The sequence below is a fragment of the Poecile atricapillus genome, chromosome 2 (assembly GCF_030490865.1).
Source record: "Poecile atricapillus isolate bPoeAtr1 chromosome 2, bPoeAtr1.hap1, whole genome shotgun sequence".
Classification (NCBI taxonomy): Eukaryota; Metazoa; Chordata; class Aves; order Passeriformes; family Paridae; genus Poecile; species Poecile atricapillus.
In genome coordinates, this window is record NC_081250.1 from 136,415,958 (window position 1) to 136,488,046 (window position 72,089).

The 72,089-nt window shown below is 40.3% G+C and overlaps 1 protein-coding gene across 4 annotated transcripts; it reads right to left on the reverse strand.

Moving 5' to 3' along the window:
• Positions 1-1,329: 1,329 nt before the first annotated feature.
• SYBU (syntabulin) lies at positions 1,330-41,303 on the reverse strand. 4 transcript variants are annotated; one of them, XM_058833531.1, is made up of 7 exons: positions 41,160-41,303; positions 40,789-40,975; positions 27,130-27,327; positions 8,209-8,311; positions 5,632-5,835; positions 4,509-4,658; positions 1,330-3,365 (listed from the first exon to the last, which is right to left on the reverse strand). In XM_058833531.1, exons 1-7 carry the CDS (start codon positions 41,184-41,186, stop codon positions 2,267-2,269), a joined length of 1,968 nt encoding a protein of 655 aa, XP_058689514.1. In that variant the 5' UTR covers positions 41,187-41,303; the 3' UTR covers positions 1,330-2,266. The 4 variants fall into 4 exon arrangements, with proteins under 4 accessions (XP_058689514.1, XP_058689515.1, XP_058689516.1 ...); XM_058833532.1 differs by lacking the exons at positions 27,130-27,327; positions 40,789-40,975; positions 41,160-41,303 and adding exons at positions 10,096-10,202; positions 11,083-11,696; XM_058833533.1 differs by lacking the exons at positions 27,130-27,327; positions 40,789-40,975; positions 41,160-41,303 and adding an exon at positions 11,083-11,696.
• Positions 41,304-72,089: the final 30,786 nt, after the last annotated feature.

Sequence of the window (72,089 nt, forward strand, 5' to 3'; positions counted from 1 at the left end):
GCCACTTTGTTGCCTCTTTCCTGCAAAAAAAAGATGACCTTTTCCTCTAAATTATGGTGCATTTCACTGTCACTCAAAGCAAAGATCACTTAAGCAATAATGTCTGTGAATGAAAAATCCAACATTGTAATGAAGCTGGTAATATCAGGTGTAAAATACTGCTGTCTTGGTCCTGCATAGACATATTTTGATGTAAGAATAAAATTTTCTGTAATGTGTTTCAGTCCCAGGAAGAGACATTCAGGAATTTTGAAATGCTATGGTTGTGTAAAATTTACATTAATAATACCTTCAACTGGTAATTTTGGCCCTAATGTCCCTATAATTTAAAAGCTTTTGAAAGTGACATTTGAGCAATATGAACTGCAGCAGTGTCACAAGACAAGCCAGATGGCTGCAGGCACCCAAGAAGGCGGGAAAGCATGGAAGACAAAGTTATGGCAATGCAAGCAAGATGCTCTCATGTCCATCTCTGTTAGATGGGGATTATATTGCTTCAAATGATCTGTTAAGAATTCTCCTTAATGTAATGCTTAATGAAGCCTCTAGAATCTCTACTGCAAACACAAAATAATTCACCACCCAGGCATCACAGGGACATGAAAGGTGTGGGAGACACTTCTGTGTATTACCCTCTTGAGTGTTGCAAATGCTCCCCACACGTGGCCAATTACACTCCTTTGTGGATTACTCATAACTTCCCAAAAGCTGCAGTGCAATACATGGCACTCTCGGGCTTCCCTGGAACCCTTCTTCTCTGGGTCACACAAGGAAATACTACACTTGTTTTGTTGAAGGAGGCCAGTGAGGTTCGAATGGCCAAAGGTGGTGTTGAAAACTTGGGTAGAACCAGAAAAACCCCACTGTTTTGCCTGTTGGGTAGCATTGCTGTCCTCTGATCTATCCACAGATCATAGGTTTTGGACGTGGGGAATGCATATTCTGATGGTCACAGTGTGCATGCATGCTGAGACCACGACTGTCAGATGGGTTAAATGCCAGAAAGACTGATACTGTTCTGCGATTGCAGCACTGAGGAGTTACAGGTTTCCAGATGATTGCATTGGGTTAAAGATTAGGTCACTTGCATCTGTGAATGCAGTGTGAGGCAGCAAAGCAGGTTGTGTGTGCAGCTGCAGCCCAGCTGGAGCCTTTAACTGGTGAGTGCTTACACTTGGAAGTGTAGTCTGGTTTTCTCAGTCTAATTCTGTTCTCCTGGAACAGTACCTGACACAGTACCTCCTCTAGCTCGGCCTGTACCTGACAGCTCAGCTAGAATGGGGTATTTTTTTATACCTTTTGACAGTAAAACACTCACACACTTGACATTTCTATCATGCTTTACTGAACTTGTGATTATAAAGGTAATTTACAATAAAGCAATTAAATAAACAATAAGTTAAAACACAATACATTTATACATAGTATTTCAAAGGGCTCAAGAGACTATCAGGTTCCAATACATAAAGACTTTAAAACAACATTAAGATTTGAAGTGTATCCACGCCTATACTTATCATTGTAACAAGTGTTAAGACTCCCAACGATGTACATTTTTGGTTACAGTCCCTGTATACGCACAAGACCAGTGAAATGCTCAAGCAATTGCACAATTGAAAAGAGCACTACATGAGACAGGCACGAACAATGTGCTGGAAGCTGCCTGGGGAATACGGGTTTTACCTCTAAATTGAATTGACACTTGGGACAACAAATGGAAAGCGTTAGCATGCTTTCTGGAGCACAGGTGTGATACCCTAAGGGAAGGTTAGTGCTGTCTAGAGAAATACCCCACCTTTCCCTGGCCATTTTTTCCCTCCATCTCACACTACCCTTAAGCCAGTGCAAAGTGCCTGTACATTTGCTCAGTGAACCATCCAGGGAGAGTGACTGAGTTTAATCCTATCTCAGCAGTGGAACAGGAAAGAGCAATAGGCTCGAATTCCTGATTTCCCTGGTTATGTTCACTGTGCAGATGTCCTGGCACAAGAAAGTCACCAGGACAGGGGAGGGACATGGTGCCTGCCAGCAGGAGGAATATTTCTGTAAGCAGCAGTACTGTTAAAAACATCTTGTGGAAGTACAAGGATTAGCTTATTTTTATTTTTTTTTTTTGAAACGAAGAACATGTTTTTGAACTGATCTATAGTGCAAATCAAATAGTCAAAACCAAATGATGGACTCTGCCAGAATATACAGTAGCTTTTTATGATCTATCTCATCCCTCTTTGCCTCAGCCAGTTGGTGCCCAGGGACAGAGTAGACTTTAGGTTTTGATACTGAAGGGTGTTCGGCGTAAAGAGTGCAGGGCCACCAGGCAGCAACCACGAAGCAATGCTCCAATATTGTAAATAGGATCTGTTCCTCCTCTCTGAGTACTCAAAGCCCACACAATAGTTGGTACAACAGGGGCTGCTACAGCCAGAAGATCCCCAAGGAGACTGCTGCTCCAGTATCTCCTCTTTATTCCTGTATTAACATACTCAAAGGCTTCATCATCATGAGTTTCTGTAAAATCAAGTTCTTTCATGAAACGGTTTTCATTAACTCTGTGCTCCACCTTTCTGCATGGAGACTCCATAGGAGACAAAAGGATGGCAGAATTGGGATCACTTGGAGTTAAGTCCACTATGATACCAGAATCACTGAAGCTTCCAAGAGAAAATTCACCCAATTCCTTCAGTGAAGAAGGTGGGCTTAGAGGGCAGGTGTCTTGAGCTCTGAAGATGTTTTGAATGAGCTGCTCCACATCTAAGCTATATGGCACCACATCAGTCTGGATGGCCTGTTCCACTGTCATGTTGCTTTTTTCTTCCTCCTGGCAATAAGTTAGTTTTCCATCCAGAATGATTTCAAGCATCTCTTTATTTACAGCAGCACTGAAGGGAGTTGGATCACTCAACTCAGAGGCTGTGGCGATCACACTCTCCCCAGATGAGTCAGTCCCATTAGCTCTGTCCTCACTAAGAAGCAGATCACTGTCTGCCACCTCCTCCAGACCCTGGTCCTCTGTGATGGGGCTGTCTGGCAGGGTGGCACACAGTGCTAACAGCTTCCCCTCTGAGTCGCTCGTGTACTCCAGGCTCTGCTCATCCCTCACAGAGTGGTCCTGAGCCATCTCCATGCTCTGCAGCAAAGATTCCAGTTTCTTGTTTTGAATGTTTATGTCTACAAAGTATTTCTGAATTTTTTTGTCTTTCTCAGCCAAGCTGTTTTTCATGCTTTCAATAACCTGCTTAAGTTGTTTAATTTCACTTCTTGCTTCCTTTAAGGCCAGCTCTGCCTCCACACGATTGCACTCTTCCTCAATCCAGTCTTCCCTCATTCGTCCCAGCTGAGCTTTAAGCTCTTCTATTTCTGTTTCCCTGTAACAAAATAAAATGAGGTGACACTTCTGCTGACTGCTCAGTTAAAGTCAACATGAGGCCACACCCCACAGCGATGGCTCTGCTGCTGACATGCTCCAAGAAGGAAGCACATTTCTCCAGGTGCCATTTGTGGCCACCTCTGAGAGAGTCTATGCCAGCTGATTGTTAATGGGAGCTACTGACCTCCCCACAAAACCAGCAGCCTTGTGGGCTGTGCTGTGATCCTGGACAATTTGAGACACAGATGGTGACCTCTAGGTCAGGTCTAACCAGTGCAGTGCTTAAAATCTCCCCTACTGCCTCGCCCTGGAGGAAGTGGGAAACAGCTGCCTGCATGCATCCCCAGTGCCTGCCAGCAGCTTGTCAGTACCTCCAGAGTCTGGCCTCAGACAGCCAGGGAGCTCAGGTCTGCAGGCTTTCCCCAGCAGGGAGCCAGAGGCTGCTGCAAGCACATGGGGAGCAAGTGGGGGACAGGGGACTCCTATGTCATTCCAGGCCTTGCAGATGCAGAGGAAGAGCACTGGGTCCCTGAAACTCTGTCTTGGGCTCCATTCAAACAGCCCTTTGTGCCCCCTTGGGTTCTCTGTGCTGGAGAGCCAACTCTCAGAGTGCAGTCTCACTAAAAGAGACATCTGTTGCTGCATAATGCACATTGTCACTTCTTTGCTCAGCATCCATACAAAGGGCTATTGTGAAAAAATCAGTATATAAGCGACAAAAAACACAAATGGGCACAGTGGTCTGGTTATGAGCTTTTCTTTCACTGGGAGAAGGAGCACATTGCAGTCCTACTTCACTGAGAGGTAGAACGGGATACTAAGGTAATGCATGCTGGCAGGTAGAAACTGTTCTATGCATAAAAGGTCTCAATCTAAATCAGACTTGTAAAAAGTTGTCTTTCTAAAGTATTCTATTGTGAAAGTTCCAAAAAGGAAAAAGAGACAGCTATATTTATAAATAAACTCATTGTTTTGCATTCCCTTAGTACATTCTGAAATCTGAAATACCAAAAACAACCTAATATTTCAAATTTCTTAATGGAAACTTCATTGACCAAGAAATGAGCAAAACCACTCAGGTTTACCACCCCTAAATGTTCCCAAATAAATCCTTCTGACTGATTTCTGAAGTGAGGTTTACCTTTCTTTAAGTTTGCTTTCAGATTCCTTCAGCTTGGTTTTCAAATGCCGTACTGCCACTTCTTTCTGCTGCAGAGGAGTCAAATATTGCTCTGGATTTTGTGGCTTAATGCTGTGATTGTCACCACAAGAATTGTATCTCCCTGATCGTCTGAAAAAATCCAAAACAAACCATCACATACCATCACTCTTACAGTTCTTACATCCTGGCAAAATGAAAAGCATCCCATTGACTGATAAATGCAAACCTTGACTCACCTGGGGCTTCTCAGTGTCCACACAAGTTACTTCACCTTGCAAATCAAAGTACTTGAGGAACCAGCTGATTTTTAGCTACAGTGCAAAATTTACTATTTATTGTACTTGGCTTCAGTGTCATTATATCGAATGAGGCTTTTAACTTTAAAATATCTGGCCATCCCCTCACCCCAAATGGGTGGTGTGCCCAAGAGCAGGCAGGGCAAGGGAACCCATCTACAGACAGCCAGGCGAGGCAGCCCAAGGACTGAGTTCAGCTCCACACAGGAGTTATAAAGCTGAGCACACTGAAAACTACACTCATCCTGTCTGTTTTTGCATGTGTATCTTACATGCTTGGCTGCCAAGTTGTCTGGGAGAGAGGGCAACAGCAGCAGCATGGTGACCATTTCTTCTCTGCAACGTGTCACATGCTCTGGCAGGTATCTGTGTTCTTTCCTGTACAGGAAACTGTGCTCTTTAGGGAGGTGCCGAAGGCTAGGCGGGGTGAATTTTCACCCAAGTGTATCATGCTTCCTACACTACCCCACCCAACTCTCTCCAAAGCGAAAAGAGCCCTACAACAAACGAACCAGTAAATCCTCATAAGAACTGATGGCATGAAAATGCCTGAAATAGCCTGCCTTGGAGTGAAAGCCAACTGCAGAGGACTTTGAGTTAAAGTAAACTTGAATTTTACAGTGCTGAAACAATAGAGCTTTTACAGGGTATGGAGAACTTTGCTGACTGCTAGGTCACCTATATGAGGCATCACAGCTATGGTGAGGAGCAAGATGACCTGCACGGCAACTCCCGCAGCTGATTCCAAAATACAGTGCAGAGGGTGTCAATGGACCCAACACCAGGAGGCTGAAACACAGACTTGCCTCATCACTGGACTGCTGTCACTTCCTTTGTATGAGCCTGAGTTGCTGCTGCTGGCTGAAGAAGCTCTGTAACTCTGATGGATGTTAGCAGGACTCAGATGGTTTTTGCACAGTGTGGATGAAGCATCCTTTCCGTGTGAAGCAGGTGGACTGGCTCCAGACTTGTAGGATAAGGATCCATTATTCCGACCATAAGGACCACGACTGGAGAACAAAAATGGTGAAAACATTATTCTCATCACACAACCCCTTATGTGTCTTATTTTACACACAAAGTTCTCTAAACAATAAACCAGAGAGATAACTGTGAGTGGCTGGAAAGAAATAAAGTTCTGACATGATCAGCCACTCCATGTTCTGTCACTGGCAGGGGGCTCTCAGTCTGAATTATGCGTTCTAAGGAAATCTCAGCCATTTCACATCTCTCTGTGGACAGCACAGCTCCCAGTGACTTCATCAGACCATCCATGTTCCCTGAATCTTTGACTCTGTTAAGTAATGAGAGGCCTGTGGTCTGGACTAATGCCAAAAGAACCACACTCCAGCTTTCCCTGGCCAGGCCTGCAGAGTGGTGTCTGTGCATGGAGGGTTGCTGTAAGACTGCTTTCATGCTCCTCGGCATGCAGCCTGGGGGATCACAGTGTGCACTGAAAACAGATTTTGTTTGGGCCACTGCTCTTTTCTGCCTTTGGCATACTGGGTGCTTCATCTGTCATGGTCAGCTATTCATTCACTTCTATATAGTTTGGACCCCACGGAGAGCAGGCTGAAATAGTATTAAAAGAGACAAAGGAAAGCACAGTCTTCTCTTTTTTCCTTCCAGCTTTTCTCATACATATTTACCTTTCTTTTCCCATTCTTTATTAGAGAATCTGTCAACTGTGTGTGCTTGAAAGCAATTGGTATCCTCCCTGCCTGACAGCTGCCCAAGGGCTGGAGTGCTCTGAGGCCAACTTCCTGGGATGTGTCCCTCTCCTGCTCACTTGGTTTGTCATCCCACACTACTACACTGCTACCTTCATTCTCCCATCGAAGTTGTTCTTCTAAATAGTAATGAAAGGACAGGTTTAAAAAAATAAAATAAAATAAAAAAATCAATCAGAAAATACCAGGAAAAGGCAAACCCTGCCAGCAAAAGAGAAGGCTTGAATATAAAAAATCAAATACCACAGAGCTATGAAGCAACATGTCTTCTTTAAATTGTTTCACTTGTTTTTTTCCCTTCTCTGCAAATGGAACAGTTTATAAGGAACAGATGGTTGAGTGGCTGCTGCGAACCTTCATCACACTGCTGTGGTTTGGGTGATTTTGTAATTATTTTACAATGAAGTACAGGACTGTGGTTTGTGACAACACTGAAGCATTTCATAGTAAGTAAAGTCAAACAGTTAAAAAAGAACATACTGCAAAGGAGATATCTCTTTCCAGTTTATACAGTGTATCATCAGCTCTGGTGTGTGGTAGAACTTGCAGAGACTATGCTTAACATAGCAGCGCATCTGGACGAGCCTTATTGCAGAGGAATTCTGTCTAATCCAGGATGCCAGTATGCTCTAGTTTAAAGTTATATTAACATGCACAGTAGTATATGAAATTATACAGAATCTTACTGAAATTAAGGTGATTTTAGGGCTTCATATTATACTTGGTACCATTTTTTCCCCGCAGCCAGTAACTTGTTAGATATAATCTAGTGGGAACTTCAGTAGTGTTTATTTTTCTAACAGTCTCATGATACAGATAGGGAAGCGCTCTCAAAGCCTCATTCTGATGACCTCTACGCCAGGACACATCGTGGCCTTCAAGACGCCTGTGTGACTCAAGCACACGGGTATCCTGCAGCCGGTCCCAGCCTGCCTGCCAGCTCTTCCACGGCAGGCAGGAAACCAGTCCTGTCCATTTGAACTCCTTCCTCCTGCTCCACTAAATGTAACCAGCAGGGATTGCGTGGGTAGAACACAACGTGCCCTGCTCCATCCCAATGCCCCTGTATTCTCAAGCTGTCCAAATTTGCAGTTCACATATGACAGGGAGAAATCCTGCAGAAATCTTTCATGAACAGTTCATTTAGACAGGTGACTATGATACTTGTTTTCTTTTTTAAATTGCCCATAGCCTGGGCAAGGGTACTTCAGAAAAAAAAAATAAAAAAACATCAAAGGCAATACTGTCTACTTCTTACAACAAATAATAAGATCATGATCTGGAAAGGTGTAAGCTGAGCTGACAATTTATGACAGAGATAAAACAAAGTGTTAAGACCAGAAGGTTTAGGTTAACTGGTTAGAAATACTGCTGTTAACTAACATACCCAGCTCTCCCTCCACTCCAGCCAATGCCTGGATTGTATTTCCCACACTTGCCATGAATAAACAAATAAACCCCAACAGCTGGCTGATCTGGCATACTGACAATTTTTGTGCACTGAATACAGAATTTTTTTTCTTTCTTATATTGCAGTTCTCACCAGCATGTTACCCAAGAGCCTTGTGTTAACCCCATTGTTTTAAAATACAACACCTTACACAGTAGTCTATCTTTGCACTAGCAACATTCAGGAAAAATTGCTTTGCTTACTTGCGAGAAAAAGAAGATCTCTTGCTTCCAGCAGCTGACATATGGACTTCAGGTGCTGAAATACTGCCTGTGCTGCTTGAAGAGCTAAAATCAGCTTCACTGCCTGGAAAGGAAAAGGAAAGAGTGAAAACATGATGGAAATTATAACTCAAAAGATTGTTTTCAAAATAACAGTGAATCACAAGCATCCTTCCTTTGTCTGTTCTGGGTGAATTTCAGAAGTTGCATGGATTTTCAAACATCCCTGAGGACAAGAACTGGATTTGTTCCAGATTTTCAACATTTCTTCAGAACTGGCACTTCAACAAGAGCAGAAAAAAACATTTGGACACAAAACCCTCACACTACAGAAGCCATTTTAGGTCTCAGACAGGAGCACTTGTGTTGTGACAACCTGTTTGCTCCCTCACAGCCATTGATAGATGAATGAGGCTGCTCACATGGCTCCTTCAGGAACACAGTGATTAGAACACACTGCTGTAACTGGATATTTGTCATGCTTTAAACCATACAGAAACACTGCTCACTGCTTCTGTTTTGTTTCATGAGATAACATAACTGTACATATATATATATATGTATAAACCTGTACAGGCTAACAGTATATCTATATACTTATCTACACACATATGCAGGTTTTCATGTGGTACAGAAGCATAGTGAGGCAGTTCTAATAACCTTAAAATAATCCAGTAATCACATGTAGGTCTCAGGTACCAAGTCATCTGTCTGATTACTGATTTTCTATGGATCACAGCTTTTATTTCACAAGCTCTGGCATATACAAGGAAAACTGCTCTCATTTTGCTAAGGTCAGTAGCAGATAGATGTACTAAGAAAATCTTATCCTCTGGAAAAAAAAAATACCAAAGCTATAATTTTTTTCTGATCTGTCAGTCCAATGGTAAACGTTCTATGCCATACCCAGGTCTCATGCTATAGAGCCACAGTAATGAATGGTGACTTTAGCAGAGGGGATGGAAATAACTCTCCAACATCCTTTAAGTGACTGACCAAGGGGAGCATGTCTCACCTGGGAATTTCTGGATGTCATCCCATGGATAGACATCCCCAAGGCAGCAGCTGCAAACTTGCCGTTTTTACTATCCTTTCCACACAGGGGAGATGCAGCTGCAGCCACCATCATCCTCCCACTGCAGCTAGACCTCAATCTCTCTTAAATTCTTCACAGGGCTGATGGTAAAGGGCGCACCTTTCACCCTGAACACCTGAGACTGGGAAAAGGCTTTGTCAGAACCTGGCTTCACAGCCTTAAAGAGGCTGAGACAGCCAGCAACCAGTCTTACCATGTGGCAACACTTAGCAACTGGCCTTAGGATAAGGTGTGATTTGATTTAACCCAATACTTTCCCTACCTCATGACATCTGAGACCAGCCTACATTTTTCTGTGCCTCTGCATCAGCCCATCCCAGGATATTCCTCAGCTTCATTTCAAAGTGCTCAGATACAAAGCTTAGCTCTTCAAAAGGGGATCCCAGGGACCCAGCTCTAGCACCTCTAACCTGCTCCACATCCTGTACAACACCCCTGATAATAAGACCCAAGCTACCACAGCCACAACCAGATCAGAGCTGCGTGAAAATTTGCAAGAGGAGGGAAGGAAAGCAGCAAAGCCACTTGGTTTCACAAGGAATTTATATCATGTTTACAGATGTAAATGTGAGTGACCCTCTCCTTGGGGAAGCAAAATGATCATGGGACATGACATTCCCAGATGCAACAGAGTTTTCCTGATAAACAAAATATCCCCATCTACAAGACTAATGTACACTCCATGTAATGTACACTCTTGGTATCACACTACACTCAAAACTACTTTTCTAAACAAGACCCAAACAAGTAAATACATCACACAGACATCATACCTCTGGTGTTTGGGTCCCCAAAACATTCCGGCACTTGCAAGACACCAGCAGCTTCCCCAAGTCTTGTCTGTGGCGCAGAGAGCAGGAGCCCTAGCCAAGGTTCACCTCTGGGTAAGCAGATCACATCATAATCAGATCTCGCTATCGAAAGCATTGCCGAGTGGCAAGGCTTAACAAGCGCCTCTTCCTGACCTGCCTGGCTTGGAGCACCAAGAGCTGCAGGGCTGGGCACTGCTGGTAGGAGCCAGCAGAGCCTGAAAACACAACCCCACCATCCGCAGAGCTTTCCGAAAGACTGAACCGCATCTGAGACCAGGAACTGTGTCTGCAAAGCATGAACTAACCTTTCTGGCCCCAGTTCTAATAACAGCTACACACAAGCTTAACACTTAGCACAGGAGACTGCTTATGTTTAAAATTAGGCACGTGGCTATTTATAGGATCTTTGAGAACATTTTATAAGTTAAAGGGGTCACTGCTAGTGATGGTTCCAAGTGTATAAATGATGTTCAGGCCAGTTTTGTGTGTAGCAGAGCTTGACAGAAATGCTATTAGGAGACTTTAAAAAATATCTTCTCCCATTTGGTAGACATCTCTCAGCAAAATAACATGGCATCTATCCATAAAATATCCATTGCAACATATTCTCCTGGGTAGGCGTGACTCCTGTCTTACAAATATCTTAACAAAACATGAAACTCCATGTCTTAGCAGCAGTGCAGGCAGGGGCTGAACACGGCTTCTCATTCTCCTAACTCCATTCTCCAGGCTGACAGCTTCCTAAGAATGCCTGTTGGCTCTTTCTGTCACTTTAACTATGTAATGACAAAAGCTCACATATGTAAGCCGCAGAACAGCCCATTAATTTAGTGCTAACTATGAAAGAGACTGACATTTCTCAACCCCGCATTCCTTTGTCCTAACTGGCCATAACACTTGTTTAGCTTCAATCAGAGACTTTCCTCTTAAAAGGAGTGTGTCACTAACCCCTTCCTGCAAAAGATGCAACACGTTGAGTCACCAGCTTCAGCCGTATGTCATCTGGACTTCACTCATTCATGTTCTTCCACGCTGCAGCCACCAGTGCCGCAGCCCATGGAGCCAGCCTGAGTCCATGCTGGGGAGCCCGTCCTCCCGCCTCCCCCCGCCTGGCAGCGGGCTCCGAGCAGCACGCCCACGCCGTGGGAGCAGAGCTCTGCACTGCTCTGTGCAATGGGAGGAACAGCACAAGGATGGCCAACGAAGCACCGTCACATTTTCCAGGGTTGCTCTTTGCCGGGAACGGGTATGTGAGAAGCAAGAGTGAAATCCTGCAGAGCCCGGTGCCGTCCCCGCACTTTACCGCTCGGTGGGCTGCGGCACCGAGCTGAGAGCGCTCTGCAGCAGCATCACGCTCTGTGCTGCCTTTTCGCCTCCTTGCTGCCCCGACAGCATCGCGACAGTCACCGGGCTCGGCTGACACCGAGCGAGGAGAAGGAAGGCCGTGCCAGCTGCCGCGCTGCCCGTGACGAGCCGTGCGGGCAGCCCGGCCAGAGGCACACGGGGTACGGCAGACGCGTGTGGCATCGGCCGCCACAGCTCGGGGAGCTCACACTCGCCTGTCGCAGCATGGGAACCAACTGGGAGGCTCTTACGAATGTCTCAAGGGCAGGTTTCCCATCCTGCAAATGATGCAATTACAGATGCGGGGGCGGGACTGAGCAGCGGGAGAAGGAGCTGCGTGTGCCAGGTACGCCTCCAGCTGGCACTAGCTGCTGTTTGTGCAGGGCAGCCACCACCCACTCGGGTCCGGACGAGCCTCACCCCTAACCCTGCCTCAGCCGCAGCGCAAGGACAACAGCTGTATCCGACTGTATCACACACACTGCACTCGCACCTCTTACAGGTAGAACTGATCACCTTTTGCAGGTACATTGGGCCTACCAGGTATATAAACCACAGAGCTTAGCTCTCTTTTGACTCCATAAACATGACCTCTTTATATGTATATCAGTCTTGAAGTAGGTTTTGCATATAGCCAGTGAAACAGAGCTGTAAATAAAACAGCGTTGACAGAAACAGCTTGTCCTCAAAATGTAAAGCACTTAAATTTGCTGAGCTTTCTTGCCTTCAAAAGCACTCTGTTATACAGCAAAGTGACCAAAATATGCATACATATTAACCTCTTTGGTGCAGCTACTTGAGAAATAAGTGGCATGCTGTCTCTCTAGATAGTTTGCTTTAGAGACCCCATGGGTAGAGCTTGGGCCTGACTGTGTGAAAAAATATCCAGCAAAGTCATTAGAAGCAGCTGGAAAAGTAGAGAGAATTCAGCTGTAATGCCCACTAAAGAAATGACCTGTATTTTTAAGAGATTTGGTTCAATTTAACTCACAGCTACAGCTCTAGCTCCAATATTTAACATCATAAGCAGTGTATTTCCAGGAACCACTATTGCTGTTCTTATTTTTCTATTTAATATGGGGCTGTTCCTGCAAGATAGATTTTGTGTGCCACAAACAATCTAGGAAAGAAAACCACACTGCTCACATGCACTGAAAAATGTGGGAAAAAAAAAAAAAAAAAGCTGCAAAGAAGGAATGACATCTTCCTTTAACATTCCAGGCTTTTCTTCAGATAACAGCCTTAAAAATGACCCATTTTGAAGGCCAAGTCTCCTAGTGGGAAATGTGCTGAATTCAAAGTGTCAGGGCCATAGACGACAGTGGGTTTTGGTTCCAGTTCCTGGCCTTTGACTTTATTACTTGTTTGACTTAGGATTATTGTATGGGAGGCTCTTATTTTGGAATTAACTATTTACATTTCACACTGAACAGTAACTGGGTAAAAGCAGGTATAACCTTGAGAGCAAGGAACAGGTCACAGCTCTCCTCCATGTGGACTGCTGTCATCTTTGGGTGACAGAAGCTGCTCACACATGCTCTGCCTCTGTCTGTATCACTCTCTCCACTGTAACGAGTTCTAACATCAGGGGAGGAAGTTGAGGATGCCCAGTTAAGTTGCACTGGTTCAGGAACTCTTAGGAGAAGTGTAGATTTGAGTTCCTTTGGTCTAAAGAAGGCACTGGACTCCGACCTTTTTCTCAAGCTCTAACTGCTTGGACTGGTAGCACTAGCACTGCCCATATTTCTGAGGAATGAAACCTGCTGGATGCCTGCACTCACAGAGATGGTCTGGCTCTGGTATGGAGGTTCACAGTGAATCCAAGGCATGCACGTGGGCACACCCAGGACTACAGACAGGTGACTAAGTCTGGGAGATGGGCACTTCTCTCTGCATCTCCTGTGGGCATGTGTGGCATGCTCTCTGCTGTGAATCTTGAATTTTAGTACCTAATCAGCCCTCTGGTTTTATGAGGTTTAGTCAACAAACTCACATTTGTGAGTTGTGCTCCATGAATAATGGCAAGAAACTGAGTACAGCAATGTCTGGCATCCCTTCCCTATCCCACTGCACTGGCCAATGAATGAAGCCATTACTCTCCACTCTTGGGTGGACCCAACTGCTCGACAGTGCTCCCTCAGCAGACGGGTCTGTGGTCACATTTCAGCTGGGTGCTTGGCCCAGTAACAGCTGGGAACTTGGGCAGCTGGCAGATACACAGTCAGAGGGGATGTGGAGCAAAACTTTGGGTGTGGGTCTCCATAAATCGTTCAAATGTTTTGGGCAAGAAGACTTCCAGCTCAAAACCAGACAGCCTTTTGGGAAGGACTGCAACACAGATCGTGCTTCCCTGTCTTTGGATCTAAATGCAATTTTATAAATTATTATTTATATTGATTTTCACTCATTTTTCTTGCTTACTCTTTTTACTTTGAAAGAAGGATTATTATCAAATAATTAATCTCATTAAGCAGTTTTCTGATCTAAGTACTATAGTTGTAGTAGTAATCTGAACCACACTAATGCAAATTATAAGCATTGCAGATCTCAACATGAATACATAATGTGACTTATGTATTCTGTGAAACCACAATCAATCAAGCTCTTCTCTCAAAACACAGTCACTACAAAATAATTACTGACATTGGCTGAGAGCCATCATGCATATTCTGCATATCACTATGATCTGGGCTTGTGTTTTTCTTAATTGTTTCTAATTCACTGATTTGTAGAGAAGCCAAAAGCTGATGTTGGAATAGACAAAGAGCATTACATGTTGGAGTTTTTTGTTGGTCTATGTATTTTTAAGGATATTTTTCTTACAGAAGTCAGCCTGACCTAATTATTTTTTTTTTTGCTTCTATATGGAGCTTGAGCCATTCTACCAATGCCTTAAAAACGGCTTCCATAATTTCACTCTTCTCAGCCTGAAGTGACCTTTGTCAGGGGAACATATGCTCATGGAGCAGAAGGGAACAGTCTGGGGAACTTATCTTCATGTTCAAACAAAAAGGCTCTTTGTTATCAGAGACAGAAAGATGCTGCTTTCCTACACCAACCTCAATACAAACATTGAGACTGGAGGTTTAAAAAATACACTGGGAGTTGTATAACATAATGCTGACTTGCATTTGACAGTTTTATAAATTATATCTTCAATCCACCTATGGACACGTATTTTTTATAAGCACCCATGCAGTATCACCCAAGGGGATTTTTTTATATACTGGGCAGTACTATTTGGTCTTTTTGAAGGGAAATGGATAGGCTGGTCAGAAGTATTTTTAGGAACTGGAAAATGTCATCTTTGGCAGGGATAACTTAGCAGTACACAGAGAGGCAGCAAACTTCATCACAGACTGGGAAAAGATCCCAGCCCTCCCGTCACGTTGGTGGCAGAAGTTTAAGAAAGGGTTTTCAGAGGCCCCTTCAACACATCTCCTAAATCTGGTCCCTGTATGCAAGGAGGAGAGAAGCTGTCTGGGGCACAGCAAGGAGCTGCACAGGTCCACGGGCACAGTGTATCTGCAAGTGCCTGAAATTGCATGCAAAACCTGATTCAAGTGAAAGCTTTTGCATAGTCACCCTTAATATAAGACATATGGTTTTCATTATAATGTGCATAAAACATTTTAAATCAGTTTGACATGTTTTCAACAGGCAAGGGAAAAACACTGGAAGGAGAAACATATCTGGGAGGTAACTGATGAAACAACCCTGAAATTCCAGGATAAAAATCAAAATTTGTTGTAAGCTAATAAAATATTTACTGTAACACACATGTTGAAATTATTACAAAAAAATGAATAAAGTTCAAGTGCCATCTATTGAAAAGAACAGTAGAACCTTACCCAGTTGGTTGCATAAACTGTATTTTTTACAGTAACAAATCTAAGGTAGGTCTGAGGCCAATGCATTTCAAGTTATGACTGCCATAATTTTGCTGGTTTTTTTCACTCTTACTGGACAGACAAGAAGCCTGTGTTGTTTCTGCTTATTGATTCTTGCCAGTGTGTGGTCAAGTTGTATTCCACCAGCTCTAGCAAACATTCAGCCTGACCAGATTTCAAAAGTGAACAGCTTCCTATTATTTACAGAATCTAAGAACAGTGGAACACTGACCTCATGACCAATAAAGTGCCTCAGCATGGAAACAAGACAATGTAATACTAATAAAATATGAAACAAACCTGGCAGAATTTTAATTTCTTTTAAATACATTTTATGTAATGATGTATATAAACTACACTAGTACAAAGCAGGTTTGTTATTTTTTTATGCCACATTAAAGGCAGTACATTTCAGACTCCTTGCAGAAGTGATGTCCACCTTGCAGTGGCTGGAGGATGAATGTAAAAAATGAGGCCAGGTCTCCATATCTTGGGGGAAGTTATGGGAATTTGGGAACTGGTGCTCTCCCTACCTGCCATCTCAACCGGGAACCACCTCCCACCAGTCTCAGCAAAACGTCTCAGCTCTGACAAACTCTTGTTTCTGTGCATGCCTAGAAGCAGGTCACCTTAAAAAGCGATGAGCAGTTTAGTGGCTCTTTTGAAAGACCTGGGTGGATGTTTCACACTACACCACATAAAGCAGGATCCACACAAAACAAGCCAATGACAGCTCTTTTATGCTGTGTGCTTTACTGGGGAAATGCAGGCTCCACCTGGGATTCTTAGGGCCAGGCTTAGCTTTGCACTGAGAGGATGCTGCACATGATCTCCCCATCACACCCCTGGAACACAGCATCCATCAATAAGAACTTGATAAAGAGATGAGGTCCCATCCTTGCAGATTGTCATGCCCTTCTCAAGCTCCTCCATAAAACCACATAGTTTGGAATGCCTATCTTCATTAACCCCTGCTAAATGGGTGAAATCCATACAAACCTGAGCTTTCCACAGCTCCCACGTCCATCAGTAGACTCCACCCTGCACACAACACAGATAAGAAAACTATTCTCTGCAATCTAAAGTTTTAGCAAAGTTGGGCAACTTCTATCTTATTTTTCTGTCTGCTGGGTTTTATTTATGAGTACTGTGGTTTCTTTACTAGAACAGGGACTGGACTTCATTTTTCCTTTCTCCTAGGCTCTTCCCAAGCTCAGAATTCTTAACTTCACGGGAGAACCAAAATGGAGTGAAGACATATAAAGCACAGCTTCATCAGGATTTAGATATCCAGGTATGCAAAAGCAAGTAAAATACCACTGCTTAAATAGGCCAAATGTTTAAAATGACACCACCATCTGCAAAGATCTGGTAAGTTGCTTATGCTTGACCTTCCACTTCTGACTCTACTCACCACCCACTCACCAATGCCTTTATACGACAGTGAAATCAAATAAGTGAGATTTGCCTGACTAAAATAAAGACATTCCCTTAGCTTTCCATTCTCATGCATAAATACAGATATATAAACATGAGGAATGTATAGATTTATCCACTCAATACTGCTCTAAGGATTTGAAGTAATGACTCTGAAGTAAACAAATCTTTTAGGTAGTAATTTGGTCACCTAAAAAAAACAGATCAGAGAACACTAAAAATATTTATGATTTGAAGTTAAACATGGCCAGGAAAATGGAAAATCAGATTTTTCTACTTTCTGTTTGAAATGATGCTTTAATTATGAAAACAAATGCCCTCCTTCTTTTAAAAATGGGGTAAAACATAAAAATAGATCCCAAAAAATTCAAAATACTTTAGATTGAATATGGCCTTTGTTCAGTTTGAAACAAAGATTTTCTTTTATGTTTTGATTTGGCAACAACCTCCAAATCAATTGTTTGCATAGCTCTGGTTGGAACATAGTAAGATGTCAGACAAAAAAGCAAGAGGAGAAAGAAAAATAGAAAAGGAAATAATCTATCAACTCCTGAGTAAACACTGCTCAGAAAACACTTTAAATCCCATGATTCTCATTAAAAAGGCATTAATAACCTGGATAAATTCCAAAAAAGGTCAACAATAATGATAACAGCATTACAGGGCACTGTTTATGAAATGAGATTAAGGGAATGCAATTTGTTTATTCTAAGATAAAAATGCATACTGACAACACAGTTTATCATGGGAGGAGGAATACAGCTGAAAAACTGTAAAGAAAACTATGTAACAGCAACACAGGGTTCTGGCTGTGATGCATGTTATTTCATGAAAAGTTACTTGAAATAAAAACTCATAGTGAGTGGGAGTTGTGCATAGTAAAATGTATCTGGAGTAGGTTCAGAATACTTTAACCAGGGTAAGTTAGGAAGCTATTTTAAACATTGGCACAAATAATACAGATTGTAATTTAAAAGCTGAGGACAAAAAGTTTTCCTAAGGGAAGATTCATAATGGACTCTTTCGTATGCACAGTATTTAATTCTGTGAATTAAAAAACCCACAGAAAGCAACCACAAGGCACAGAAAACTCACTGCAGTAAATACACAAATTTCAAGGCATGTTCTATGTTGACCTCATACACATTTTAAAACAAATACTTAGGAGTGTGCAGTGTGTATAGCATTGGTTTGGTTGGTCCTTTCTGGCTCAAATTCCACTCCGGATTAGCAGAGGAGAAAAAAACCCAAACAAAACTGCTTGGATATACAAAAAGAATTTTATTGTTTTTACTAAAGATCACAGCTATCGCCATCTTCAATACCAACCTCTAAACCCCAGGGCCCCTCTTACGCCAGGCCCTCAGCTGTCTTCCCGATGCAGGAGCACGTCCCCGCAGGCCTCAGGAGACGTTCATTTCCATCATTTCGCTCTGAAGGATGCATTGTGTGGCAGGGATCTCGTGCTCTGCAGCATCCCAGGCACTCCCTGCAGAAGCCCCAGGTCCCCTCCTCACTCTCATTTGCAGTCAGGGCAGGGGCTCTCTCGTGGGCCAAGCGCGAGGTGAAGCCCCAGGCCGCAGGCAGCCTCGGCCACCATCTCCCTGGAACAGCGGCTGTCCCACTTTCTGTGTGTCCCGAGCAGCATCAGGACAATTAATGGGCCAGGGAGAGACAGACAAATGAGTTGCCGTGTGCCTGCTGGGAACTCAGCTGCAAACCCCGAGTGAAAGAGTGAAATGAGAGCGGAACAGCTTCCCTGGGAGCAGGCCCCCTGCATCCCCTCAGCCTGCCCGGCGGCTCTGTATGAGGGCACTCCTCTCCTTTGTGCTACAGGCCATCCCCCAAAACACATACAAAGAGATCTAAATCTAAGTTTCCATTTACTGAACCAAGCAACGTGGACATCCTTTTATTTATTTCTTCTATTTTTAGTAAGGAAGGAGGTATGTAACAGCAGATTTTTGGCCAAGGCTCTGAATTGCAGGTGGCCAGCCCAGAGCTGGGCAGGTCACTATGTAGAACAGGTGGGACTCAGGCTTTCAGCTTTTACTTGCCAATTTCTCCTTTACAACTTGCTGGCTTCTTTTATGGATCCTCTCTTTTTGCTGTGACATCTGGGCACTTCTTGACTCTAAGAGTCTTCTGAACAAAGAATTATATGTCCTGAGAGGCTGCAGCCTACCCACTAATTGCCTATGTCTCTACTTAGCAACATCTAAACCAACTTTTTAGATGGGGTTGGATTATAAAATTTGTGACACAATTAAAAGATGGTTTTTGTATACCGCTTGAACAGGAACTTGTAGATTTGTGTTAAATACTATGAAATGCTTTGAAGTTAAAGCATTACTTGTAGTTTCTATTTTGCTTATTCATGTTTACAAGAAATATTTGGGTATTTGAACACGTTCTTCCCCATCAACTCAAGCAAATTAGAAATTTAAATCTAAAATACATAAAAAACTGAAATAAAAAACCTACTGCTATGCCAATAATTTTTACCTACTTTTCTAAGCATCTTTTGCTTAAAATATTTATATTCTGGTTATATTCCAGTATTATTTTTCAGAAGTTACAGAGGACTCATTTCACTTCAGTGTGAATTAGTAGCTTTAGGACTTTAGCTAGTCCTAAAAATATTTAAGTTCTGTGAATCCATAGTGCAAAATGGGATTCAGAATCTCCCTTTGCAATGCTAGGCAGCTTGGGTAGCAGTCCTCACAAACAGAGAGTGCCTAAGCTTATCAGAGATGAATGAAAGAGGAAAAAACACCTAACTAGAGGTACTTGAAGGTCTATGTGTGCTTTTCAAGCACAAACTTTCTTCCTCAACTGAATGTCTAAGAACTTCCCTTTCTATTAAAAAAAAAAAGAAAGAAGCCAAAAAAGAGAAAGAAAAGCCACAGATACTATGGTTGACTTCAGCAAGAGCCAACAGCAGAGGTGTCAGAGGCCTGATGAGGACACAGGAGATGCGGGTAGGATTCATCTGAATAAACATGGAAGTCTCCCATGTCTGAGCCAACCTCAGTCCCATGCTCAGTCAACATAATCAGTTAAGTAAATGCTTTAACATTTGGTCAGAAGGATCACACATCAGATACAGTGGATTAATTCTTTCTACCTCCTTTAAAACAAAATAGGACCTTAGTACACTCATGTAGGCAAAGATAATTCCTACACCACAAATTGGGAATTGAAGTCAGATAAATGAGGGGCCGTATCTGCTCTGTTCATCTTGGATGAAGACCATGAATTCACATGTCCCTCACCTCCAAAATAGCTCCTGTAACCCCTACAAGGGAAATGGCAGGTTCACCTGTTAAAGCTGTTTTGTGTCCCTTGAGCAATGGAATCAATCACTTAGACCAGAGAAAGAGAGTCAGACCCCATTTGCTACTGAAGGCTGTCTAAGGAGACAATTAGATTCATGTTTCACTTCTTCTGCATCACAAAAGGTGAGGGATTTATTCCAGACAGAGGAGCTCCAACCAACAGGATCTACTGGCTGTGCTGAGTCTAGAACTAGAAGGAAATATTCCAAGGGGCCACTAGAATCTGGATATCCCAGAGTATGCAGGGGAGACTGGGCTTTGCAAATGCCAGACTCTCAGCAGCATCACCCCCACCACCATCCCTCAAACCTCACAGGCTGGCCACCTTCCAGACCTTATTGACTGCTACAACCACCAAACCTCTGCAGGGTAACGTCCCTCTGGGCTCAGCTCCCAAACACAAGCTCTGAGAACAGCATGGGCTGGAGTCCAGACACGATGTCCTCACTCCTGGAGAGTGAGATGTGCATGTGCATCCCCCCCAGAGCACACCCTGCTCCTCTGGGACCCGCAGAACTGAGGCCTTAATAACTCCCTGTGATGGCAGGTGAGCAAGCAAATCTGCACAGCTCCATAGCAGAAGATATGAAAGTAAAGCAGTCAGATATGCAGGAGGACTCAGCACATACAGAATTATTATCCAGAAACATTTTTTTGTTTAGAATATCAGCAGTACCTATTTTGTGTGGGTGCAAAATGAAAGGTGAAGAGAAATAAGAAAAGCAAAATAACTGAAGAAAACTGCCACAACTGTATTTGTTAGATTCTGTATTAGAAAAAGTCTCAGAACCTTTAGTGTCACAAATGAAATGATGAAATACACATATTAGAAAGGGAGAAGAATGTGACAAACTGTACAGGAAACAAATGTTGCCTATAGTTGGATCTGAATGTCAGGATGGTTATAATGGCTGCTATCAGGTGTGAGATAGAAGTGAAGCATTCAAAGCATGTGCTTATATCTGAGAAAGATGCTTCCCTTTTTATTGACAAGGTGATGTTTTAAAAAACAGACCAAAAGCCTTCCAAAAGCACAAGTAGTTGACCACTGTGTATCTACTCTTTGCCAAATATCTTGTGGCTTAAAGATATAATGCTCAAGTTAAAGCCCTCCTAATGTGGTTTAAATTACTCAGGGTACCTGGGCTTTTGCTCTTCCTCTTTTCACTTGCAACCTCCTCTGTACCTGTCAGAGAATCTATGCTCTACACTTACCAATAAGGTTTGTCAGATCAAGAGATTCTTTGCTGTTAATTCAAGTAATTTAAGGGAAGAACTAATGGTCAGTCATAGGCAAGATGTTCCATCATTGGGTATCAACTCAATTCACTTGGTCAATCTTCAGAACCTCTTTTGGTTCTATGATCAATTATTTAAAGTACACTGAACCTGGTGTATCTAATTTACTAATTTCAGCATTCTTAAGCATGCCAGCCACATATTAAGTAATTGAATATTCCTAGGAATGGAAGCATGGATTTCCCAATTTCACTACTCAAGTATGGTTATCACTGGTTACAGGATGGGAACATGGTGTTCACTGATTAAATACTGCATTTCTAACCGGGTTAAATGTTCTTTGACATACCCTTGTTCTAAACTATCCCTCCCCCAAGAAAAGGGGGTCTTGGAATGTGGGTTATGAGGTGCTGTTAAATAAGTTACAGCAAAAAGACAGACACCAGTCTTCTCATTGCTCTTACCTTTTTGGGATGGAATGAAGAATGCAAATTTGTTTTAAGGATCAGTCAAGGCACTTTGCTATCTCCAAATACAAGTTTTCCATTAGTTTTGTTTCGGTTTTTTTTTTCAAACTACCAAACAGTGTGATTTTGTGTTAGAATACACACTACACCACCACCAGCATTTTAAGAAGTGTTTCAATGTAATAGGTAGATGTCCTAGCCAGTAGTTAAAAAAATTCATGAGTTTCTTTGTGTGCCATAGGAATTGTTCAAGTTAGCACATTTTGTAACTAGGTTTTTGTATTCTGTACTGCTGGTCCTGAACAACAGGGACAACAGACCTATTATTTTCCAACTGCTCACAGAAATTTGGTACAGAGAATAAAGAAAAGTCATGCAAATACCAAATACAATGTTCTTGGATAAATGTCCCAGTAAAACATGTCTTTATAATGTTTTATCAATCTTTCCAGGATAAAACAAAGTTTTATCATTGCAAAATGATGCAATCAGAAGGAAGTTCTTGACAGTGAAATAGATTTCCAGAATTACCTGTAAGACAGTCCTCTCACACAACTTACACACCAACTCATGTTTTTCAAGTGAAGCACACACACACACATCAGAGTCAGACATTGCTATTCCCACACTGTCAGACTGAAATGAGGGAATGAGTTGACAAAAGACTTGTAAAATAACACATATAGATGTCAGGAATATAACCTAAATCAAAACCTTTATGTTTTGTTTTTAAAATAACCAAAGTGACTGCCTTTAGAATATAGACAGATATGGAAGTAAAGTAGCAATATGGATTAATTTATCTGCTGATTTTGTACTAATGGATTAACTAGGCACTACCCTTGCTTTTAGAGAGGACTCCCAGAAATAAGTTCCTGGACATTTAGTGTCCTGGGAGTCTAATCCTCACACACTAGACAATTAAAAAGAATAAAAATCCCCCAAACTTCAGGAAAAGCATTATGTTTTAACAGCTAGACATTTTTAACAGATCAAATATATTTTGCAGCTAACACTTGCATTTCTTCTCTGATCTGTTTGGCTTATTTAAGTTCTAGTCTTAATATTTCCAGTTCTCTAGGGTAATTTTCCTTGCCTCCTTTTTGATCGCTATCAGCTCCAACACTGACTAAAAAAGGACCTGCACCTTTTGAATCCTCACAGCCAAGTAAGGGCAATATATTCTGCTCCACCTGTCTCTCCTAAGATTTCTAATAGTTCTAAAGCCTTCAAAGAATAATCTGTTCAGACTGGGACATCCTATCCCAAGGCTGATTTATGCTGACTTAATAAATTCACCGGGAAAAAGTAGGAAACACATATTGAGTAGAAAATTACTTACTTTGCCTTGTACTTAGCTATTTATTAAATAACATTTTTAGTTAAATAGTGATTATTAAAATATACTTTTTTTTTCCAATGTACCTTCATTTTTATGAACTTAAGTGGCCAAGAAAGGGCAGGGAAAAAAATTGTGCCTTGCAACTACTTAACTACAGATCTGGCTGATGCACTATTAAAGGACAAAAAAAAGTTTAGCAACACAGGATTACAGAATCACTGGGAGGTAAAAGGGACCTTCTGAAGCCACCCAGCCCAGTTCTCCACTCAAACAAGTCTAGCTGGACCAGGCTGTCCAGGACCATATCCAGTCGAGTTCTGACTATATCCATGGATAGAAATTCCACAGCATCTCCAGGCAACATGTGCCTGTGTCTGACCACAGACAAAAAAAAAAAAAAGTGTTTTCTTGTGTCCAGATGGAATTTCATGTTTTTCAATTTGTGCTCATTGCCTATTGTGCAACAAATGTAGGTGCTCTGTGTGGTGGAAGCCTCTGAGATTTTCCCATTCATCTCAACAGAATAAAGTTTTAATGCCCAAATTCCCAGTGATGACCCTTTTTGAAACATAATCCATAGCAATTCAATGACACTGAAATTCAAAATATTGCTATTTAGGCCATATTTAGTAATAAATGACCAAATGTTTTATTAGCAGTGAAATAACGAAACCCTTTTTGCACAGTCCTCTGCTACCTGTAATGTTTATTATTGTACCAAGATGGGAATGACAGAGAGCCAGTCCTTACCAGGTTTGGGAGCTGACCCTAACTGGGGCTCACCTAAGGCTCCTTTTGTTCAATGGTGTTTACACCTCTATTCTGCAGGATCCTGAAGGTGCTAAAAGGTGTGGGACTGCCTTAATGTTTTCTTCTTAGGTCTTAATAATTTCATGTGAAACTTCAGCAATTCATGGGCTCTAAGAAACAGCTCCAACAGCAAACATTAAGTAAACTGTCCCAAGTGTGCCTGTAGCTCCAAAAGCAAGAAGACCAGAACTTTACAGAAATGCTCAACACAGTTGATCAGACGCCCTTCTCAAATTCTGATGCTCACAGAGATTTAAATACATGTCTGTGCTAAACATGCAAGACTTTTTAAAGTTATTGACACAACTTCTGCTGAAGATTCTCTTCTTTATCCATGTCTTTGAAAGAGGCATATTTTGAATCCTTTTCCTAAGTGTTCTAATGGAAGTCAAAAAAGAAGATGAGAAAGACTGCTAAAGGAAGCAAAACAATTCCCACGGTTCTCAACAGGATGTGGACATGAACTACAGGAATTCAGGAGGGATCTTTCTAGGAGGACTTCACAAGAATGTGAGCATGTAGAAATGCTTATGGTCCTGCTTATTCAATTACAAAAATGGTAGGACTAAGCACAGCATCTTAATACAAAACTAAGACCAACATTAATTAAGTCTTTTTGTGCCTTTTTGTGAGGGCATTTTCTGCAACACATTTTGTACTGCTTTTAATACTATATAAATAAATCACATCTAAAAGAAGGACCAACTTCTAAAATACAGAAATTTAGAAATTAAATGTAGCTGTCTTTGAGAGTGGATATTCTATTATCTTCCTTAATGTTCCTGTTCTCTCCATCCCTCCCTGGGAAAGCAGGCACCTTTAAGCCAAATTCACTTCTACACTGCTGTGATTCGGATTTAATGCACAATAAAAACCATTTTCATATCTCTCAAATGAATAATTTCTCCATGATTATAAATATTTTATAGGTTTAGCAAGAGCATTCCAGGATTATGTATGGTTCTCTATGCAAACTACATAAAATATGAATGATAGCCAAATCTATTTTGTTAATACTTCAAGAGGTGAAGATGGCTTAGACTCATATAACAAGGCCTTAGGCTGTTGGAGAGGAAAGAAAGGCTATGTGTATTTTGTATTTTGAAGTACAGAGAAGAAAGATGAAGTGATGTTACTAGAGAAGCAGAAAAATATCAGAGCTTGGGAACAGCCCAAAAACATCCCAGGGTTAATTCTCAATGCTATCCTTTTCTGACATTTCCTGAATTATCTAAATATTTGTGTAAGTGTTTCTTCTGAGAGTCAGCTTCTTCCAAGAAAACAATACTGGAAACAGATTTCAGCAAAATGACAGAAGTTTTTGAAGGTGCACAGTGATTGATATACTTGTGTACAAAATGTAGTGCAGAACATGGTAAAAAATAGTGGTAGGCTGGGTTTTTGTCTCTCATATCTGACTCCTGGTATGTCGTCATTGTCACAAGCCATTTCAGATTAATATGAAGCAGATATAATCTCTATAAATCAAGAAGGGCTTTTGGTAAAGAGAAAATTACACACAATTTCTTTTATATGTGACAAAGACATGTGGCTGTTATTCTCCTCCATTTCCCACTTCCCTTTCTACTGATCCCTTTTTACTCTCTGTGCGTTTTCCTACATGGTGATGCCTCCTTCTTGCACAATGGCTACATCTTCTCAACTGAGTCACCAGAAACTTATGTTCAAATAGGTCATGGGGAAGAGACTGAATCCACCTGCAGCCATGGAATGAGACAGCAATAGAAGAAAATCAAATTAACCCTTGTGGCCAACGCTGAGGAAAATGAATCCCAGCTGTCCCTGGCATCCATGGCTGACATGTCCCTCACAGCTCCCACACTGTGACAGGATTTTGAACAGCTTTTCACTAGAAAAGTGAGAGTTATTTGGCAGGAGGAACTTAGAAGTAAAAGTCTGTAAAACAGACCCAGTTGCTAAATATTGCAAAAGGCTAATAACTTCATATTATAAGGCAATTTAAGTGTAAAACTGAAATCAGTGAATTAATTTATTGAAAAAGGTGCACAACTCTTCTCCATGAATATAGAATTCTTCATTAGAAAAAACCTTTTGCATTCATTGTTCACATTTTGCTAAGAGACATTCATATTCACAAACAAAATGGTTGTGGTAGCCACAGCTGCGGATTTGACTGTCATATACCACATTTAATGCAAACCTTGTAAAAAATACTACCCATCACCGATTATACACAGCAGTGGGAGACTGGGAACACTCAAGTAACATGCTGCTATGAAAGGAGCCAAAGAACTTGCAGGGATAGTGGTAAATCAGATTTAATCAACCTTTCCAATCACCAAGCAAGTGAAGAGAATTTGCAACAAATTTTCCACTGTTTCAGGATTAAACATGGCACTAGTAAAGCTGAGCTGGCTTTTCATGGAGGTATCTAAATTGCTTTCAGAGGTAAAATGACTCTGGAAACAAACAGCTAGGAGGTACCTGAGCTCATAAGCCATGTCAGTTCTGCAACTGCTATGTACAGGGCCAACTATGTCTCCAGGATTGATTAAATAGCAGCAAAAATATCCAGGCCATTTGTAATCAAAACCTGCCTGTACATGAATCAAATTATATAAAATATTTTATATCTATTCACTAAAATTACATGCACGAATGGCATATCTGGGTATTTAGTCTTGGATGTGCAACAAGCAGGTGCTGATTTAGCTGGTGGTCTGAGGGGGCCCATTAGCACAAGGCACTGGGGGATACACTCTTGATTCAGCCATTGCAATACAGATCCAGATCTGCCCAACTCCCACACACAGGCTGCCTGTCCTCTTGCCTTGCTCTGAACATCTTGTATCCCCAGAGCTATCATAACCTGGCAGCACAAAGTTTAGGCAGGATCAAACAATAAATTTAAGGACATCACAAGACTTCTTTCAAGATGTCAGTTGATTACATGTTTCTGTGAAAAAGACAATAACAATAGTGTTTTCGTATCTTTCAGGTGGCTCCACAGAAAGAAGCCAACTACTGTATTTACTATCAGCATTAGTGGTATCACAGGTGGCACAACACAGTATGTATGTAGACACCTGTAAATATACCAGTCATCTAGAAAGTGCAATTAAGGAAATGAAAGGAGTTATACTCACCGGGCTTTACAAGGCTTGTCTTTGTCTCCTTCTTGTATCGAGCCAGCTGCGTATTCCCTTCACTCACTGACCCTGGACTGAACTTCTTCCTGGAGAAGTCTCCATCACTACCAGTGCAAAAACTGATTGGACTGTTTCCAGCATCAGAAGGAGTCTTAACTGGAGATACTGACTGGCTACTAGGACAGCCAGTGTCATCTGAAGAGAAAAGGAAAACATCAACATTTCCAACTAATAAGTTAATGAAAGTTAGCAGAATAAAAAGAAAGAGCATTTGAACTACAGCTCTTTACAGTAAGTGATATGTACAACCTTGGCTCTGAAACCTGGTAAGAAGCTATTTGTTTCACCAATTTTGTGAAGAAACCTTGAATACCTTATGGCAAACTAAAAGGACAAGGACATGTTCTACTCAGTCTGACAAGATACAAATCACGGGCTACAAAATGAAAATTCCTATCCAAGATGAATTGCTTTAGCAAGGTTAGGGAATATTGCAGAGTGAAGATACACACGAGACACAAATGTATAGTGCACACTGGCTGCAGAGCAAGCACGGCCCACATGCTTTCCTTCAAGAAATGTTCCCACATCTGAACAAGACAACAACCTCCAGCCGGAATTTCATGTAACTGGATTTAATACAGGTTCCTCAAAATTGTCTTTCCTTTAAAAGCAATCATGACCATAGTATTCTTCCATTCTTGACAAGTGGCTGTGAGGTACCTGGTTTTGAAGAGAGTGAGTTATACAGAGATTGCTTTTGTTTAAAGCGGAGCTCCTCTGAGGGAACATCAGCACTCCAAGGCATCAACAGCCACCCTGGGAACAGACCCAGGTTCCTGAACTCCAGGGACACAGACACTCCAGCTCTTAACAACTGAATGCAAAGTAAGCAATCTGATTTTTTAATCTCACCTTGTTCCATGTAATCTGGGGTAATTGCAGTTCCCCTAATAGTCATGGTGGTTTAACTGATACACAACAAAACCAAACACACTACTCTGAATCTCCTGGAGATATCTAATTGTTCTTTCCCACTACAAAAATGAAAGCTGCCATCTGAATTATGCCATTACACTCTTCTCCTGATGCATTATCTTTGGCTAACATAAAACCCAAAGAAGAACCTGCAACTGAGCCAAATAATTTGCATAACCATTTTGCACTTACCTCTTCCACCCTGTTCATAATGCAGGTCAAGGCTCATTTTGCACTGAGCTTTGCATGGGCATATTGATTTAAAAGTCAGTGCATGACTAGGCATTTATGAGTCAGAAGGGACACCCCATACCTATCTAACACCTTTCTGCCCACTTCCCCTCCACAGGAAACAACAGCTTTTGTTTCTTTTAGCTATTGCTCCCTTAATACTGTAGAAAAACCTCATCCTTTCATGTGATCCAGTTTTCCTTCATGCCTGGGCAGCTGTTCTACCCTCACTCATCTGTTATAATGTTCTGCCTCTCATTTCTCCATGTCCTCCCTGCCTTCAGTCCCAAGCAAGGGACCCAGAGGTGCTGACTGTCCCGAGCAAGCTGCATGCATTAGGCTGCAGGAGCAGCCAGCAGCCTGAGGTGTTGCATCCCAGGCCTCTGCCAAGTGCCACACATGATGCCAAGCCAAGGCACATCCCAGCCTGCTGCCAGAAACACCTCCCAGGGTACAAAGGGCAGTAACAGTGCAAAGCACCTAATCCAGTTTAATATTTAATTCTTTCAAATCATCCCAACTAAGCCAAAAAAGCATCTCTTTTTGCCATCCTGCTGCTGCCTTCTGCAACTCAGAATTAGTTCCTAGCAAAATAACAGAAAAGAGAAAACTGCTAATAAGCTTTTCAGCCTGTCCCTACATTCATCCTGACTAATGCAGAATTGCTTCCCACATGACTTAGTTTACTTTTTATCCTTTCTATTTCCATCAACATCACAATATAACTCCACACAAAGAAGAAAGAAGGTGGCAGTTTCCTCCCAGATCAGCATCTGTTTCCCTTTCTCCAACATTTGGAGTCTCTTCTGCAGGCTGAGTGAATGTTACCTGCAGGACAGTGGATTAGCACCACTGAGTGAGCACCTGAATTGCATTTAAGCAGCTGCTTTAGCTATGTCCAAAGCACACAAACATTTCTAATCAAATATATTCAGAAATAAACAACAGCTTGCATAGTTTGTTTTTCACTATGACTTTTCCACTTAGATGTTTCTGTATGTGGCATTAGTTTCCAAACTTTATGTTAGAATAAAAACAACAAAAAATCCCCACACAAGCAAAAAACCCCCTCAAAACAAACAAAAAAAACCAAAACAAAAACAAAACCCAAGCAAACTCCTGTCCCAAAACCTCCCACTTAAACCCACAGGAAACTATTTGCCTTATCTCCTTATCTCTCCACCAATACAGTTACTGCAATACTTGCACAGGTCTGTTTTATATGGGAGAGTTTATGTTGAAGTAACTCCCAAAGCTATAGAGCTGCAGCCTGAAGAACCACAGGAGCTGATAAAAATTTACACAAAGAAAGAACTAAATTACAGTGTTAAAAATTGGGGCATTAAAATCCCCAAGTGTGCAAAACTTACTACAATTAGGAAAAAGGTAGCTAAAGAATACATACTAAAATAGCATAAAAAGAAGTTTTATTTGCCACCCCCAACATTGCCTGTGATATCACACTGGTGACACTGTACCATCAGGTAATGTCATATCTACATTTCTTGTTTTACTGTTATGAACTTCAGCTTTCAGGGTAACAGGGCATTTTTTAAAAGAAAAAAATGAGCCTGGCACAAAGAAGAATAGCTCTCCTCTACTCATACCCCTTGTAACCTTTAGATACACCAATAACCAGGTAAGTACTCTCACTCCAGCTGCAGGAAATGAATGATTTTATTGTATTACCTCTCCTCTCATAGTTTATTTTTTATGTAATGTACAACTTCTAATCCTTCCACTACTATTATTCAGAAACATTAACAGAATGATAAATATTCCACAACTAGGGCAAGCTGTAGAGAAAGATTTTTCTGTGTCAGTCTTTTGTATAATCAAAATGTTTGCTACCACAGAATGGAAGAGCTGCCTATTAAACACTGGTGCTCACCATCAAAGCAAGCAAAGCTCTGCTGTCCCTTGGGGCATCCATCTGACCCACAACTCACCCTCCTGGCACAAGGAAAAGTCCAGGTGAAGAGTGAGATGCTGTCTAGATGCTTAGTGCCAGCCAAAATGCCTGCACCCACTTTCATCTTTCCTGCTATTGAAACCTTAGTATTTAATACTGTAGGTGAACTACCCACAGGAGAGCAGCAGACTTCCCTGTGGACCCTGACATGCTTCTCCCTCCATCTCCAGACAGCCTGACCACCCTCCCTGCCCACTGCTGCAGCGACCCCTCTGCTCTTCACCTGCAAGCAGAACCTGACTGCGGTAGGGGCATTCAGTACTTCCTCAGACCTGCAGGCTCCTCCTAAACCCTACTGGAAAATATGATGGAAGGAAGTGAAGTCCTCCACTTGCCCAGAATGGGCCAAGATAAGGAATCTCTCTCAAAGAAGCAGGTAACTGGAGCAGATGAGCTCACAATGGGATTCACTTTCTGATATGATGTGCATAAAGTTTCCAGAAAGGTCAGTTATGGATTCAACCCTGTAACTCAACAGGAGATTTGCCCCAGTAAGGACTTCAGAGTGAGAGGAATGATGGGTTTGTCTTTACAAACAAGCTGTGGGTCTGCTGATAAAATGCAGCTATCAGTGAGAGACAACAGAAACAATGGGATGGATTCCACTAAAAGATGAAAGAGGCACTGAAAGAGCACTATGAATTCCACAAAAGTTAAGAATTAAGAAGGGATTATGCATTGGGGGTGGGGGGGAAGGTATTGCAGGTATCAGGCGTTCCAGGAAGTCTGTACCTCTCAAGTACCTCAGCCTATGGGGAAAGAGAGAAGGGACAAGCAGCCGGGAATTAGGATAAAAGGAGGCTGCGCCCTCCAAAAACTTGAGAGACCCCAGGGGAACTTATTCGAATAAATTTATTCGAATAAAGTAAAAGGACTCCTCTGTCTCCTTTTTGGACATAAACCTCTGGCGTTTGTGGATTGATTTTCCTGACAAGAGCTAGACTCCTCAGGAACAGAGGCAGAGCTTACCTTCTCAGGCACATCAGCATCAGGAAGACAAAAACAAAAGGAATTGGGTAAATAGTGCTGTGAAAGCCTGTACCTCTGATCTTGCCTGAATTTACTTGCACAAGAGGTAAAATCATGTGAATTTATGACACAAGACTTCCATTGCTTTCCTTCATACTGTCATTTTTTTTTCTTTACAGGGGCCTCCTAGGAGCATTCTGGGAGTAGACTTTTCCTTTGAACCTCAGCTGGATTTCATCACTTGAAATTCTATGTCCAAGCCCTCTCCCAGACATGCCTGCCAAGTTTCAAAGACAAGCACAGGATAGTGTCTTCTCAAACAAACTATCAGGAAAGTTGCTCAGAGCACTCTGACATTTGCATGCTCTGACTAACCTTTAAATAGTAAAGTCAAAATATAAACAACAGTATTAAAGATAATAATACTCTGGACAATTAACATAAATACTGTTCTTGTAGACTTTTAGGCTTTATGTTGAGATGTGATGATTTTCTCAGCACAGATATCTTAGAAGGTTCACCAGAATATGTCTTAGAACCTTCTTTAAAAAAATACTGCTTTTTCCTAAAGGCTTCAAGAAACTTTGAATATACAACCTCCTTATATAACACATCTAAATAGTTAATGATGCTGTCGCTGAGGAAGCACTGACTTCTTTTTACTTTCACTCCTAGCTGCCAGATCAAGTTAGGCACTCCTGTGACACTGAATGGTCCAGTTCCTGCCTGATCCCTATTTCACTGTCCAACATTTGTCTTCTCATAAGGGTCCCTTGACCAGTGTTCAGGCTGTACATAGTCTGAATTTCCACCAAGAAATGTGGATTCCAGAATTAAATGTGGCTCTAACAAAATTTTAAATATTCAGTGCACCAAGACAAACATTAATCCTGATGGTTAAGTTTCCATTCATCCCAGGATCTGTTAGGCTGGGTAGCCACATCTCTGCCAGGAAGGTGCACTGCAAGCTGGCTATTGTCAGGGAGGTATTACAAAGGGTAATTTTTCAGGGTAATCTCCCAGTGTGCCTCACCTTTTGACCCTCAGGTTTTGAACTGTTTCAGTCTTCTGTTCATGGCTAGCCTTGTTGCACAGGGGTGTTTATGCAATTATGGAAGTTGCAGACAGACAACAAAGAGAATACAGCACCCACCTTACAGACCTGTAAGTCTCTTTCCGTATTAAATAGAGAGAAGGAGGATCATCTGGAGGGTGAGTCAGGATAGCCCCACTCAGGCTAAGTCATCCCAGTACTCTGAGTCACTGCCTGCAGGGTCTCAGCTCTCTCCATGGACTAACACAACCACTGCTCTGACCTGGGCAGCTGAACCAGTGAGTGTTAGGGCTCAGTGCTCAGGCAGAGAAAACTGCTAATGGGAGATGAACAGTGTCATTCTGGAACAACTGGGAAACACAGCAAAAGCAGCAGACAAAACAGTACAAAATTAGTGGTACACAGAGAAAAGCAGAGGTAGGAGCATATTCACATTCAAACTATGAGGGTCTCAACAGCCATAAATCCTACCTCATACCTCTGGAGGCACCCTCACCTTTCCAGCTACCACCGATGGAGCACAGCCTAAGGTAAGAAGTGGTAATATTCTCCTCAGCTCCTAATTGTACTAAAACCTTTCATTTTTACTGAGGCCATTCCAGTATGTGATTTGCTAATAGCAATTTGTCATTACGAAATCATACAGACTGTAGAAAAAAATATTTATTAACTTTACTAAAGGTCGAGCCCTAAAAATGCTACTAGTTTTTGTCCTTCTGATAATTTTAAAAGTAGTTTCTTAACTATTTTGAAGACCTGTTTGGCTTGGTATTTAAGATTTCTCAGAATATGACGTGCTTGTAAAGCAAGTCTCTTACCAAAAGTCAAACATAATAAAGTAGAGCTGAAGCACAAGGACAACTACAGCACTGTCAGGAAAAAAAGGAGGCCTACTTATGCAAAATCCTGCCATGCAAGTAATTTCCACATTTAATCTCAGTGTCTCTGCAGGCAAAACTTGAATTAACTATGCTCCATTTTGCTTGTGAACAAAGGCTGGCTAACAGCTCCACCACTCCCTGAGGTCACCTACAGAGGCTGTGCAAACTCTTGTCCTTGAAGGGTTTCTAGACTTTGACAGACAGATAGATATATGGCTGCTGGGATGTGCTTGGAACAGTCCAGCTTCAAAAAAGAGGCTGGATGAAATGATCTCCACAGGTCCTTACAAGCTACACGCTTTTTTTGCCAGATATTCCACAACTGGAAAACACCCTGCCATTCACAGCCCATTTATCAAGCTAGAACTTTTGACTGTATGTTCTAGTCATAAAATCTAACCCAGTAAAATCAAGACTAAACATCTGCAACTAGTTGCTGAGGGTCATCAATGTGCAGGCAACTTTTACACCTGTTGCTCACCAGCCCCTTTGAGCTGGCTTCTGTCAAACCCACAGGCTGAACACAGCTGAAAATTTAATATGAGAACTGCTCACTGACTTTGGTAAGAGTGTCACTGCTCAGTCACAGCACAGCAGGAATGCTGACAGGCTGAGATTATGTAGAAGAGGAGAGATGAAGGTGAAAAAAGATGGACTAACCTGCTCCTAAGCTTGGGCATCTCTTGCAACGCAGGATTTCACATAAACACATATTTAACGGTATCTGCTCTCGATGTCTGACTGTAAAATTGCTAAATCATACTGAAGTAGCTAATTTTAATTGATTTTGGCAGCAAATCTACCAGTCTTCCTTCTACTTGAACATCTCACAAACAGGACTGAAATGAGCCTTGTCAAAACATATGAAAAAAAAAGAGGACTATGTAATTGTGGCTTACTGGCTTTGTCATTACATTTATAGCCCCACTAATGGTGTATTACAGAAGAGAAGCATAAGGGCTTACTAGTAAAAATATCAATAAAAATAGCACTGTTACTAGGAGAGTTGTGGTCAGGAATAGCACAGCTCCCAGAGTTTCATTATCATATCACAGAAAACATCTGGACAAGGCGTTTAAGGTGATAAAGCACTGAAAAATCTATTTGAAAATTTTATAAAAAACTTTTAACTAAATGCAAGGACAGGAAAGAATCTTAAAAAGAAAAAAGAATACAAAGAAGAATATTTTGTTTGGTATGGGTTTATACAATTTGATAGACCTCATTAATCTTTTCTGAGGACAACAGCTGAAAGTGGAACCACTGCTGCTACCTCTGGTGGGAAAGCACTGATTACACCCAGTATAAGTACATACTATACATTTAATATTAACATTAAGTGAAATATATGTATATATAGAGAGAGATAGGTTTCTGTGGCGTTCTATGTAGTTTATTCCATTATGCAGCAAAGAAAGAAATTAGAAATATTCTTTCCAGTTTTGAAGGTGCCATTTTTGGAAATAAAAATCTTCACCAAACCACAAAGAAATTTGTACCTGTTCCTCAAATGGTGCAACATGTTATACTCATTTGGTCTCATATAGCTCTGCCTCCATGGCTAACAGCATATAACTGTGACTCACTGCTTCAACAGCACCTCATAAGGTTGCCCTGCTTACCTCCTCATGGAAAGAGACAACATATATTCTATCCATTGTTGTTCTGTGCATATTTTTCTTTTCTCCTTCAACTATCCTCAAGCCCAGAGTGGAACTTATCAGCATCACAGAATGTAGTCACATACACTTCAAAACACTGTTTGAAAATATGAATGTAGGGCTAAATTATGCAATGTTGAATTTCTGTTAAAACAACAAGAGTCTCTTTTACCACAAAGTAAATCCAAGACTTCTGAATAAAGTTTCAATCCTGCTACAAGTTATGATTTTCTTCAGAGGGCATGACAATATTCAACTCAATAGAATGTTGCATGAAAAGCACTGTAAAAAAAAAGTATTGGATTCATTTGTGGTGAATAAAACACCAGATATTCTTTAGGATTCAGCCCATAGTACACAACAAGCTACAACTAAAAGGGCAGTAGAAAGGCTGAGGTGTAGTAGAAAGGGTGACTGCTCTCAGGACACCAAGCAAAATATTCCAGAGAGAATGGGAATTGTCCTACTGACCCCAGGAGGCTCTGGGTTGGGTTTTAAAGGTTCACAGTACTGACAGACACATAAAAAGGTGATAAAAAACATCGAAAAGGTCAAATATTTTGGCTTCCAAATGTTGTTGTGTGGCAAGAGGAACAAAAGGATTGTTACTTAAGGGGAATAAATACTGAAGTTGAAAGGGAAGCAGGGAAGGGCCAAAAACTGGGGAACAAGCAGACTTCGCTCATATCTAGGCACTTTTCTTATTTCCAGGTTTGGCACAGATCTCTGTGCCACAGAAACAGAACTGGTGGCTCATAATATGAAGCAATAATAACTATTGCATGTAAGCTGGTCCAGCAGGAAATTCTCTAGGAAAGGAGCAGTGAGAAAAGGAAGCATGTCACTAGTGTAACCCTCATGAAAAAAAGGCCATATATGTATTTTTGAAAGCAGATTTTGTTTCAGTGTTTTTGTAAATTAATATCACAGTCATCACTGAACTGCCTCACAAAGTGCTGCAAATAAAAGAGCTAGAAAAGACCTCCAGAAGTCTGAAAAAAAGGCAAAATGACTGTGGAAAAACACAGCATAAAGGACTACAGGAAAGAGAATCTAACTTCTGGTATCACGTACTTGAGAACTTTCAAGGTTTCTTTGAATCAGTAACTCAGAGTAAAAATCAAACACAAAAACCAGTAAGGAACTATTTAAACAAAATATATATTTTTTTTAATAACAAGAAACGAGAAGAATGAGAGAGCTCACTGTTTCCACAGTAATACATACATATATACAAACAAATAATAGGAGCAATTACTTTCAGTAATTTAAACTGTCTGGCCTCAATGTGTTGACTTCTTAAAATACTAAAAAACTTAGTTTTCTGTATCTATTTCTATTTGGGAATATATATTTCAGTACACATACTTATTTAGTGTGGTCTCTAAGGCTAGCAGCTTTACAATGCAATCTGCTTCAATGCTCTAACAGAGAAATAATTTATTGGAGTGCAAGTACAGCTTTTTTCTTCAGTAATGCCTGTACAACTTCTTCTCGTCTGTGGTAAGCAAAATGAGTTGTGCATTCACATGGACTTAATAAGCCTGCCTAAAGCCTACATGCTTTTTTGGACACACACTGTGAACTCAGTCCCAGCATCCACCAATAGCTGGGCCAACTGGCAAATAATCTCTGAGACCAAGGGGAGTGTGCACAGGAGCAAGTGCGCAAGGAATTGCAACACCGAGTTCCTACTGCAGCACCCACACCCCAGGCTTGCAGCGCAGCCGCTGTACACGTGCACATTTATTGTGCCACACATGCAAAGGATAAGATTTAAATAAAATCTTTACCCCAGAAAAGAACAGTTATGAAACAAGGACTTAACTTGAGTAAGCGTTGAACCGGATCTTGAAATTTTAAAGAAAAAGCAAAAACTGAAGCTTCAACTCCTATTTTTGAAGACTGCGTTGGAGTGAGTCATAGTCATTGATGTACAGAGATGCTACTGGTTTTCAACAGCTTGTAGGACTATTCTGTCTAATTAAAAAAGTGATTTACAGGTAAGCCAAAGAAAAGAGGAATTGTTTTCTATGTGTATAAACCAAGTCCTCTGACTCAAAAATTCCTTTGCTGAACTAATTATTAGATGTACAAGTGCTCCATGCAAAGATGCATCTTGGTTACCAAAGCTTCACTTCATTCCCTGTCGAAATTCTGGCAGCTGGCATCCTAGAAAAGGCTGAAAGAGAGCTTGGGCATTGTTGTAAAGGTACCATGTAAGAAGTCATCTTCATACAGAGAAATTTAAAAGTGAAGCTATTCAAAAACCAAAAGCAGAAAAGGAAGTAAATCCCAGACTAAATTAATTTTAAAAGAAAAGCTAAATACACTGCCTGAACTTAGCAAAGGCTGACTTCAATTGACCAAGGACATGTACACTGAAATCAAGGATAGTGCCCCACCCAAAGTATCATATTTCCTACAAGGGAAATACTGTAACTGGAATGACCAAAGGCCCAGCAGCTGCTCCTCCATGGATCCATCAGCAGGAGGCTTGTCTGAGATGTTCTGGATCACATTCTCTGCCCAGCTGACAAGGTAAGCACACCCAGCCACTTGGAAGCCAAGTGCAACTTAGGAGAAAAACACGCGTGACACAGGCAAATGCTCAGTAGCAGTTGAGCCACACAAAGCTGCTGTGAGAGTGTTTTTCCATCATTTGACATCGTATGAGTTCTGTGGCCAACATCCAAGCCGAAGAAGAGATGTGCTCCCATATCAAATGACAACCAGGACCCCAGATGCTCTAAGGTTTTAAGAAAGGGTTGTGCATGCTGAATGCAGGTACAAAAGCTCAGCTTACCTAAACAACATCCAGACAGCATCCACATTCACTTGGCAGAAACAAAGAATATTAAATACACATTTTGCCAGGAATATCACAGATATGACTAATACTCTCACTGTATTTCATACAGACTTACAAAGCAAAACTGACATAAAGTCAACTGCAAGTAATTGACCAACATGATCAAGTGAGGCTCTGATTCTCTTAAACAAGACAAAGAGGGAACTGATCATGCAAATTTAAACCTATCACACCCAGAACTAACAACTTCTTCAAAGGAAACTAAGCATTACAAAAGCCGTCTCTTTTCTGTTGCCAAGAGATATTTTTTGCTGTTACCACCATGCTTGCAGCACTGCCATGGTTCCCAGAACCAACATTAATAATACCTACAAGATTTACCCTCATTTAGAGAGAAGCAACTCCAAGCCTTCACTTAGGCACTGAGACCAGTGCAAGCACACAGGAAAAATGGACAACATCAGAAGCTCTAGGGAATCATGCAAAAAATACATCTTTGATGAGGGGAAAAATATTTTCTATTGGGGTAAAAAGAAATCTACAGATAATAACTATTTGGTTTCACTAATAATGGAAGAAAGGTAGAAAACAACTTGACAAGAGAAGGGCAAAGAGGAAAGGAATTATTACAGGGATCAATTCATACTATCTGCTGCTTATCAAGAGCATTTTGAGGTTTAATTCTCAAAAGAAATGACAGAGACATTTATCCAAATGCTCACAAACTTTTTCATACTGCTACATTAGTGTTTCCATCTGCTCCCATCTTCCAAATGAGCTACCAATTTTAAATACCCTTTTTGCACACGCTACTTCTCAATTAAGAAGAAGCACCAGGAGAGGCAGGTTAGGGGCTGTGGCCCCTCCACTCACCTCTCCACACATCTGTTCACCATCCCCTCCCCAGAAACAGGAATTAGCAGCCACCTGCTGCCCCTGGGGGATTTCAATCTACATCAGACAAACAATGATAAAGAAGGAGCTTAAGTGGAAGACAGGAAAGAGATGTCAGAGAATGAGGAAATCAAGTCAGTGACTGTTGCCATACCTGCATCCCAGTCAAAAATCCATCAAACCTAGCAACAACTGAACCAGGGTCTGGGATGGAGGACAGTGCCTTGGACATGGCTGATCCATGGCTGTGTAAGGTCTGAAGACCCAGAGCAGCAAAACACCTAGTGTGTACCTGTATCTGTGGGTGCTGCAGGCAGCTTTAGAAACACAAAGCTCTCACATGGAGAAAAAAAAATATCACGCTAAATCAATACAGCATGCATGAAATAATAAAAGATGAATAAAATAAATAAAGATATGAGCAGTTGTGCTTGAGATGCAGGTTAAGAGACCAGCATTGCATGCTGTCAAGCCATGAGATCAGACACACCCAGAATTAAAACAACGTGCTCCTGGGACTCAAGACAGCCTATGCAGTGCAGTGGGACAGCAAGGGTATATTACAGTGGCAGCTACTTGTTGAGTAGATCTGAAGAGCAAGGTAAAAACCCAAAAGATGAAAAAATGTCAGTGATCAAGATGAAACCCTTGTCAACACAGAACGAAAAAAATCATGATGAAAAGCAGCCATTTGGGAGAGATCGTAAAAATAACATATTTCTAGAAAGCTTCAAAAGATTTTATTTCTTTGGAACACGTAAACTCAAGCAGGTAAGGTGAAGGATTAAAAAGGCATGGGAAAAAGACTCCAGCATTCTTACAATCCTATGATGTTTGTTTAATGCTCTGCATTGTTCATTAAACAATAACCAAATAGATCATTCCACTGAGCCTGAATTGCAAAATCTGGCAAAGCTAGACTCAAACATGGATATTGTGTTTTTCATCTAAGAAGACTTGTACACTGTGTTCAATACACTGTTTTTCATGAAAGGAGTAAAAAAAGTAATAACAATAATCTAACCCACTGTAGTGAAGACCAAGATAAATAAAAGCATTTCTGTCTAATCCCAGGATCACCTCTAGTAATTGAAAATACTTTATGAACTAAAAAAAAGAAATTTAGGAAGTTGCTCTGATACTAACTATTGCAAAAAAACTTCTTATAATTTAGATTTTTAAATAGAGAATTACAGAATCATAGAAACATTTAGGTTGCAATGACCTCTGTAGTCACTGAGTCCAACCCTCAACCCAGCATTTCCAATTCCACCCCTGAAAATGAATTTCTCCACACCACAAAGACCTTTTAAATTACCACAGGCATATAGAGTCCAAGGTTTTCATGATGCAACCTCAATTTTGTTATGCATGTGCATTAATGTCATTTACAGTGAAGAGTTTCACTGAATTAAAAAAAATCTCACCACTAGTAGGCATCTGAGTCTTTCACTGCCAGTTGAGGCATTTAAATTGTGCAAAACTCTACACAGGACAAATATTTTACATTAAAAAAAAAATCTGTTTTCAAGTTGTCCCACATGTAATATTTTTGAAGAGCAAATGATATTTTTTCATCTACAGTTGGAGAGTAATAATTTACTTCTGATCAGTCACCCATCCATTGCCCTCTCTGCAGAGAAGCCATCATGCCCAACTCGTGTCTGGCGACACACTCATCAGTAGAATCCTGAATTCTGAAATAAACACAACTTATTTCAATATGACAGTGAAGACTTCACCTGTATATTCTATTCCAATCCACGGAGATCATTGTCAAAATACCAAAAGGAATCGCAGTCTGATACCCTTAATAGCAACTCCCTGTTTCACTGACTTTTGATTTTAAGGCTTTTCAAAATGCCTCAATACCACGCTACAGTTGTTAAGGCAAATCTTTCTCCGTAAAGCAACGCTTCTACCGCAATAAAACCGCCAACTTTTTTAGCAGTGGTAGCAGAGCTCGAAATGGAAACATCTGGTGTCGTTTACGGACACATATTAAAAGAACAGATACTAGATTTCCCTGGAAAAATCAATGTTTGCCCTTCTTCATGGGTAAAACGGATTGCTCATGCGGGCTCGATAGGAGCCCGACACACAGATGCTGCGGCTGGGATGGCAGCGGAGCCTCGGGGGTGGCCGTGTGGGGCACACCGTGTTCCCCAGAGACCCCGAGGCTGGGGGGGATCTCTCTGCGGTACCTGAGCAGAAGCTGTTGCTGCTGATAGTCCTGCCGGAGCCCGCGGAGGAACTGGGCGGGTTGAATTCCCGGCTTTCCTCTTCCGAAAAGGGCGATTCGGAAGCGGGTGATACCTTCTGCTGCGGCCGAAGGACCAAGCGGGGGATGCGGCTGCGGGACACCTCCCTTTCCAGCTGCGTCCTCTGCTCCTGCTCGGGAAGGGACACCCCGTCAGGAACCTCTCGGATGCGCCCTCCTCCTTCCATCATCGAGGCAGGGGCAGGCAAATCCCGGCCCCTCCGCCCCCCCCCCCCCAGGGCGGGGGCAGGACGCGATTTGCCTGCCCCTGCCTCTCCTCGCTCCCCGCCGCCGCGTCCATCCCCGGCTCCTCACCTTGCCGCTCTCCCGCAGAGGCCCCATGGCTCCTCAGTCAGCGCGCAGCCTGCAGCGGGCACCTGGCATGGGCGAGAGGGATGCGCTGAGCGGGGCTGCGCTGCCGCTGCCGCTGTCGCTGCGGCGCTGGGGGAGGCGCTGCCCGGCGCGGCCCCGCCGCTCCCGCCCCGACACGTGGTGCCGCCGCCGCCGCCGCCGCAGCGCCCGCCCGCCCCCGGAGCCGCCCCCGCTCCCGGTACCGCTCCCGGAGCCGCTCCCGGTACCGCTCCCGGTGCCGCTCCCGGAGCCGGGCAGGTGCGCGCCGCCTCCGGCACCCCCTGCCCGCTGACCGGGCCCTGGCCGGGCATAAGGAAACAGGGCAGAGGGCAGGTGATGCCAGGACAAATATGACGGATGTATGGCCGTACGCTTAGCAAAATGCATCGTCACGTTTCTCTGCTTCTAAGTCGTGGAATCGTAGACTGTTAAGCGTTTGGGAGGAACCTTAAAAATTACCTACTCCTAACCTCCCCGGCCATGGGCAGGGACATTTCCCACTAGACCCGAGTTGCTCAAGCCCTTACCCAAGCTGGTCGTGAGCACTGTCACAGCTGGGGCATCCACAACCAACCTGAGCAACCTCTGCCAGTGTCTCACCACCCTCACAGTGAAGGATTTCTTCCTAAAGTAAAGATTTTTTTCCTCTTATTTTTCAGTAACATATGTTTATGGAATATGTAGAGAGACAAAAACTTACTTGATTCTGACATAAAAACGTACTTGGTTCTCAGATAATACATTGCATAGTGTATTTAATTGTGGTATTTTCTCTCTTATCATTCATTGTGGTAATTGTTGTTGACCCTCCTATTGATTAATGCACATGTGGTAACCTTGTTCATCTGCTCCCCAGAGAGGGTCTAGTTAAAAAACAGGCATTAGCAGGACTACAATCTGGGCTATAAGCGTATGTGCACAATGGGTGAAAAGGACTCTTTTTTCCACAGAAAGGATATTAATATGAAACTCTTTTGAGGTTCCACATGTATGTCTGCTTATAGGACTTAAAAAGCTTACAGAAGTTGTGTTTACAGAAGTTGTATTTCCAGCAATCATATTTTTTGGCAAAGATTCCTTTTATATTTATACTTCCTACTGTCCTGGTTTCAGCTGGGATATAGTGAATTTTTCCATGACACCTATAAAGGGCCCCAGTTTCTGTTGGGAATTTCTCTTTTCTATTAGACCATAAATATTAAATACTGTCTCAAAAATAATTAAGAGAAAATGTGCCTTTAATGTGTAGTGCAGAGAGTATAGCATCAGTAGCAGGAAAGGTGATGCATTTGTCTAGACCTCGAAGAGGAAAAAGGACTCTGGTAAGTACTGACGCACTGATTGTTGTATATCCAAAGAGTCATAATTACTAATTTATTAACCTGGCATCAGAATTAGATCCATTACTTATGTAGAGCTCCAAGCTATGCTCTGCCAAAAAGATGATACCATCCTTCCCTGGCAGTGACAAGACATCTATAATTCAGAGACGTGAGATAGTTACAGCTGAAAAAAAAAAAAAAGGCCTAAAATTCCTGTAATAAAAATTCTGTGAGTATAAAATATCTTCCAAGCACCGGCATCTACCATCCTGCCACAAAAGATCAGGAAGAATTCTGGACCTTTCCTTACTGCTCTAAGACTGTTTCCATGGAAAATTGCAAGTCATATTTTAATTACACAATTTTTTTTTTTCCACTCAGTAGAGATCAGGGTGCCTGAGACTGTGGGCTTCTCCTGCAAGCCACCCATGGCACACGTGGGGTGGAAATTTCCCACGTACATTTGCAAAGCTGTTGTACCAATAGTAAGAGTAAGAAGAAGCTGTGCAGCAGCACTGCCATTGCCATAGTAACTCAGCTCCAGAGCTGCTGCTGCTGCTGATTCAATTGTCGGAGCCTGTTTTATCTTTTTCCATTTCAAACTCAAATTTTTGCCTTACCAAGAAACAAGATACAAGAAGCAAAGTCTTCAGGCTGCCTCAGGATTCATAATGGGAGATGTGATTCCCTTTGATCTTCTCTCCTCTTGGCATAGAGATTTATAGCCTTATCATAAATCATAAAACAATCATTAACTTTCATGAAAACATTTTTTCCCCTTACAGTCATGTATATCTTATAAATATTGAGGAATTAAGTCACTTTTCAGTAACTGATTAATTGATTCACTTTTAAGTCACTTATTAAAATATTTTTTCTTTGCATTAGTTAATCATCAGTAGTGGCAGGAACACATATTTGATATGAACATGTGATATCACTCTTATTCCTCTCTTACGTCTTTTACCAGCAGGATCTCTGCACTACCTATAAAACTAATTTATAATTTCATAACCAGTGTGTAACTGAAGAAATCTGTGTTTGCTGTAAAGAAAAAATGTTATGCATTCATAAGGGCCTCAGAAAACCTACAGAACACAATGTCTTCTTAGCCTTTCCTTGCTTTGCTCCCTCCTGAAAAATAACAGCTCTCTGGGAAGCTGCAGAGGGCTGCAGATTCAGCAGAAGCTCCAGGACGCCAGGAGCTGCCAGGGCAAGCTGGGCGCTGTGCCAGGCCCTGGGGTTAGACCTTATGCCTTCCTGAGTGGGGAACAAGGTATGTGAAGCAGTTTTTATTCTGGCCTTTGCTACCAAGTTCTTCATTCTGTTAGAGTGCTCTTCCAGAAGAAAGTTGCTGGGGAGAGAAGATGTGGTGAAATAGAGAAGATCACAGACTAAGTTTTGCTGCTGCCTCTGAATTTTCTAAGTGGGAGGGGGATGGGATTCTAATTCAGCAGAGTTTTCCTGGCCAACAGTTAGCTGTGTCCATTAGCACAGCACAAGGAACTCATTGCATTGACACTTCCACATCTGAACTGCTGAGAGAAAAGCTTCACCTGATGTTTTTGCAAAGCTTTCTGTGAAATTTGTTTTTCTAAGTTTATTTGTTCCATCTGATGGCACACTGTTTTAAGACATCCACAAAAACTGTTTTCCAGTTTGCTTTCTTGCAGTGTAGTAGATTTGCTCATGAGCTGCCAGAATAACAGCAGGAAAGCTGTACAGTAAAAGTTTCGATATCCTAATTAGGTACCCAAATACCTCAGTTCAGAATTGGGCACTTTGGAAGAATAAGCAAAAACTGTAACATACTCTGGAGAGAATCACCTAGTGCTCAGCACTATGTACAAGAGTACCTTTGCACCATTCCACACAAGAGGTTTATTCATGCTGCCAGGAGAGACCGAGTCTCGACTGTGACCTTCTCTGTGGTATAGCCTTTAATGTTTCTTTCTGTTTCTATGAATTTTCCTTTTCTGTGTAGTAGCTCATCTTCAGCAAGAGGGCTCATTTTATTTCAACCAGTCCTTCAGAATGGAAGGAAGCAGGACTTGTAGGAAGTCAGAGACGGTAGTCATCCCAGGTGGCAAAAGGAGTGGAGCTCTTCTTTGTGTGTGTGTGTGTAATAATTAAAATAATTAAAAGGCTGAACAAGGATTCCTGCCTTATGTGAATTCTTACTCAACAGTCACTTCATGCACCTTTGCTATTTTTATGCTGTCATCATTTGGTAGTTGCATATTCTTGCATAATTTGATTTTGTGGAGAAGTGAATGCTTTCACACTCAGATTATCACCCAAACAATGCTGGTCCAAAACCAGGCTGGCTCATAGCTCAGATCAGAACTGTTTCAAATTTTTATAATACTGAAAGTACTTGTGGACATTTGGGATGGAAACCAAAGACACATTTTGTGATCTTATGTTCATTAGGGTTAAATGGCTTTCTCACAAAGTTACTTTGAACTGGAGAGTTTTGGTGCCTAAATCTCTCTAGATTCAATTTCATGGGTCTGAGTTTTTCTTTTATATTTTAGCACTGGGCTTTCACAGGTTGACAAAGTGCAGGCAATACCTGTACTGGCCATAGGCCATGTTTTGGTTTTGAATTACGTTATCCTCTGAGGTTCAGTGATGAATGAGGCAGAGGGCAGAGCTGGGCCCTGTAATCCCAAGACCATATGATTTCATTAATGCAGGCACATAGCTGATAATGCTTCTGTTGGTGACTTTGAAAGCATTTGTACTTTGCCAGCTGAGACAAGTTTGCTTATCAAATGTGTCCATCCTGATTTTCAATTCAGATGGGTTGTAGAATATCAGCAGATCTCACTCAAACACTTCACAAATGCTGAAAAGAAGACCATCTGGAGCTAACCATTTTCACAGCAATAGCTTACATTAGAGGTCAGCAGAGAATTACCTGGAAAAATTCTCTCATCCTCTTTCAGGAATACAAGAAAATAAGAGAAAGATGAGAAGACTATGAATATCATTATAAGACAGAGAAAACAGAAAAAGGGAAGGATTGCTTCATATTGGTCTTGGGCAAAATAATAGAATAATTAATGTAGGATTCTGACAACACAAATCGTAGGTTAAAAGTAAAAGTAATAGATATCAGGACATCTTTACAGGAAGCATATCATGTAAGAAAGGCTCATTGGAGTGAATAGTGACATTTTATAACTTGCAGCCAAATTCCAAGAAAAAACATCTGGGACAAATAATAAAGCTCTGCCAACAGGAGGGAAACTGTTTTGGAAAGCAAATTTGAGAAAAATGCTTTGAGCCCTTAGTAGCCAGTATCTCAATATGAGTTCTTAGATTTAGACTGTGGTTAAGAGAACTAATGCAGAAGAAGTGGAATATTTAGCTGAAATCAGGGAGGGATCTTGCCTGTGCACACAGTGTAAGATGTCTGCTGGAACAGCGTGTTCAGTACTGTTGGGAAAGAGTTCAAGGGATATACTACTTTCTGTAAGACATTTATTTAATCTGACTTCTGATAAGAGTCGTGTGATCTGTTTGTACTAGACAGATCCCTGTCAGTACTACTCAGTGAAATGCAAGCCAGAAAGCAACCTAAAGCAGTGTGCACTCTCAGATGTTCGTGAAGCAGCCTATATATGTAGAAAGGCTCACTTGTCTGACTTCAGGCATCTGAAGTTACTGTGTGAAGTTATGAGATACACAGAGGCAGAGTCATGGCAAGCAGGCACATCTGTGCCTGTGCCCACATTGGAGATGGAGGTACAGCAACTGGTACATGGGCAGCAACTGCCTGGGTTTAAACGTCTCTCCCCAGGGGTCCCAGAACTCTGCCAAAACTCATGACTCAGCTCTGCATCCAAACAGTTTGGTAAATATGTGAAATTTGGGTTGAAGTGCAGATTTGATCTGCTTTTGAAATAGTGTAAACCCATTAAAAAAGTCTTTCTAGAAATGATTTCCATTATTTATTGTAACAGGCACTCCCATCAAACTCTTAGTTTGTAGATGTGTGGTTTAAGTGGCACAGAAATATTCTGTGTTTTAGATTTTAGCTGTGCCTCAGCTACAACAGAACAAGATCTGGTATTGTTATATAGGTCTAATTTTTCTAATTCATAAATTGTTATACATAGCAGGACATGTATTTTGATAATCTCTGAGAAGATTACTACATGGTTCAATGTAAAAGATTAGGAGTGGCCTTGTTATGATTCAGAAAATCCAACCATCTATGCTCAATAATGGTATCCTACTGCAACATATGGCTTCTTTATATAATGTAAATTCTATACAGGTTTGCGGTAGAGCTTGGGATGCAGCTGTGGCGAGGTCCTGAAAAAGATGACAGTGTGCTGCTATTTCTGGTAGATGATTCCTGGTGTAATCTTCAGCCTTAATTGGTTTAGGTTCTGGTATGATATTGCTGAAACCTGAATACTCAGGGGAAGCAGATTGGTCAGAGACAGACACACACAATGGCTCTTACCTCATTTTGAAAGCTTTTCTGCTTTGGGGCAAGTGTTTACTTTTATCTTGGATCAGTGGTATCAGCCAAGCATTATTTAAGCTGGAGAACACAAACGTGGTGGATCTGAGTGATATTTTTTATATCAAGTCAGAATAAGTGAGAAAGTAAGTAGTGGTGGTATTCAGCAGTTAATTATTTCTGAGTGCTGCATCTCCTAGGTTATCAAGGAAATTATTTTAGTATCTTGCTTGATTTTCCTCAGAACCTTATGTGTGAAATTATGAAGATATAAAGAGGCTTATAGTATATAGCCTTTGCATCACAGAGTGGACAGAAAAAACATTTGATTGGGAATCCAAAGTGCAGCTTGGATATTTTCAGTTCTGTCTGGGAACAAGTGTCATTTGTGAAAGGATTTTTATTACCCCAAAACAGGTTACTGAGAAGTGTCTGCTCATTTAATTTGCAGACCTAACTGGATTTCTGTGTTCTGATGCGTAAAAAATTGATTTCTGATCTACTTTTATTGTATTCTTAGCATGCAAATAGAGGAGAGTCTGATTTTGAATCCGCTTCACTGTGGGAAAAGCAAAGGATGCAGTAAAATGTGTGTATCAGAAAAATTCCCAGGAATTGAAGCACATTCTTACAGAGCTCTTAAGGTAAGCTCAAAATTAGTTGAAGACATTTAATATGTTTAAAAGTATGAACTCTCACTGACCTGGTGTCTAACATGGTTCTTAAGAGCTCTCTCCTTTGAATCAAAGTAATGCCTTGCCAATTACCACATGCTTCTGCCAAAACGTAATGACTGGAACCAGTACAAATTTCATCAGTTTATAAAAACATTCACTCAGGAGAGAAAGACAAAATGAGATATCATGATGGTGCAGAAGGAGATGGCATCTAGATCTCCCCACAGGCTCCTTGGTACGAGCCAGAAAGCACTGCACGTGCTGTAGCCAAGTGAGATGTGATACAGGAGGTGACGATGGGTTCTAAGTCCCTGGGAGGCAAACACAAAGCAATGGGGAAAGGATGGCAAGGGTACACATACGATCTGAGGCACTGCTGGTCAAATAATAATATGATTTCCCATGCTCCATAAATGGAGCACAAATCTATTTCAACTGCCACTGAAGTAAGAAAACCAGCATAAACTGTACATAATTGCCATTGTCAGTAGCTGTCCAGCTTCAGGGAAGAGCATAAACTCTATTAGCAGAGCACTGTAATTTGAGCTCAGGATAACTAAATTGAATTTAACCATATTTCAAAGGTAACAGCAGAAGAATGGTCAAAGCAGGAGCTTTTTACCTTGGTCCTTTAAAATGGAAAAAATGTGAATAATACTTTCCTTCTCCCACCACCACCAAGTAGCCTCTAAAAACAAAAGTCTTGCAAAGTCTTTCATCCTAATCTTCTTATTAATCACTCTATTAGTCCTTCTGGGTTGCTTTGATAATAAGATTTGGGATATGCGTGAATTTTTCAGTACTGAGGTTCACTACTGAACAAGTAGGAATTTATATCTGTGCATTCCTCTGTAAAATAGTTCATGAAAACTTGAATAGCTCAGATGAAGAACCAGAAATGTTTCTTTTTAATTTATTCAACTGATGTTATGGTATTTATATTTTGATCTTATTCTTAGAGCCTGGTCTTGCTTCTATCAACTTCATAGTATTGATGTATATAAGCCAAGGAGCATAACTTCTCCTCCTGCTCTTGTTCCTTTCTGTCTTTGATGACATTCTTGGCTAGACACTTAGCCAGCAGTGTTGTCCACATAGAAACTCTCTGAGAAGGTTGGATTGTGAACAGGGACAAGGCCTTTTTATCTATTTTTTCTGTATCTGTTTCAGTGTGATCTTGAACAAGGCCTTGAAATGCTACTTCATATAAACAATAGATGGTAATATTAGTATGAGTAAATGGTTAAGCTTAATGACTTCAACATTAGAAAGATTATCAGGATGTCAGTTGGGCTACAAATTCTTAAACAGTCAAATGGAATTACTAAATGGATTCAAAATCACTGGTGTAAGAGTTTTGGAGCAGTGTATTTGTAGTTCACAAATTTCACTAACCTGTGTATGGTTCCTGACAGGTAATTATTGCTTGATAACATCCTCCCACCTAACATGTGAATGAGGTATGTTGTTATCATCCTCTCATTCCCTTTCAATAAGATAAGTGTGCCAACTGGGCAGTTAAAAGGCAAATGCCACATTTTTTTTCTCTTTTTTCTTTTTCCTTCTTTTTTAATCTAGGCATCTACTTTAGGCAATGGCAATATCAAATTTTCCTCAATTGTCAATAAATAACAGTGGGACTGCTTTGATTCAAAGCCTTGTGAAGTTTCTGAGAACATTGAATACATGAAGGGTATAAATAAGAGTGCCTCACTTTAAAGAAAAGATGTATGTCTGTAGGGGTGCTGAAGATTTTTCATGTTTATACATGTCAAGAAGAAGAAATGAGAATTTCAATCCTAATTTTGCATCTGCTTTGGTAATTTTATTTACACTCTGAGTTTGCAATTTTATTTCATTTTTCTCTAAAAGAAGACAAGATAAACATGGAAATATTTCCTACTGATAATGAATTGTTGACCGTGTCAAATATAGTGTTGATTTATAGTGTGGCTGTTAAGCCGAAAGAAATGAATGCAGTTTGAGCAATGAATTACGGGTAACAGTGCAAGACTGCATCAGCCCCCCTCACCTATTTGCTGAGCCTCAGCTGTGTGTTGCAGGCAGTGCCCTTTGGCTGTGGCCGGGCGCGATGGCAGAACTCCTGCTGAGATGTGTGTTGGCTCTCTCTGTGTTGTTCCAAACTGGCTGGAGGCACCCAGCCAGCAATGCCCAGCTGCACATGTCTGACACCCAGTCCCTCGGCTCAATTTAATTGCTAATTGCAACAAATGCCTCCTAGAATCTGAGTGCAGGGGCATCTGTGTAAGTGTAGGGACAGGAAGGAATCGTGTCAGAGCTGATTTCATACCCCATTCCCCCTGGGTGCTGCCCTGGGTACAGTGCCACCTGGCACCAGTGGCTTTCAGCATGCCCTGCTGCAGCACAAAATGGTGTTGGGCAAGCTTTAGTTCAGGAAAGACTAAGGGATTGAGCCCAAATATTTCTGAAATATGATTCAAACCCACAGTCCCTGTATACCCATAATGGCCAGCACAGCTGAAAGGTTATCTTCTGCCCAGAGTTCCTACCAAAAGTAATGCCCAAGCTTTGAATTGCTGTAGATACTAAGAGGGACTTGAATTAATACAGTTATTGCACGTTTCACTGTTGATAGGAATTTCAGAAGATTCAAAATCAATATGTTATTAAAAATTTTCTATTCTACACATTAGTTTTCCTGTTTTCCTCATACTTTGTTCTGTTGATCTAGATGTCAGGTGGTCAGTGGGCCTTTGACATTATTTTAGGGATAAGCAATGAAGGTTCAGACTTTCAAAAGTGTTAATTTTTTGTTCAAAAAGTGTATAGAATGTATTTTAGTATGGTAAATGGTAGATTCCCTTTATTCCTTTTATTCTATATACCTCTTATTTTTTCTTGTCATTTTAATTTTGATGTAGATATTTTTCAAGTCATTATGAGAGACTATCATTACTGTTTAGTGTGGGTTTGAATTGAGTTTAAGCAATCAAGAGCACCCACTCAACCCACTCAAGAAATATTAGTCTTGAGTTTCATGGAAGGCAGATTTAACCCACATCAGTGCACAATGCCATGAATGCAGGACTGATGCAAGGACTGCCATTCTGCTCATGGCAAGTTTGCAGGATCTGTGCTCAGATCAGTATTAAAACTCTATCACAGCTGGAAGATAACTTAAAATCTTCATAAACAATATTTGAATAACACCCAGTGTTGGTATCAGTAGAGTTAAAAGAAACGTACTTTGAGCCTGCACTCAAGAGAGAACTTGTGACAAAATGAAATATAGCCTGCTGAAGCCTACTGTAAGCAAATACCACAAGCTGTGCCAAACAATTATGTTAGTTTCACATTAAAAGTAATACCAAATAGAAAGAGAGGGCTTGCATATTCATGTCACCACTGTTTTTAAGTGGTACACACATGAATAGGGTGAGCAATTATCTGGCAAAAAAAGGCCATTGAACCATAAACTGTTTATACAGATATCCAATACAGAAATGAGTATTAAAGAAGGAAGAAATGGATTTGAGTATTAGAGCTGCTTTCTAATACTATTTAGGAATATTAGAAGCATTATTTAATATTTAATTAAATATTAAATAATAATTAAATTTAATTATTTATTATTTATTATTTAATACTGTTATTCAATGATGTAGTTTTCATTACAGTTTAAATATGGGTTGGCTCCTCTGATTCTATATATGTACAGACTATGTTTTACTTTTCATTGTGAGAAGTTATGGTGAAACATCTGTTCTTTGCAACAGAGCAGCAAATAGGAGATTATTGTTCAGTTCATGCCTGGTACATGGGAACACTTTCAGGTTTATAAATGGATTTTGGGGTACACCACTGAAGTGGTGAGGTTGTATCTACTCAAAACATCAGGTGAGGGACTTGGGTCAAACCCAACAACTGTGGTGTACTCTTGCCCAAAGATACCAAGTTTTGTATGCTGTTGATTGGTGTGGGATCTCATGTTCCTGCCTCAGGGACATGATACAATTTGTCATCAGATACTCCAGTGCTTTTGCAAACAGTCTGTATCTGTGACCTGATCTTGACCAGAGAAACTCCCTTCTCCACTGCAGCAGATGAAACTGGATGTGGCTGGAGAATACAGGGCTTCATAATGAAGGGGCATTTTATCTTTAGAGACTGCCTGAACACGCTGAAAACAATTTTGATTTCAGAGCTGAGTTCAAAATTATTTTTTGGTTTTGCTGCCAGCTGGGAATCTTCACACATAGGTTTAGCAATGCTTCAACAGAAATACAGGTACTTCTATATACATATTTTTCAAGAGTTTTTATATTGGTTTATTTGTTGCTCCAAATATGTATTGGAAGGTGCCTTTCCCTTGCACCTCAAAAAACTTCCTTTTCACAGTCTATCACAAATCAAAATTATGTACATATCATTAATCCTACAGCGTCTAATCTCACTAAAATCACCGTATTTGGCTATATTTTTTGTATCATTCAGCCTATCATTCACTACATTTTCAGGGTTCCCTAATTCATCTTCTCCCAAGTACTGTGCAGTTTCTCCTTCCATCTTTTGTCTACTTCAATATGTAAGAAATATTAGTTCAGAAGTCTGAAGTTTGTATTTATCTGAGAACATGTAGGGATTTAAGAAGTTAGTAGATTTTTTTGTGCTTTTTAAGGTGGAAACATTCACTGACAGGCCCTCTTTCAATGACAGGCAACTAATAGCATCAGCAGAGGTGGTGTTACTTCTTCAGTTAGAATTTCATGTTCTGTAGACATAGGGAGAGTAATTACATCTCTTACTGGTTTTGTATAGTAATGTGTCACAAATGGTTTTCATACTCCTGGCTTTCACAGTTCTTAGATTATGGGATGCCTTTTCTAGCTTTCCTTAATGATCACTTATGCCTGCTTTTATTGAAGACATTGTGGGTTTTCTCTGCCTTCTTGTTAGAAGTCCCTATTCAGTTCCAAATAGGACTAGGAAAAAAATGAACAGTATGAAGTCATACTTGGAATTGTTCCCACTCAGAAAATGCTTTTAGATTAAGAGTGCAACCTCATTCAATATTTAAAATAATGGCAATACTACATAAACTTGAATTCTGTCTTGTGGAGTAAAGAAGTTAAATGGTACCTTGCTCCTCAGAGTAATTAGGAAGTTTGCATGGAAGTTGCTTTAGTGTTTCAAATAACAGAATTATTTTATCATGTCCTGCAGGTTCTGGATCTTGGCAAATATAATTATATTTTTAATAATTGTAAATGCATTTGAAATGCTCTAAGTGGTAAAATAGCATCTTATTCTGTTGTTTCTTATGGGAGTGTTGGAGCAGCATGAGAGAAGCTTTGATTCTGCAGAGGCAAAGGTGTGCCTGTGCATCCCTCAGACTGTGTAGAGGCTCAGGCATCTGCTTACCTGGTGACACCCAGATTTTTTGTTGCTGAATGTAAGAAATCGAGTTTCTTTCTATCATCAGTCTGTATGTGGTTTGGTTTTCTCCTCTGTTGAATATAGCAAATAATAAATATGTTCTCTAGATGGTAATAAAAATAATTCTAGGAGTAAGAATTTCAACTATACCTATGTTGATTCTGGTAGATACATGTCTAACTTGCTCTTAGAAGTCTCCAGCAATGATTTCCATAATCTCCCCAACTACCTTACTCTTCCACTCTTTACTTGGTGTTTGAACTTTCTGTGCTAATGTGTTAAAGTCACTACTTTTTGTCTTGTCTTCCACAGCCATGAAGAACAGAATGCAATGTTTTTAGCAACTTTTTATGCACATGACTATTGCCCCCTGCTTGTCAGTTCTTCCTCATTCTGTTCAGTGCATGATTTCTTAATTTATTTTCATTTTCCTGTTTAAAATGACCATCATATTATACTCAGATGATATAACTTATTAGGATTATTATAAATTCTAACCATTCTCCAAAGCTCTGACAGCCCCATTCATCTTGGAGTTGTCGGCATATTAACAATATAGTCCTTACTTCATTATGCAGGCCACTAATGGAACTGTTTGCCAGACCCAGGATGGATCCCTGAGGACCCTACTGAAATACATGCTGCTGTTTTTACAATGAACCATTGAGAACTGTCCTCCTGGTATTATTTTGTAACTGGTTTCACATCTAGTAAAAGATAGTTCCACCTCTGTCATGTGTCCCTAGTTTGCTTTGAGAATGCACTGTCAGTACAGTGTCACAAGTACTAAAATCAAAATATATGACTTCAGCTGTTTCTCTTACCCACATGCCTGTGACCCTGTCACAAAGGAATTTATATTGGCTTGACATAATTTATTCTTAACTAATCCACACTGACTCTTAGTCATCTTCTCTGCCGGATGCTTACAGATAGTTTGTAGAAAAATGATCATTTTGGTTCAGACTGTGAGGGGGGGAGGAATTGCGATGAGACCATCACCATGGGTGGCTGTCAGCTGAATGTCAGTGGAAAATGCCAGAACAAAACCTACCTCTTTAGACTCTTCACCCTAGTTGCCCTCCAGACTGCAGCAAGGACCCTTGCTGCCTGGGAATTAGTAACAGGCTGTGTCTGTGCCAGTCAGCCCTTGTGCCAGGGACTGGTTCCTGGCACATTCATCTGACTCCTTGGGATGCAGCTTCATTCTTCTTAACCTCTTGCATCCCTTTTCAAAACTGAAATCTATCACAGTTCTCACCAGTGGTAAGCACTTGACTGGCAAGTGATGTTTTTAGTGAAATGGAACTTGGCAGAATGATTTGTTCATACTCACTGAATTGTAGACTAACAGTTCAAATTTTTCTCTTATGATTGAAGTCCTCCAAATGTCCATTGCATCACTTTTCTTTTTCCCCTTGTACAAGAGCAATAATTTTGTCTTGAAGTTAAAATCTGTTATCTGAGAGCCCTTTTAGAGTGAATTTTGTTGAAGTGTTGGCTCAAGTGCTTATTTTCACTAAAATGTGACAGTGTAATAGCTATATTCATCTCATTACATTTTAAAATTATGTCTGGTGTTTTGTTTTTTTTTCTAGAAAGTGAACATGCCAAAATGAGAACAAATAACATAAACCTATATATATTTGCATACATAATGTATAATATAATGAATGTATTTTTCTAGGAATAAACTTTATATATGTGCCTTTAAAAATTAGATAATAATAAAAATCAATTTAATGAAGTTACTTAATTATACCATACCTCTATAACAGAAAAAACGAGACAGTCCTCAGATGTTTCTGGCACATTCCCTGGATGCTCCTGCAAACAAGTTTCAGCAGTGCCAGGCAGGGCATTCTGCCTGGGGGAAGGAGGTTTGCATGTCCTATAGACTCAGGCATCATGGGTAGAAAAGGCACTTTAGGAAGGTTGTAGTTGTTATTCCATTCCCAGAGCTGTACACTAAAAAGTTTGCCTTGCTGTCTCTTTTCTTCCCTTTTGTGACTGAACCAATGATTTATACTCATTGCCTCCAGTTAGGTGTTTGTTCTGCCAACTTGATGCAGACCAGGTGACCTAAGTTCCTCCATCTGAAAACTCACACACATTTAAAAATAAGCAAAGATAATTTCAAAAGCAAGGCCACATTAAAACAAACAAAAAAGAGTCAGGTGAACTTTGGAAAACAGTTTTCCGTAAGTGATAGAGTGAATTATTAAGTCCTGAAAAAAAATCATTATGCAGTTAGCATTAACAGTATGACAAAGAATTCTCTTATTTGTTTTCATGGGTATCCCACAAAGTGTTTCTGCTATTTAGGCTGGAGGACACACGTGACTGTAAATGTGGAAGCTTCTGCAAATAATTAAAGCATGGGAGAAGAATGCTCATGGACTATGCTTGTCATAGTTATTAGCCTGGATCTTTTGTCTGCCTGACTGTAATGACATCTTTCTTTGTTTTTATTCTTTAATTATTACCACTCTTTGTCAGTTTATGAGGTTAGGGAATCATAGTAAAATTGATAAAAGTAGGAAAGCATGTACTAGAGTACATGCATCTAAAAATACCAGAAACATTCTAATTTAAAAGGTGAGGTAGTGCACTATTTTATCTAGATACTTCCCATTCTGGGAGACTTCTGTTTTCTAATTCTAGGCTGCAGGCTAAGAAAATTAATAAATTTGTTTTTTGCAAATTGGACAAACTATTTGATGGATAAGGAGCTTGCTGGATGGCTGCAGTTTTAAACTAAAGAGAGTAGATTTAGATTGGACAAAAGGAAGAAATTTTTACTGTGAGGGTGGTGAGGCACTGGCACAGGTTTCCCAGAGGAGCTGTGGATGCCCCATCCCTGGATGTGCTCGAGGCCAAGGACGGATGGAGCATCCACAATCCACAGAGCAGTCTGTTCTAGTGGATAATGTCCCTGCCCATGGTAGGAGGGATAGATGATCTTTAAAGATCCAAATGATGACAGATTTTCCAAACCAAATGATTCTCTCATTCTGTGGTTCTATGATTTTATACATAACTTTGAAACTGGTATCCAGGTGAGACATAAATTCAGATTCAACATTAGAGGATGTTAAATCTTTTTCAAATAACAGGCGTCTAAACAAAATTCCAGACCTGAAAAAATCTGGGTATAATTTGTCTGCACTTGTAATATACCATTTGAACTGGATAGAGTGGATACCAAGAAGCTTCAATTAGCAAGGGAACGAATTAAAGAGATAACAGAAAACATAATAACTTTAATGGACTTTGGTTTGCATTTTGAGGAACGGAACTACCCAAGGAGTGTTTGCAGACTGTGTTCTCCGGCACCCTCTCCTGGCTGGATTAAGAGCGGCAGTACGGCCTTGGAAAGTGCCAGGTCTTTTGGGGAAGAGGATGACAGACTACACCTACATTTTCAATGGAAAGTTAAAGTGGAAATGAAGTGGATGAGAGAAACAAAGTTACTTTTCTATTTCCTGTAGGTACCGTGAGCCTATCTGCAGGATTGAAAAGGAGTTGTGTTTCTCATAAAGCACTATTCATTTGGGAAATGAAATCACACATTTGCATTCTCACATGCTCGGACGCAGACCCAGAGCAGCCACCTGCGATAAGTGGTGAAGCCACAGAGCTTCAGAAAAGTCACTCCAGAGGGCACAAGCACGCCCACCTCCCCTGTGCCTTCCCAAACAGCACATCCACAGCTTCCAGTCACACTGAATGCCAGGGAACACAGTACAGGGCTTTGAGCTGTAGTTCTGGGAGGAGGGGAGCAGTAAAACAAAATCTGTGTATTGTCAAAATCGGTTTCATGCCTAACATGAATAATTTATTCCAAGTATGCAACAGAGAGAAAGAACACTAAGACTTTCTAATCAGGTAACCAGTTACTGCAGTTGCAGATGTAGTCCTAAAATGCAGTAATTGCATTAGTCTTAAATTTCCCTTGATGCATATGAATATAAGATATTATGAAATTAAAGGAAGGGCTCTTAGTATCAGGCTGTTTTATGAAAATTCTTACAATTCTGTATTGTAAGAATGTCTCAGATAAATGAAAGTTAAATGTTTTTCATGCCTTTAAGGGCTTTTGGTAAGGAGTTTATACTTAGAGATGTATGCAATACATAACAGTAAATGAATCTTTTCTATATATACTATTTTTAGTATAGATATATATATACTAAATAATATACATAATATAATATATATCATACAATATAATATATAATAATATTATCTATATAATATATAGATAAAATATATGCTATATTTTCTATATATACTATATATATAAAAATAAATACATATAGAAAAGATTGCATCTAAAAGAAAGTATCTTTCTAAATTTCCATGAAGATGTGAGTGATTTTCAAGGCTTTTGATAGCCATTTTCTTGAAAAACACTCACGCCTGAACTAATGCATAATGGAGTAAGTGTGGTGACACCTGTGACAATTTACAGGTTACAGGACTGGTGCCAGTCACCAGTCAGGGATATTAGAACCAAAGAATCATGGAATCACCAAAGTTGGTAAAAGACATCTCAGATCACTGAGTCCAATCACCAACCCAGCACTGACACCATTTTCACCATTAAACCATGTCCTCACGTGCCACATCCACGTGCTTTTTGAACATTTTTAGGAATGGTGGCTCCAGTGCTTCCCTAGGCAGCCTGTTGCAATGCTTGGCCCTGATATTTGATCTAAACCTCCCCTGGTGCAACTTGAGGCCATTTCCTCTCATCCTGCCACTTGTTACTGGGAGAAGAGACTGACACTCAACCCCTTTCAACAACTTTTTCCAGAATCATTAAATCAGTCTTCCCCTCATAGTAACAATAGTCATGCACCAGTGTCTCCATAGACATGCATTTGACATAAAATCACACCCCTTGTGCTGTAAGAACAATGGGGAAGAAGGATTTTTTTCCCCTAATGCATCTATTTCTACTGTTAGAGAAATTGTTACTATCTGGATAAGAACAAAAATTGGTTTGAAGTAATTTATCAATATTCTTTTCATTTGCCAGCTATTTTTAGGGTTTTAGAGAAACGACATTTTTGGCAATTGTGCAGGGGAAAAGAAAGTCCTTAAAAGATTTACTTACTCCAGTGTTAGGCAGACAAATGCAACTGTCCAACCTGTGAATTACAGAGGGGTCTCAAGGGACAAAGCCAGTAGCAGCAAACCTCTGCATGAGAACCTGGGCACCCAAGATATCTGCCTTCCTGGGCTTCATCAGAGATCTGACCTGTTTGAATGGATGCTTTTTAGTGGGTAAAAGCACTTTTCATTCTTTTAATAGACTCTGAAATATCCTATGAATTGTGCTAGAAATTTTTGCTGATTAAAATGAATGTAATAATTACTTTTACATGAAGAACAAAATATAGATAATAGCAATCACATTGATAATCTAGACTGCTGCAAAAATTCCTGTAATACTTAACATTCATTTGCAAAAACATTCAGTTTTCAATAGAGAATCTACTTTCAACCCAAATGAAATTTAAATAAAAATTGTAGTGATAAAATTGAACTAATATAAACATAACTATCAAATTCTAAATTGTGTTTTTTAAAACATAAGAATCAGATATTTGATCCTTCTCTTCTAAGTTTTACATATGCATTCAAACCAAATGCACTAACACCTTCCAGAAATACTGCAGAAAAGTAGGTCAGGCAAAAATGCAGTGCTACATTCAATTTTGTGGTATTACAGAAGTTTCCAGACCCAATTTTTATACCATTTCACTGAAGTGGCACTATTGGAGCGACCCAGTCAGCATAGCACCACTGTACTTGATATAACTTGAATCAACTATTATTATTTAGTATCAGAAACAATCTCATGAATAATACATTCAATTCTGTTTTTATTGAGATTTAATGATAAGTTATCTTCCAAATCTTAGTATTCTATGGATCTGTAGTAAAATCTCAATTTATATTTATCATATCAGAATCCTAAATTCTTTTATCATAAAAATTATTTAAAATAAGTTAAAACTAGTTGACTATTCTCCTGCTCTTCTTTTAGGCAACATGAGCCATACAACCTTTGAAATGCACATGAAAGAATTTATTTCTTTTTGAAGAAAGCACAAAATCAAGGTTTTGCTGAATATGTTCTAGGAGTGGTGCTCTGCTAACAATTAGATAGTGGTTATATATGAACACAATTATTAGTAGTATTTATATAAAAATCCAAGTGAGATTTGGATCCAAAGTTTAGTTTATTTATTAGTTTAGAAAGAGAGAATCTGAAAAGAGAAGTAGTGCTTCACATCCATGTGCCTGATTGAATGCTTCTTCAGTATCTCATCTAAGAGACTGCTTGGCCTTTTGACTTTCCTGTATGAATGTGAGAAGGGGCAGTGGAACTACGGAAAATTAACTTATGCATATAAAAATATGATGTCTCCTGCTTCTTTGTGCTTCAAATTTAGATTCTCTCACACAAGTGTGTTACTGACACCAGTATGGAGAGCCTCTTGGGTAATTGCCTATTTGGAGATTGAGAACATTATCCTGGATGTGGTAGTACCTCTTTTACCTCAGCTGAGGAGCTGAGCCACAGCCAAGGAAAGGACAACACCCGAGGGCTTTGATAATTCTCAGGTGGAGGTCTCCCAGCCTATATGCTATAGCCATTCAATTAGCTGAAAATTACTAATTAGAGCCAGAAAAAAAGAGTTGCCTGTCTGAGCAACTCAGCATTAATTTCCAAAATTATTTTCCAAGCTGTTTGTTGTTTTGAAGAAGATTAAAAACTAAGGGTCAAATTCTTTCCATGAGCAGAGAACGGAATAAATTTGTCCCATTATCTGACAACTTTTTACACGGGCACTCAAGGTCTCCTAATGGGTTGTTAGTGGAATTTGAGTCAATTTACCTCTTCTATGCTAATGTTTATTGATGCAATTTTTCTGCAATTTTTTCTGAATACTCAAAACCTTCATACAAACAAATGAAAGGCAAAAATTTCTTTTGCCATTTTCTGAATCCATGGCATACACAAATGAGACATGATATTTATTAATTGCTTAGCTTTACATGTGTTCAGCACAACTTAGATAAAAGCAATTATAATTAATTTTTTCACAACTTTAGTATGGTAATTCCATGAGAAATAGCAAGCTCTGAAGAAAATAACCAACATTTGTTATCTCAAAGCCCATTATCATCAGGTGAATTATCTCTTTAACCACCTTTGGTCCAAGAGGAAATATTATGTTGCCAGTCATCTTATTTGTCATTATACAAATCAATTTAATTACGTTCGTAATAAATTTTACCTCTGTTTTCTTGCACAGTTTATGTGAAAAATGCAATTAATTTATTTTTACAATAAAGAACCTTTAATAAAGACAAATGTGAAAAATAAAGTGTGTCTCTCACAGTTGTTTTGCAACCCTTATAATTAATTTTTATTACAGGCTAATGTATTTGCTATGGAGAGATCAAGAATTAGTGAATTTCTCAAAACCTCCATAAGCCTCAAACCTAATGCTGTATTTACTTGTAAAAGCAAAAAAGACTGACTCCAATTAAATCACAATGGTTCAGTTCTAGGTGCAATGGAAAGTTATAATTTCACAGCCTGGTGTGTTGTTCTATTCTACAGTCAGCACAGGCTAAAAATCAGAGAATAGAATCTTCTTACTGTCAAACCTGTGTGTGTGCACAGCTGTACAACATTACTGTCATGTTCCTTCTTCATATCATCATCATCCTCACTTCTTCATATGTGATGAAGCAAATAATCTACATATTAAAACTGGTCCTTGAATCATCCTAATAAAAGAAAGGAGTCAGACACAGATCTTCTATAATGTAGCAAGCTAAATTGCATTAACTGAGCTACAGTGATGAGCTCTGTGCTTATTTTTATTATTGATGCAAAGTCAAAATTATATGAATTACATCACCCTTTTGCCAGACTAGAAAAGTTAATCCTGTAATTCAGCTGATAAATTTGAACAGTTGTTTCAGTTGCCTTTTTGTATGGAATATTTTGTTTGCATTTCCTTGAATAAATTAAGATACTTTAGAATCTCTATATTAAATTTAACCTTTCTGGAGAGTGGGAATAATTTATGCTTATACACTTATGCACACTGCTTTATTTACTTCATGTCTGCAGAGATTTAAAATATAATAATGATCTTGAGTGTATAAAAATATTCTGATATTTAGAAAATTTGACAAATATAACCAGTGATTCAGTGTATCCCAGATTACACAATTTATTATAAGCCTTTCCATGCAGAAGGTGGTGTAAGGTGAACTAACACATCAACAAGCTACATGTGTAGCTTTCCAGCATTTGGCTTTGGAATTGGTTGCTTCTCTCAAATGAATGGAGAAGAGCCTTTCAATCTACAAAGGGTAAGCTTTCTTAAATTACTTCCCACTTTTTAGGAGATAAGAGGGTGCATGGAAAATTACTGTGGAAAAAAAGCTGTATGATTTCTTATTCTGTGCACTCAATCTCCAAGCGTGGAATTGATGGTAGAGCTAAACAGTATCACAGCCTTCCCTGTGGACTATTAACTGTGAAAGAGAAAATTACTGTGAATTATTAGGGGAATTTAAAGTAAATAAGCATGGCAGATCAGATGGAGCACCTTTCCTTTCTTAATCCTTAGCCTAGTTATTGCTAGAAGCAATTTTTTCTGAACTTGTTTCTGAGAAACACAAGTTTTATCAAATACAGATGAAATAAATTAATTTTGTATAATTTCAATGTAAGTAAAAAAAAAAAAAATCTACAGAGAACTTTTCCTTAGGTCTTCTGAACAGCAAAGTTCATGTGTGGCTTTGCAACAAAACTGAAAACAATAAAGAATTGAGAGAATATTTTATTTCACAGATGTTAGCTATATTGAGGTATCCATTCTTTATAGCATCCAGAACCAAAAATTTGTTTGAACAGAAATTCCATATGAACTCTTGATATGAGTCAGATAATTCCAGTAAAATTCAAATGAGACAGTGTGTATCTGTACTGGAGCAAAAGCTGGCACTCAATGTCGTGTACTTTATTTATGCTGACTTCAGCAGGGCTAACTGGAGTGCAGCAGAATGTGAGTGTGGCTCTGTGAAGCACGTGGCTGTGGGCATCCTTGGCATAGGGAACTTAAAATACAAATGGGAATTTCAGCTTTCATTTTCCTATGAAGATAGCACAGAAAAGGAAACCTAGATATTCCTGTGTGCAAGTTTATGACAGCAAAAACTAGGGCACCTATCTGTGGTGGCGTTGCCTACATTTTATTCGAGATCATAGGCTCTTCCCATAAAAATTCGTTGCTATTCCTTTCCACCCTGTAGCATATTTACTACTTAACATCAAGGAATAAAGTAACAGTAATGAGCTTCAGTGTATACTCTCAACAGATCAAATCGGAGACAACAGCACGTACCTCCTGCTGCTCTCCTGAAGTGCAGGCTAAGCATCATGAAGAGTTCAGAATCAAACACAAAATGATGTGATTCTTGTGTGAGCCCACACCTCCAAAGGAGAATGTGCTGCCTTGGCAGTTAGGCAGAGCTGGGCCTTGTGAGTTGAGCACAGTTAACGTTCTCACTTACACATTTTGACCTCCTGAGATACTCTGAATTTAACACTTGGATGTTAAATATCAAGATTTTATAAAAAGAAAAGGATAAAAAACATTTTACATCAAATAAGATAATGATATAGACTAGACCAGACTAAACTTGTTCAGTTGAAGGGGATCTACAACAATCATTTATCCAATTGCCTCACCGCTTCAGAGCTGACCAAACACTAAAGGATATTAAAGGCATTGTCCAAATGCCTCTTGAATGCTGACAGGTATCACAACCTCTCTAGGAAGCCTATTCCAGTGTCTGAAGACCCTCCTGGTAAAGAAATATTGTCTTTATACGCTTCAAAACTCAGTAAAATTTACACTTATTTTGTTTTATGTCAGACCTTTCCAATGAAATTTTCACTTCCTGAAAAATTATAAGGCTAAATAATAGTAATCCTTAAAATAGACATATAAGGGATCTGCAATCAAATTAATAACTATTGTCTGTCAGACACTATAGTTAAGCTGGATTCTACAACATATCTGGGCTGTTTTTCACTCATCTCAAAATGCTGCCTATGTTAATAAAGACTATTAAAATCAGCTAGTATGAAATGATCTCTAAAGGCTAAAAAGTATCAAAAAGAATATTTTAAGGATTATTGTAACAGTCTGAGATTAAGATTTATGTGTTACTTTTTGAGATGAAACATGCTGATTTCTTGATTGCTGTATTATTTTGAGCTATGAACATGAAGAACTTCCAAAATTAGCTCCCTCCCACAAGTATTATTTTTTAAATTGTTTTAGTGCTGCTTCCTGGAACAAGTCCTGTTGATTTGATTCAGGAAAGCAAGCAGAGCTTGGACCAGCAGTGTCAGTACAATAGGAACAATAAATCTCCTTCACAATTTAAACAAGAAAAGACTTGCCTTTTGAGAAGAGAGGAGATAGCACAGCAACAGCTGTGTTCTTCTTAGAGAACCCTGTCTTGGACAGACTGGTAAAAGATATTTTCCTTTCTGATCTGGATCCAAAAATTAAAGCTGTTTAAATGCACTTAGCATGCGGCTGTTGAGCCCTTTCCAAACAGAAAACAAAGAGACATGCACTAAGTCCTTATTTACTGAACTGCACCTTTGTTCTAGGCAGAGTGCTAATGGAAAACCTGCTACTTACACTGCTGCTACTTTGCAGAGCAATGATTTGATCTGACAAAGAGCTTCTAGCAAAAAATTTCCTGCTAATAAAATCAGACCCACTGTGCTGCACCCTTTCAGAGTGAATGTGGGCAGAAACCAGCAGCAGTTCAGGGCATGAATAAATGAAGCTGAAGGATATAAAAGCTTTGGCCAGGGCAGTGCATGGTAGTGTTTGTTGCCCTTCCAAGAAATTCTTGTGCAAGCATATCCAAGCACTGAAAAGAAGATTTGATTGTTGACTAATTCTAGCCATTTCTTAACATGCTTCTATCAACTCCATTGAGGCTGTCTCAAAGACAGTGTGAATCAGACATGTCAGTTCTTTTCTGGAGTACTATACCCCTTCTGTGAAGAACATAGATTGTTTAAAATGAAGAAGATGTAAAAGCAGCTGTAAGGAGATGATCAAGGAAATTACAATGTAAAATTAAGAACACTTATTTTTTTCCCCCCTTTTTTCTTCTTTTCATTAGGTCCATGATAGTATCTGAGTAATTTAATTCTATGAAGCATAAATCAGTGTATTTTGGTTTGGACAGTGCCATCTGTCCTATGGCAAGGGTCACAGCTGGGATTGAGGAAAAATATCCATACTTTTTATGTATCTACTCCCATGCTTTGAATATTTTAAGTTATTTAGAAAGAAAGTTGATTACATTGATGTTCAGCTCTTTTCATATTTACAAACTCCTAAATAATAGGGGGTAAAAAGGTATGAAAATTAGCAGTTAAATCATACAATAGTAGTGGAGTTAATTGCTATCCTACTCTCTAGAGACACTCTTATCTACCCCAGTTCCCTGGGGATTTTCCATGTCTACAGTCTAGGTAGCCCTTTCTGCTTTGAAGGATTTCCATCTTGTTTTCTTTGTCTCAGGAGTGCTTTTCTGCACTGCTTATGTGTGTGACTGCTTTATTACCCATTTTTTATGTGAATCTCATTCATATCCTTCTTTTCTGGCCACTTGCCAGCCAGAGAACAGCTTCTAATATACCATTTATCTTCCTAATAAGTCTCTTCTTGAAACTCCTAGGGTCCCCATATAAATGAATCACAATCCCCCTGTGGAAGTAGCTTCTGTCTTAAGTGCTTCCTTGACTCAGGTGTTTGATCTTGTCTTTCTCTGTTCTCTTTGAAGTACTTTATTAATTCCAGAGGGAAAAGAATATCACCTGAAGTCCAGGCTTCTTCTTCAGTTCAGCCTCGATGTTGTCCTGTTTACAAGAAAGAGCATGGAATCTCTTGAAGTGCACTGTTAAAACCAGCTAATTGCTGACACAAGAACCCTTCCACAACATAAATATGATTATTTAGTTTAAACCTACAGCAGATTTTGAAAAATCACTGGGAAAAATCATGGCAGTAGGTGCCTGCACTGATGTTGGAAAAAGCTGGTTTATTCTAGTGACATTGATATCAAAAGGGGTCTGTTTTGGAAAGGGATTAGCACTGTTTTAATCTGCTTTAATATTCATAGAATCATAGAATGGTTTGGTTTGGAAAGGACCTTGAAATATCATCTAGTCCACCCCATGTGAGCCAATATCATAGAAATATGTTTATATAAGAATTAGTGCTCTGCCAGAGTATTTTTTTTTCTAGTTTTAATCAGTGCGGGAGAGAGTGCAGAAGACATTTCCCTCTTGCCGCAGTGTCCGTGCTCCGGCTGCAGCACCGCGGACAGCGCCCGGCCCGGCCCGCGGCCGGCACCCCTGCGGCGGGCAAAGCCACGGACAGCCGGACAGAGCCACGGACAGCCGGGCAGAGCCACGGACAGCCGGGCAGAGCCACGGACAGCCGGACAGAGCCACGGACAGCCGGACAGAGCCACGGACAGCCGGACAGAGCCACGGACAGCCTGGCAGAGCCACGGACAGCCTGGCAGAGCCACGGACAGCCTGGCAGAGCCATGGAGAGCCGGGCAGAGCCACGGACAGCCTGGCAGAGCCACGGACAGCCGGGCAGAGCCACGGACAGCCTGGCAGAGCCATGGACAGCCGGGCAGAGCCACGGACAGCCGGGCAAAGCCACGGACAGCCTGGCAGAGCCATGGAGAGCCGGGCAGAGCCACGGACAGCCGGACAGAGCCACGGACAGCCGGACAGAGCCACGGACAGCGGGGCCGGACAGTGCCCTGCAGCCGGGCAGAGCCACGGACAGACTTCGGAAGTGAGCATGATGTAGGCCATTAGTCTTAATGGGATGTAAACCAGACTCTGGTCTTTCGGGAACCGAGCTTATGCAAGGAGCATGATTGATGATAATGGGAAATGGACTCACCCTTGGACATCCTGAATAGAAGAGCAGAGTGATTTGCACCTCTCTGAATGTAGGGTGAGAGGGCTTTGAAACAGCAGAAGACACATAGCAAAGTGCATTATATATACACTGAGGTCCAGTCAGTTTTAGATAAATTTTATCTGTGGCATAACCTGAATATTTCACTTAGATGAGTCAGAGTGTGCTTCATAAAACTTAAGCTCCAGGGTAGATGGCATGAATTGCAGAAATGAAAAGGTATAAACAAAATATTATTTACATCTCATGTTGTTTAAAGGGTTGAGTCTATATAGCAAATGGCAGCAGTTGTGATGGCAAATAACACAATTCGAGAGAGCCAACAAAATAACATGCAAGCTGATCAGATAGCCTTTCTGAAGCTTCTTGGATGATTCCAGTGCTGCTCTGTTGCTTAGCAGATGGGTAGAAGGACTGATGTTTCCTCAAAAACCTCTGCCTTTATTCCACATGTACCTCTGGCTGTGGAGCACATTCATGAGAAAATCTCCTGATTTTCCTGCTTGCTAGATTTTGGCTCTTGATGAAAGACCAGAGCTCATTGCTGTCATATAGTGCATGCAGAGTAGTTTGAGCCCTTTCATCTGAACTCAAGTATTATTCAGGCAAAACTTAAAACAAAAGGGCAATTCTTCAAAACCCATGCAGACAAGATAATTCAGTGGAAAGAAAAAGTGATATTTTTTCAGTGTAAAAGACTGAATATGTAGTAGTCCTGGTTAAGAATAAATGGTCTTGATTATGTGTGTTTAAAACAGTACTTGATATTATTATTGAAATTTTCACATGCAGATTAAATTGGCTTTTTATACATAGGGTTGTAGTTGCTTCTCCAATTTTAAAATACAAAATGGCTTTCAAAAAAGCAGACATACTTCTGAGCAAGTGCAGCCTGTCAAGTTCTGTGCATAAAAAGGAATCATCCTATGACCTGCTTTTCTGTTCAATGTGTTAGTTAAAATGTTTTTGGCACAAGAGAGATGGCTTCTTGGCATCTTGCCACATACATCTTTTTCATACCTGGAGCCATCAGCTGCTTGACTCGTCTTCCTTTCTTCCTCACTATAGCCCTAGAATGCAAAATACTCTATAAATGTACCTTTGCTCGTACATTAATTTTAATGGTTTTCACACCCCAATGTTAAATTGAATATATACAAAGTTCTCAAAAATGGGTGGATAAGATATCTTGTCTGTAGGCTTTTGGGTAGAAATGAGATAATTCACAGTAGTATTTTTAGCGGTGCATGTGTTTAAAGAATGTGGTTTTTTTCCCTTGAGCTTCACACAGTCCTAGGATGCACTGACACAGATATTCTCAAACACAGCAGTAATACAGTACTTTAACAAGCTGTGATCACAAACTGAACAATAATCAGTTTGCCCTGTAGTGTGTGTGAAGGACAGAGAAGGTGTGAGGAGCAGTGCATGTGCACCCCATCAAAGCTCCTGTTGCAGCTGTGGAGATAGCAGAGTAAGCTGTGGAGCAGCCATGCCATCTCCATAGTAACAGAACAGCAGAGATGACGATTCAGTATTGAGCATGCACTATTCCTATTGCTATGCAACCTTCTTGCCTCAGGAATTTTTCTGTGCTGTCTCCAAACAGAACCTTGCTTTTTCTCTAAACCATCTGGAAATAGAGACTGCAGAGCAATCCTGCACTGCTAGGCAAGGCTGAGTAAACAAAGGCAAATTTTGTCAGAATGCTAAGCCACTACAAACGTAAAAGCCATGAATCTACTTGTTGAAGAGACTGTGGAATAAATACTGCACTTATTGAATAAAGAGTTAGGTGACATCACATGCTTTTAGATTCCCTCTGTTCCCTCCCCACTCAGGAAGCTCAGCTGTAAATTTTCCAGTTGCTCAGTGAAAGGAGGTGGATTAGACAGTATGTTACTCACAACCACCTTTATGAATCACTTGGAAAAATCTGTTGTTTTTCCATCAAAGAGGAAAGCAGAAATTGGTTCAAATTAAATTGCCCGAAAACTTAAATGGGGAAAAGGTATTTTCTAAATATTTTAAAAGCCTTCAGTGTTTTGGAACCTGGTTATTGGTGGGTACATCTGTGTGGCTCCTTGGCAGCAGACTGAGCCTGCTCTATGCACACACCAGATTTCTCCACTTTTCTTCAAGCCAAGTAGTACCGAGATAATTAGTAATGTGAATGTATACTGTGGTGCACCTCTCATCGACATTTTATAGCACAGACTTACTGTCATGCTCACCATAACTTCTGGGGTGCAGACAATGTGAGATCAGTGTTACCACAGACAGTTGAGCTGATATACCACAAAGAATTTCATACATTCTGTTACGTGGTTAGTGCAGTAAATTTGTATGCAGGCACCACATTTTACATAACACATGCCTGAGATTCAAGTTTGTACATACCATAGGCTGAACATGATACAAAACCCCACAGCTGGAACCATGACCTTTCTCTTTCCTTATAATTCTAAATATAATGCTTATATTTAGACTATATGTAAGTGCGACTAGCTCATCTCCATATTTTTTCCAGATTTTGTCCTTCTATTGGCACCTTTGTAATTTCTTTCACTAGCAAATTAATCTCTTTTCTCTCTCTGTGTACTGTAAGGTTTTCATTATTTTACTATTTTTATTGGTTCTTTTTCTGGGATTTCCTGCTATGCTTGTATAGAGAATGTTGGCATGGCCAATGGGCAGAAGGATTGGAATCCCTAAGCAGGAAAATGTAATCTGATTTGCATAGTATTTTTCTGTATTGGTGAATCTTCCACTGAAGCATCAAAAAGAGGATTTGTACATGGTCAAGGATTTAACCCATAGTTCCTAGATATGATGGTGATAAATATGTCAGAAATTCACCCCCAAAGACATTATTGCTAATACGCAGAGGAAATTAAGTATGTAGAGCTGCCTATACTTGTTCCTTCTCATGACTAGATTCTGAATCTTTTCCTGGCTTTAAATGAAATGTTTTAAATACATTTCTTTTTTATCTGTGTGTACTTTTTTCTGAAAATACCAAATGGTGACACATGAAACTGCATGTCTTAAGAAGTGAGAAGAATAAAGAAAAGGTTTCTGAGATGCTGTTTTTGATACTAATATTTACTGACAAGTTTGTTACACTACCCAGCAGTGCTGACCTTATTATGCCAGTCTCATCTTCAGGCAGCCTCCGTGCAGCAATGAGAAAAGAGGGTAGCCTATTTTTATAAAATACAAAATGTGAACAGATCACAGTGCTCAGTGAGGCAAACACATCTTATGATGGCTTTAAAGGAATAATAATAATAATAATAATAATAATAATAATAATAATAATAATAATAATAATAATAATAATAATAATAATAATAATAATAATAATAATAATGTAGCTTTTTCTTGTAAGAGAAAATCTGCTACTATTCAAAGAACTATGCTGGATTATAACCAGGATAGATAGGCAGCAATTTTGCCTGAGAATTCAATGAATAAGGCATTTGAGAATAAATCTCTAAGCCAGATGTTATAAGCAGTGGTATGTATGTTTATGTGCCAAGGTTCTGGGAGCAGGGGGGCTGAAGGGGTGGCTTCTGTGATAAGATACCAGCAACTTCCCCCATGTCAGACAGAGACAGTTCTAGACAGCTCCAAAACAGCCACTGGCCAGAGCTGAGTCCTTTAAGCTTTGTTGGTAATTCCTCTGTGATAATGTGTTTAAGAAAGGTTAAAAAGTGCTGCACAGCTGTTGTGAGAGACAAGTGAGAAAATGTGAGAAAAACAGTCCTGCAGACATCAAGGTCAGTGAAGGAGGGGGAAGATGTGCCCCAGGCACTGGAGCACAGATTCCCTTGCAGCCCAATGGAAAGGGCTGTGTTGCTGCACATTGTCCCCCTGCAGCCTATGAAGGACCCTTCACAAGAGGAGGGGGATGTGCCCTGAGGGCAGCTGTGGCCCATGGAAACCCTACAGTGGAGCAGATTCCTGGCAGGAACTGTGGCCTGTGGGAGAGGATCCATGCAGGAGAAGGTTTTTCTGGCAGGACCTGTTGAGGGCCCACACTGGAGAAGTTTGTTCCCAAAGGACTGTTCTCTGTAGGAAGGATCAACACTGAAGAAGTTTCTGAAGGACATGTATCCTGTACAATGTACCCCATGCTGGAGCAGTGGAAAAGCATGAAGAGGAAGGAGCAGCAGAGACAAAAGTTATGAGTTGTGGACTGACTCCAACTTGCATGCATACTCGGGGCAGGGAAAGTAAAAGAGTCAGGAGTGAAGAAGGGAAGGTGGAGGGGAAGGTGGTTTTAATTTTGTTTTTATTTCTCACTTTTCTACTGTTATTAACTGACAATAAATAAAATGAATTTCCCTGAAATCATGTCTCTTTTGCCCATGATGTTAATTGGTAAATGGTCTCCCTGTCCTTAGCTGAATTTATGAGCTTTTCATTGTTTCTTCTCCCTGCTTCTTACTGAGGAGAGTGAGTGATGGAATGACTTGCTGGCTATGTGGTGACCAGCCAAGGTCAACACGTCACAGTGTGCTTCAATTTGAACAAACACTTTTCACACTGGAAAGTTCCTCTTATCTCTTTTTGTGGAGTAACATTTTTAATGAGCTTTAAAATAGTAACAGGTATTCATAGGTTGCAGAGCCTTTCTGTTCTTTGGAATACCTTAGGTCTAGCAGGTCTTTTTATGCCCCACTGGAAAGGGATTCACATTCTCAAGCTATGTGACAGCTACAAGTTTTAACCCTGTCTGAGAAACTCATGAGAGTTGGCAGGGGAATTGGAAATAGGTGATCGTCAAGGCTCCTTCCAAGCTAAACCATTCTATGATTCTATGATACATTTAGCTTTTGCCCAAGTCCCCTCCTTCTGCAACACATTCACAGAAAAACTGATCAAACATAAAAACATATCAATTCACTGGAAGCTGAGGAGCTGGCTACAGACCAGAACATGGAATTTAAAACTTCATCACTGATGCAAAGAGAGGATGGTTTTATTTCAAAGGGCAGAGGAAAGACACCCATTCTCTTCCTCCTTAACTCCTCTATATCATGTGATATTGCAGTCTTGTTTAAGTGAGACAGTAGAAATTCAGAATAATTTGGCAATTTTGTGTGAGTATTCCCAGGAGGCAGCAATAAACCAGATAGTGATTGAAAGTTTGACTTACAGAATAGTACAAGGATTATCTGTTTCTTTAGGAACCAATTTAACACCTACCTGCTGATAGATTAGGATATGTTGTAACAGGTGATACAAAGTTATCTGAGCTTTACCCCATATGGCAACAGGACTGTAAGAAACATTGTAATTATTAGCATATATCCTGCCAGTAAATGAAGAACAGGCAGAAACTGAGCAATTCTGGACCGTCTTGGTGAAGTATTTTTTGTTAGAAGCACTGTACCTGTCACAGCCTAATTCAGTCCCCTAGTGAAGATCACTTCTGGATTCTTCACTGACATTGTCTCAACCATTTCCAGCTTACTTTTATTCTTCACATTTTTCTGTTGTCTCTGCAGCTCTGATGTTAGTTCCATGATCCATTCAATGGACCTGAAGCCCCAACTGGTACATACCACCATGGAATTAGTGGCAATGGGTATTACAAACCCATCAAAAAAGTTTAAATTCAGTGCTGACTTCCCACAGAAAATCACACCAAGATTAAAACATTTGTCTCTTGTTTTATAACTGCTAAAAGACTTGGGTTCAAAGAGTCTAAAAGTAATTTAACTTTCTAGGTTGAACACCATGACTGAAGATAAAGGAACAAGGGAGTGAAACAAGTGAATCACCTATGCTCATTGCAACCCAAGACACAGTACCTGAAGAACTTGCATTATGACAAAGAGAAAAAAGATAAAACACTGACACACTTGCCGATAATCTCAGTAGAGGTGACATAAACAACTGCCTTT

Bases quoted from the DNA above. Each gene is read 5' to 3' on its own strand.
- SYBU (XM_058833531.1), bottom strand. From the start codon at position 41,186: ATGGGGCCTCTGCGGGAGAGCGGCAAG. The intron at 4,659-5,631 runs GCAAGTCTGTGT...GGATTTTTTCAG, and splicing joins GACAGCAGTCCAGTGATGAG to ACGATCAGGGAGATACAATT. The intron at 3,366-4,508 runs GTAAACCTCACT...ATTTTGTTACAG, and splicing joins GAAAGCAAACTTAAAGAAAG to GGAAACAGAAATAGAAGAGC.